The sequence below is a fragment of the Cygnus atratus genome, chromosome 10, assembly GCF_013377495.2.
Source record: "Cygnus atratus isolate AKBS03 ecotype Queensland, Australia chromosome 10, CAtr_DNAZoo_HiC_assembly, whole genome shotgun sequence".
Taxonomy (NCBI): domain Eukaryota; kingdom Metazoa; phylum Chordata; class Aves; order Anseriformes; family Anatidae; genus Cygnus; species Cygnus atratus.
This window is the reverse complement of record NC_066371.1, coordinates 19,397,358-19,465,007: the sequence shown is the minus strand read 5'-3', so window position 1 is coordinate 19,465,007 and position 67,650 is coordinate 19,397,358. Positions and strand designations below refer to the sequence as shown.

At 43.1% G+C, this 67,650-nt stretch overlaps 1 protein-coding gene across 1 annotated transcript; it reads left to right on the top strand.

The window, feature by feature from the left end:
• The first annotated feature begins 6,933 nt into the window (after window positions 1-6,933).
• WNT7A (Wnt family member 7A) lies at window positions 6,934-39,473 on the top strand. The gene is made up of 4 exons (XM_035558330.1): window positions 6,934-7,004; window positions 7,895-8,121; window positions 18,721-18,992; window positions 38,994-39,473. The coding sequence occupies exons 1-4, from the start codon at window positions 6,934-6,936 to the stop codon at window positions 39,471-39,473; spliced, it is 1,050 nt and encodes a 349-aa protein (XP_035414223.1).
• Window positions 39,474-67,650: the final 28,177 nt, after the last annotated feature.

Below are 67,650 nucleotides of genomic sequence, written 5' to 3'. Positions count from 1 at the left end.
ATCACTTGACCACAGGACATACAGACCAGGGGGATTCATGTACTTAGCTCAAAGCAACTGGCAGGATATGTCTGCTTCTGCAATCCTGCTACTGCCATTAAGGATTACTGTTTGAGAGAGCAGCTTACTTCATGTGCATTAATCATTAGCTCCTTCTCTAGTATGTGCAACAACTGCAGGGTCCAAACTCCAAACCGTCAAGATGGTCCCAGGGAGCTGCAGCCCATGGCCATGTGCAGCCTGAAGATAGGTCTGTTGTGGGACGCAGCCCCCATCAGGACTGAGGTGTGCACATGCACCTGAAGGGGCAGAGGAAAACCCTCAAGGTGCAACAACAGTTACCCAGTCCTTGAGACAGCACAGGGGGAAAGCAAACAAACAAAAGAACAACTTTGAGAAAGTGTCAAAACAGTAGATAAACAGCCCCTGAATTCTACTTTTATTTATTTATTTATTTTTATTAAACACTCAACAAGGTGATCATGTCTTTACCTGGGGAAATGTCCTTGACTAAGACCCAAAACCTGAAGACAACTTTCTCCCCAAACATAGCTGGGTGCAAGTCAGCAGTTCAAGCTTTGAGCAGCTTCACCAAGGTATTACTTTTCCTTTAATGTAAAGTATTCTTTTCTGCATACTTGGATTCAAGAGTTCAAGCAAACCTAATCTCTGAGAAAACCTGGGCTTACAGACCTTAGTTTTAGAGCTCCTTCAGCCACATCCAGCTCTAAAAACCAGCAGACACCGCAGAAACTACAGCAATGAGTGCCTGCACACAGACACAGCTCTACACTAAGTCACCATAAAAAAAAGTGCATCTTCCAAGCTGGTGGACACTTAAATCACAGAAACGTAAACACAGCAACGTTTTCCTTACCCCTCAAAACTTCCAGCAGTTTCTAATGAACAAGCTCCTGCCAGCTCCAGCTCTTATAAAGCTCTGAGCCTGTCAGTTACTATCTGTGGAAGCTGCAGGTAATTAGCTCCCAGGTACACCTGCCCGCCGGAACCACTTCTGCCTGCTGGCTCGCGTTAACCCCTGAGGCCACCACCAGCCTGGTTGGTGGCCTGGAGCCCCCTGCCCATGGGTCTGGGGATTGGGGTTTCCCTCTCACAGGCTGCAAACCCCCTCCAGATTCCCCAGCGCCCAGCCCTGAGCTCGCCAGACCCAGCTTTGCATCACCAAGCCCATCACAGGGTGACCGATCGCAGGGCACGTGTCGCCCCTGTGTTGCCACGAGCGCTCGCAGCCAGCCGAGACCCATCCTGGAAACCCGGCCCGGCAGCAAGGGTGGCTCTCGCCCTTCCTGCGCCCTGACCTGCCGCAGCTCCTACGTCACTGGCTGCTCTCTGAGCAAAACGCTGCAGCAGGCTGTTTAGTGCTCATCTGGCAGGTCTGTGGATGCATCTGTAAACCGAGAAGTTACTGTGGTTGCCAGTGATATGATATACTGGGGAGCAGGCGAGGAAGGACCCACGAAATAAACTGGCTTTGTGAATGTTATTTATATTTATTGTGTATTTTTAAGCACCCTTTTAGGAATTAGGAGATTCGTGATACAGGGAGTGTGGGTATATTAAGCTCACATTTCTGCTACTGAAAGGACTCTCTAGTCTGACTTTTACAGGAGATGTTTTGACAACAAAACTGTGCAGCTATGATTAGCCTGATAAAAGGGAGCCAGAGTTGGAGTATTGATGGTATGTGCATCTAGGATCTAGTTACAAAATGGGCTTTTAACCACATTCTCCCTTGTGAATTCATGTTATCAGAGGCCATCTTAAAAAAAAAAAGACAGACAACCTTTCTTTTTTGTTTTACATGGATATTTTTCTTGTGTTTCTTTATGTTTATGAAAAATGAGACATTAATAACCTTGACCAGAGCCACACACTGAGCAGACAGGCACTGTGCAAACTTCCCCCCGTAGCTTCACTCACCTCGCTCGGTGCAGAGAGCAGGAGCAGCCGTGAATCCATTCAGCTGGAGGAAACCACAGGGTCCAGTTCTGGCCTCGTGAGCGGAGTCCAAAAGTCCAGAAGGATTGCATCGAGACCTACAGGCTTTTGGAGCTTCTTGTTCTTTCTAAAATATAATTTATTTTGAGAATATATTTTCAGAGCTGATTAGCTAGCCTACTAAATCATTGCACTGCCTAACCCCAAAAAGCAACCCTGACAAACAATTAACAATAGAAACACCATTGTGGCAACAAGTGATGGATGGTTCAAGGGTGTAGCTTGGGCCTGGCCTTTGTTCAGAAGAAAGTTGCTGCTGCTAAATAAAGAATTGGGTAGTAAAAGGTGAGAGAGAACAGATCATATCTAGAATAAAACTATTCGCTCTCCTTCAGGGTATGTTTCCTCATAGCAGCGAGCATCTCATGACAGGCAGGCAGGCTCCATCGCTCAGGGCAGGCTGTGAGACAGAAACTGCTGCACACCAGCCCTACTTCTGCACAGCCTGGGACAAAATGCTCTCCCAGTTTCCCCTCTTCTGGGTGGGTGCAGTACAGCATCTGCTTGGCTGGGCAGTAAGCCGGGCTGGCTGGTCTTTGCCCTGCGTGCATTCAGGACGTGGTGATTTCAGGCCTGCAGAGCCGCCTGCCTGGTTCTCACCTCCCTGAGTCTCTGCGAGAGCCGCCCCTAGCCCTCCAGGCTGCCCCTGGCTCCCCACGCTGCCCCGTGCCTGCTGGGCTGCCCCATACCTGCTCTGGAGGCTGCTGCGCCAGGAGGATCCCCAGGGGTGGTGGGTCTGAGTCTCCCAGATGCATTCAGCTCCCTCCCTTGTAGAGTCAAATGCATTTGGAACGGGTCCGCCACCGTCTGATGGTGTTGGCAGCTACGTTGGCTTTGTGGAGTTGCAACAACTGCCTAGGTTTTGAGACCACAGAGTCCTTTTAAGTGCTGGATAAAAGGACTGCATTATCAAAAGGAGAACATCTGGCACTGTAAGAAAGTTCATTTCTAAATCCCTACAAGAGCACCACACAGCCCTGGTTACGTTGGCTTCAAAAAACAGGGAAAACCCTCTGACTTCTACCTATTTGTCAGTGCACCAAATGACAAAACCCAGGGGATCCTCACAGCTAACAGAAATGCTGGTTATTGCTTCCTTACGTTATGAAAGGAGCAGGCTGGTTCCGACTGTCCAGGTTCAGTCCCAGACACAGTGCTGGTCGGTTACTGCTAAGAGCTGGATTTTCACCTGCAGACAGCTTCTTGTAAGTCAGGAGTGTTGGGATTTCTTTTTAACCCCTTGAAGACCATGGTTCCAAGTTCATTTTAATTTCCAAAGTCAATTTCCTGATTCCTACTTTTCTGTCATGAATTTCTAATCGTTGTGTTAATTTACCAAACGTCCTGTAACTCATTGCTATGCTGTTAAGAGAAATAGAATAATCAATTGTAATGCCTCACTCTGATTTTATTGTGCAGAAATTAAGAAGTAGTAAGTAGAAGGACAAAAAAGAAGGCTGGGTACATATGGACTGTAAAACAGGTGGTAGGTAAATATTAGTTACCATGGACCACCATGAAGACCACATGGTTGCAAGGACCATTTAAGGCCTACAAACGTTTTAAATGGTAATCAAAATGTTTTAGAAACTTTGCCAAACAAGACAAACTACCTACCTGTAATCTGCACTGGAATGTTATTTTATGTATGCTGCACATGCGCATGTGCACACGCACACACACGCTCACACATATCTAGGTCACAATTTTTTTTAGGAACAGAGTAAGAGAAAGTCATTGATTAGTTCAGTAAATTATTTATCTTCATTTTTTGAGGAGGCTTTGCCATTTTCTGCTCTTACTGAACCTTAAGACAACAATTTACTTAGCCTTGACCTACCCTACGCTGTGTTAAACAGCCAACCTGTTGAAGTTGGGTCAGACAAAACAACCATAGCTACAGCACCAGAAATACAGAAAAAGCAAAACTGCAGCCTAGAGAGCTCACAAGCAATGCTTGGTGTGACAGATCACCATAGCAGGGAACGTGGGCTGAAATTCTGAGGCACATTTAAAATGATATCCCGGTATTTTTGGTGTTCAGAGGTTAACTTGGGGAGTGGATTTGTTCTTTGGAGAGCAGGTTTTGTTTCAGAATGGGACTCCTGAGCCTGTTTGTGCCCATTTCTGCTGAAGGACTATTGAACCAATGTGACCAATTGCACTAAAAGCAAGAGAAAATGCAGCTCCTGTGCCTATCCCCCCCCCAATCTGCCACTGATGCCTCTTCAGTAGCAGCTCCATGGCCCACTTGCAGCATTTTGCTTTGCTTTGCCCTAACACTTAGGAGCCCGAGTGGTGGATGAGGGCGTCATTGTACCCAGCAAAAAATGCAGACCTTCATTCACACATCTGCACGGGCAAAATACGTGCTTTTATGACTGACGGGAGCGATAAGGCCACCTGGAAAACATCAGCTTGATGTGCAAGGGGGACAGTGCACGGAGCACATCAATGTTCCTTTACAGAACTGAGAACAAATGTGTGTTATATTGCTGCCTCATGCTGGACAATCCCTCTGTGCCCGAACTGCTGACCTGTATACCTCAAAGAGCTTGATGAACATCTCAGTGGGTATTTGCTGCCGGAGCACGCTGTGTGCACAGCACACCGTTCCCTGACAATCTCTGGTTACGACCCACCTGTTCCACTGCTTCCCCACACGCACAGCTGCCGCGATGCCTGTGCCGGTGCACAGCGCCGGGTGCCTGTCCCAGCACGATCTCAGGGTTGGGCTCACTTTTGGTCTCAACACAGCCTGTTCCTCGCTGATCTAAGAAGATGACAGATAGATAGATGCAACTTGGAATAACGCCTTTCTGCCTCCCTCTTACCTCCTTTTCGGGGGGGTTCCCTCCCACCCCAAGAGGCTGTGCCCTAAGCCTGGGATTTATTTCCCATTCAGACATCCCCGCGGCTGCCTGAAACCCTCAGCAACCTGTGCGCCCGGGGCCGCCCCTCGCTCCCCGGAGGCTGCGGGGCCGGGGAGGCTGCGGAGCCCCGGAGGAGGCCGAGGATCTCCGGAGGCGGCCGCGGAGCCCCGGAGGCCGCCCGCAGGTGCCGGGGCCGCGGCTGCCGCTCCGCGCCGTGCCCGCCAGGTGTCGCCGCGACAAAGTCTGTGCGGGTGTCGCCGGGCTGCTGGCCCCACCTGCCCGCGGCCGGGCGTCCTCCGCCGCCCCCGAGGGGGCTCTGCCTCCAGCCCCCCCCGCCCCACCGCGTTCCGCTTTCCGCAGGCGGCCCCGGGCCGGCCGCCCCCTCCCCAGGGCGGGGGCTGCGGGGCATAAAGGTGATGGGAAGCCAGCCGGTGTGCCGGGAGGCACGGGGAGACGGGGGGAGAGGGGCACGGGGGGACGAGGAGGAGGAGGAGGTAGGGGAGACCCCCCTCCCTGCCCCTATTGTCACCAGCGACAGGGTCGCCAGGACCCCCCTGCCCCTCTGCGTATCCCGGCGGCCGCCCCCGCTTTATCCCCCCGGTTTGGGGTGCACCGGGGCCGCCGCTCGGCCCGGGGGGCTTCAGAGCGGCTCTCAGGCGCGGATCGCGGGCACGTTTTATTGTTTTCTTTTTGTTTTGTTTTCAGCAAAACACTATCAGCAGAACAATTCCAGCACCACACCCCTGTTATCATTTAGGTAACCTCCCTGTTTGAAATATTTCAAGTGGATAATAAACTAGTCATCGTATCCGCGCAAATTCCCGCAACGCGGAGCGGGGATACTCCTCTCGGCCGCCCCCGGTGCCCCCCCCGGCCTGTGCATCCCGTGGGGCCGCAGCCGGCCGCGTCCCGCAGCCACCTGGTCCCGGCCCGTTCCCCGCTCCGCCCCTCGGGGCTCCACGGCCCCATCCCTGGCCGCGGCGGAACCGGTGGCAAAATAAGTGGGAAAGGCGCTCCAGGGGCGCGCAGGCAACGCGGGGGATTTTCCGTGCCCCCGACGCCGTCGGGGATGCTGCGGGTGCCGGAGGCTCGCCCCGCACCGCCGGCTGCTCTCGGCTGGGCAAAGCCCGGGAGAGAAGCGGCACGTTGCATGCGGGGAGGCAGAGCCGGGGGAGGAGCGTCGGGGCCGGAGTGAACGCATAAAACCGGCCCCAGGTGCTGCGCAGCCCCGGGAGCAGGCGACAACCGCGCCGTTCAACTTCGGTCCCCTCCCGGTGCCGGCCGGCGCGCAGCAGCGGTGCTGGTCCCGGCCCCGGTGCTGGTCCCGGTGCCAGTCCCGGCCCCAGCACGGCGGCCCCATGCCGCCCGGCACCCCGGGGCCAGCCGGGCGCCCCGTCGGTGCAGCCCCGGGGGCGCCCCCCGCCGCCACCCCGCGGGGTCCCCGCCGCCTGCCCCCGGGCCGTGCCCGCAGGAGGAGCCGAGCTCTCCGCCCGGGGCGGATCGCTGTGAGCCTCCTCGCCGGCAGGTGATCCGTTTGCCATTTCTTGTTACCCTGCTTCCCACCTCCCCCGCCTTTCTTCCCCCCCGGCTGGACAACTCCCTCCTTTGGAGAACACGCCCAAGTAGCTGAAGAAGAGAGAAAGGGAGGAAAGAAAAAAAAAAAAAAAGAGAGCGCGAGCGAGGGAGATAGTTAACATTGAACCTGGGGGGAGCGCCCGGAGCCGCCGGCGCTCGGGAGGATCCCGCAGCCCCATACATCGCCGGCAATAAGGCGCTACGTGTGACAGGCATACAAATCCGGGCTAGAGGGAAAAAGAGCAGGCGAGAGGGGCAGAGCCGGCGGACGGGCGGTGCGGAGAGCCCCGGCCGAGGGCCATGGTGAGCGCCCCCGGGGGGTCCCCAGCGCGCAGCAGCGGCGGCGGGCGGCGGGGGCTGCGGCGGGGGCTGCCCCGCTCGGCCGCGCTGCCTTGACCCGGCGGCACCCGGAGCGCACCCCGGGCATCATTTCGCATGTTGGGCTGAGCCACGGCAAGCTGGGAATATGAACAGGAAAACAAGGCGCTGGATTTTCCACATCTTCCTGAGCCTGGGGATTGTGTATATCAAGATCGGGTAAGTAACTTTTTCTTTTTTTTTTTTTTTTCTTACTTTTTTTTTTTTCTCCTTTTATAACAATTGCGCTCTCTCTAGCCCTCAGCCCAACCTGCCCAGACGTGTTACTATTTAACTCGGGAAGTCTCAAAAAAAAAAACCCACCCGATGCTGGTGATCACGATTATTTTTTAAGAGGCAGGTAGAGCCCCCGCGCCTTACCGACCCTTGGGGGCGCAGCCTCCGCGGGGCAAGGCGGCGGCCCCGGCGATGCGCGGCCCCGGCTGAGGGGACACCTGGGGGCAGGGGGACACCCGGAATTTGGGGGGACACCCGGTAACTGGGGGGGACACCCGGGGCTGTCCGCAGCCCCTTCTCCGTTCCCGGCTCGGGGTACCGCGGCCGCCCCCTTCCCGGCCGGCTCCCGCAGCCACCTGCCGCTGGCGACCTCCGCGCCCCCCCCCCCCCCCCGATGCCCCTGGGCCACCGAGGGGACACAGCGGGTCCCCTCCGGTCCCCCTCCGGTCCCGCAGCATCTCCGGGCCGGGCCAGGTGCGCTCGGCTGCGGGGGAAGCGGCGCGGCCGGGGGCAGGGGGCTCGGGCTCTCGCCCTCGCTCCGTCTGCTGGACGGGAGGCGAAGCCCCCCTGTCCGCTGCCTGTGCCCGGGCACGCACCGCTGTTGCCTGCGCTTTCATTGACGAATGAGGAAGTTGGGTCCCGTTTTGGCAGGAGCCCACGTGCTCCTTATCTCTGCTCGGGCTGCGGAGGGAGAGACAGGGAGAGGGAAGAGGCAGGGGGAAAAGGCGGCTGCTTGCCGGGGGCACCTGCCGGAGCCAGCCCCACGGGGTGTTGCTGCATCTGCCGCCGTGCCGAGCCTCCCCCCGGCCACCTTTGGTCTCTTGTCGTTGCAGGGGATTTTCCTCGGTGGTGGCCCTGGGAGCCAGCATCATCTGTAACAAGATCCCGGGGCTTGCCCCCCGGCAGCGGGCGATCTGCCAGAGCAGGCCCGACGCGATTATCGTCATCGGGGAAGGGTCCCAGATGGGCATCAACGAGTGCCAATTCCAGTTTCGCAACGGGCGCTGGAACTGCTCAGCCCTGGGAGAGAGGACCGTCTTCGGGAAGGAGCTGAAAGTGGGTACGTTGCCTCTCCGCTAGCTACTGCCGGCTCCCACCCGCATGACACTGAAAAAGGGGCACACGGTGGGCTGGGAAGGGGCATTTTGTGCACACCGCTTGTGTCTGCGTACTTAAGGATGTGAACAAGGTTAAAGGCAGTGCTCAGAGACTGAATGCTGAGCGGGGTTTGAATTACATGTCTGGGTGTAGAAACATCAACAGTGATACTGCCCGATGTCTGTACCTGTTAGGATGGAGGTCCAGCAGTCACTCATCGCATAGAACAGTTGCTCTGTAGTAACTACTGTAGTGACCCCTCTCCCACCAGGAAGAATGGGTGCGCTGCAGATTGAGATGTCAGGGCATTTACAAACAGATTGTTCCAACTGACAGTCAGAAGATCCCATTTCCAGCTTCCATTTTTTGCAGTACAAAGTATATTGAAATTCTTAACTAAACTGGCATCGATAATGATGAACACATTTGAGGAAACAGAGCTGAGGTTGAAACTCTCATGCCCTTGGACTGCGGAACACACAGTAGCAGAGCTTACTCAATGTTTGTTGATTCCACAGCACTTAAAGAGAAAGGAAAAGAGTTTTCCAAAGAATGGTATAGCAATTTTTAGAGCTGTAGTTGAAAGCTGATCACTCACAGTATGCTGTTCCATGTCCAGAAGGTGAAGCTGGGACCTGTGGTTTCCAGCGTTCAGGTCTCTCTGCCTCCTCCCCATCTGGAAGGTAGATAGGAAAACCACAAAAACAGTCAAACAACGCTCAGTGTGATAGAAAGCATGGGTGTTTCATGAGAACCCCAAACAACAGCTATGCCTGGCTTCTAGCTTATGGGGAAACCCTCTGGACTGGACTGGCTTCCAGGTGCCATTTAGTTGTGTGTGGACAAATGGCAGGACCTGGCCCTAGTACCCCATTCCTCGCATTCTCACGGAGACAGACAGTGTTGCCACTCTGCTTGGGAAAGCCCAAGAATGCTTGGCATTAACTGAACGTCATTTTATCACGTGTGCATGTTGATATGCTTATTTTCCAATAACTTGAGGCATTTAAGGAGCAGAAAGAGAACAAACCAATTAAATTTTAAAGTCCAGTGTGAGCAACAGGTCTTTCAACACCTCTGATAATCAAACACAGTGAGTCAAGTAGGGTATGTGAAAACCACACTGCACGCCATTGTGAAACATCTGAAAATGGACCATTTGCTCAGGTTAGCTCATTGTTTCTATTCCTTGAGCTGGGCTGTTCCTGTCAGTGATCCATGCAAGTGTTTGCCACTTATGTCAGTGAAGAGTCCATTTGGATGGCTGACAGGTTTGGGCTAATTTAGCCTAAGAGTAACATTTCCTTAAGCACAAAATGTGAGAAGGATTTCTTCTCCAACAAATCATGAAAGTGCGGAGTTATTGTGGCTGTTGTATAAACATGCACTCAGTTCCTCTACCCCTCCCAAAATTGAATTATTTAGCTAGTGGGTTATATTTAGGTCCTTTTAAAGAAAGTCAATATTAAAGGAAGTAGACTTTGATCTGTCTTTGAGGTGATAACTCTTAATACGTTCTATCTACCCATTATGATGCTAAGATGGATAGCGCAAATTCATCGCTGGTTTCAGAGCAGAGTTGAGTGTTGAATATCATCCAAATTATAAAAGTTGTTCAAAGAATAAGCAAAAACTTCAAATTTAAACAGCTTCGGCATTTACATTTAAAAATAACCTTCAAAAAAATCACACAGGTTCTGAGATCAGCAATAGTATATCCTACATGCATGTAAGATATGCAATGGCATCTCAAGGATAAAAATACTCAGGCCCTCAACCGTCATGAAATACTACAGTGTAACTGCTCGGTTCAGGTTGTCTCCTTGTTCCTCTCTTCTTGTCTATCGGCATGTACAGAGACCTAGAATGTCTGACACAGCTCATCTTTCTGTGGCTGTTAGGAAAAGGCACCTTTCCTGGATTTCCCTCTCCTCCCCTAAGATCTCTATGTAGGGGTGTGCTCTGGGTTACCATTCACAGAACAGGGACTAGTACTTGATTCTGGTTAAAAAGGTAACACCTGCATGCCACAAAGCTAGAATTCAAATGTGGTGTCCAGAAACGGGAGATCATGCCAATATCCCTTACCCTAAACAGGAGAGAGTGTGACAGGAAGAGCTGTATACCCTATCGGATGTATTTGATGCTTAGTGTGCAGAAGAACAAACCGAGTCACCATTAGGGTAAAGATACTGTACCCTTGCCATTTTTTTAAATTAACAGCAACAGCTCTAGCTTCTCAGTCCTCTGACACAGCGTGTATTGCAATATACTATTCAAACAGCAGCGTATTGGTACTTTTATAGCCTTTAGAGGCTGGTTATAGTTCCTGCTCAGTCGCATCCTTACAGTGATCCCCTGGAAGCTTGCAGGGCACCTTTGTCTGGCCACGGGTGGTGGAGTCGGGGGCTACATGACCTCATTCCTCTTTCCCTGTTAGGCAGCGGTGCTCGGACTCGAGCGGCACTGCTGCGCTTGCTCTATGATTAGGGGATGACTTCAGAATGACAGTAATGCGGCTCGCCTTGCCGCTGCGCTGCTGAGCGCGTGCAACTGGCAAATTCTAATATCAATTTGGGAGGATGTGCTTAAGTAACTCTTATGCTAATAGGATTTGCGTGTGTTAGCCCATACAAATAAGTTACCCTGGATACCACATATTCTTGGGAACTATTTCCCAGCCCATGATTTTGATGGCACACCAAGCTAAGTCTCTTTGAAAACAGGTTTCATTGCCTTTTTTACTGGGGGATCTAGTTTATGAACGTTGTGCAAATGCACCCAAATTATTTAAATTCTCTCATTGACACTGCGGGGTGATTCAGGAGGCCTAATTTCTCCCAGTGGCTCTGCTGATGTGGGGTTGAAGGACCCTGTCACTCTCCTCTCCTCCTCTCTTTTTCTCTTTTCCCTTTTTTCAAAATGGCAACAGGGCTACTAGCCTTGGGGAAACACTTTGAAGTCTGTAGAAGGAAAGCATCAAACAAAATTTTCCTTTTCTTCTCTGTAGCATGTGTGGGTATGTATTTTAACAAGTTTACATTTAATCTGTCTCCCAGTGATAATGTAGTTGTAGAGCTTGCAATCATTTAAAACTCATCCATGCTTCATACAGCTGATTTGTGATCACAGACTGAGTGTCCCAACTCATTATAGCCTGCTTCCAACCAGTGCACAGCATATACACTCTGTTTCTTGTGTCATTTTATCTGGTTTGTCCTTCAAAAGAGAGATTCTTCCCTACTGATACGCTGTGGATATCTTATCGTGACAGCTGGTGATAGTAGTGCCAATAACATGAAGAGAAATAACAGTAAAAATGACATCAGTTTGCTCTAGGTTTGGTCCAGTTACAGCAGGAAATTATAAAACTGCAAACAAGATTAACATAAGGATTTTTTTTTCTAGACAATGCTGTAGAAACCTTATTAATAATGTAAAGTCACAAAGAGATTTTTTTAAAATAACCATGGAGATGATGCAACATGGCAATTATGGACACTTTTAAAACCAAACACATTTGTTACGGTGGTCAGCACTTCTGTTCCCAAAGCCAGCCGCAATCAAAACGCCAGGTTTTGAAGCAAGATAGGCCTAAGAACCCCCACCCACCCCTTGTGCTTCAAGCCTGTACATCCGAGCAACCAGAGGAGCCTTTGTCAGAATCAGACCATCAGATCTGGGCTCTGGTGGACCACAGAAAGAGCAGGTGCTATGGCAAAGCGCATCCTGCAGCATGCAGCCAGGTGGTCAGCAGGAACTTCACAAGTTGTGGCAGTGATAAGCCAAGGTACAAGCAGGGCGTAACTATCTCAAATAATTACTTCAGGATACCCATACTTTTCATGGCATCTAGAGGGCAAAAATACAAAGCTGCCCTTTTGTCACAATGGAGCTTCACTGCCACTATTCAATGAGACTCATAGGAAAAATTTCCAAGTAGAAATAATACATACTATTTGACTGCATCTCTACAAAGCGATACAGTGAAGTGGAAATTCATTTCAGTGCAGATCTCTGAGAAGAAAGGCAGTGCAGCCTTGCAGAAGCTGTCGTGGACCCTGCATGGGAGAGGATGAAGGGGATCATCTGAGGGCTACGAAGATATGTAGTGGTCCCTGAAGAACGTTACAGCAAAACTGGTTTCAGCCAAGTAATCATCCAGGTCTTACTAAAATCCATCACTTTTTGGTTTCTTTTACATTGACAGCTTTTCAGTATAACCCCCTTGATACCTCCACCCATCTGACATTACTCATGCCAGTAAAGCTGAAAGCAAAAGAAGAATCTACGTGAACAAACTGCCCTTAAAAATTCCGAGTGCAGCAGGCAGCTCAGTGCTGTGCACTTGCCTGGACTCAGGGATCACTGCAGATGTAACCAGACGTACACCTTAGAACCGAAGAGGCTATTAACTTTCCCTTATACACTCCAAATTTAGCTCTGCACTGCTCACTGGTCCAAATTCAGCAGTGATTTACTTTCCCTATATTAAAACAAGCTTTCCTGCTGTGCCTTCAACAGCGTGAAGGAAGAGAGGACATTTCCACTGTCACTTACTGAAACAAATGACAACCATCCCACAAGCCAGCCTCTAACAGGCTTGCTCAGTAGCTACCAGTTGGGAAGCATCTCCTTTTCTCATGTGCAAAGAGAACGAGTTCTAGCTCGTTCTCCTATGTAGCCTGGTCTGGTCTAGCAAAAAGATACATAACACTGTAAAATCTAATTTTGTTATTGTTATAAAGACAAAAAAACTTTTGAAAAGATCCTAGTACAGGTGTGTTCAAAAAGGGTTTCCATGTTCAATCATTGTCTAGAACATTTTTGATTTTAAGTACTGGCGTAGTCTCTTGTGTCAGGTTTTAAACAGTCTGATTCTCTCTGAATTACAAAATAGCAGACCAGGGAAATAACCACAGGCAAAACAACATGAAAATGCTTGTCGTTTTCATATTGCACATGCTCTAAGTGGTGCTGCACTATGCAGCGTGGCCCATATCTAGAAGACAGAGTGATAAATTCTGATCAGCGGTGTTAAGAAAACCCTGAGATATACAGAAAAGAAATACTGCTGTAATTAACAGGAGTCTTGTTATCTACTCAAGTAGGGCCAGGATTTGCATTTCTCTGCTAAGCTTCCAACCCTTACAACCACTTTTCAATGTAAGTATCTTGCACAAGAACAGTTATTTGCAGGCAAAATAGAGGCTAGGCTGAAATATGGCCTGAACATCCAAAACCCAGCATGCTGCTCTATGCCAAAAAGTCAATCTTTCTAAGCAGGGACTGTCACAGTAAGATAAAACATTGCCCCAAGGTCACTGTAGTTGGAATTCCCATCAGAAGGTTTTCATACCTGCCTTCAGATGTGTCTTGTGAGTACATGTTTCAGAGAAAGAAAAAGATTACATTTCACTAGAGAGATAGAAGAGCTCTCTCCTACTGCAGGGTCAGTATGTGGGCTTTTCCGAAGCAACGCACTGGTGTGGAGGGATCAAAGCCATCTGAAAAGGGGAAACCATCATCTGAGCTCCAGAATACTTGCTGTGATTTTTTGCAGTGTATGTACATTGAGTAGTAACTTTACAAGCTTAAAGAGGGTATTAAAAAAAAAAGTCACTATATCTGGGCTGCTTTCTGTCTAAGAATTTCCTGTGGTGATGAAACAGTGACCAACCCCCCAAAGTCTCAAATGTTTTTTAGAGCAACTCTACTAACTTAATGTATGGGTGCTAATCTTTTTCAGAGAAACTGCCAATTTTTATAGGGAAGTCATTTTCATTTCAAGACGGTACAAACCCCTCAAAACTCTGAGCCACTACAGGAGGGAGGAGAAAAATGGAAGGGGGATATTTCAATGATTTTTTAAGCGACTATTTTTATTAATCACACATGCTAGGTTAAAGAAAAATTACAAAACAAAACAAACGAAAAAAAATAACACAACCAACCGACCAAAAAAACAACCCCCAAATTAAAAACAACTCCAAGACCATACATAGTCTACCAAGAAAGGAGACGGCACACCCCAAAGTAGGCAGAGGAAGAGTTCTGTTCTTCGTTCTAACTAGGTATGAGTTATGACCTCTATAGAGGGATGTGAAGTAATGCTAGCTATGGCACATAATTGGCAAGGTACGTTGTATTTTCCATCTTTATATTTTCACAATCATATTTCAGCTCATGTCACTGCAGATAACTCCCTCTTTGACCCTTTGGCTTTAAATAGCAGAAAATATAACCCAGGTTTTCAGGTGAGATAAATAGAAATTTGTCTTTTTCATTTCACAGCTCAGTCAATTTATGAGAGGGGCCAAGCTGTTTAGCAACATGCTTAGATCCTGAGAGGTACCAAATGGCTGAGCACTTGCTGCCTTCCTGAAATCAAATCTGCTCTGTATCTTGCAGGCTTACGCCCTGTTTCTGATGCTCCACCAAGTTATTTTGCTTCTTTTTAAATCCAAGTTCTCATTTGTAATCAACATGAACAAAGTTTTTAATAAATTGTTGACATTTTCAGATTAAACGTAAAAAATTTAAGCTGGCTGAATTAATACCAGGATGCAGAGCCCTCCTTGCAGCCAGTACACAGGCGCTTGCTGACCAGCCAAAGCCCAATCCTGCCAACACTTAAACACAAGAGCAAAGATGTTCATGTGAACACTTGCAGGATTAATGCTCCAAGCTATGTATGAGTTCCATATAGTTATGTTCAGTGACTGGGGAGCCACCTGTGCTGGTAATATTTACATTTTCACTTGTGATAATATTCACCCCTGCCCTCTGACACCCGGTGGTGGTCTCTGACAGTGCAGATCTCAGTGAGAGCGCTTGGGATTGTCTTGTGCTACCCAGTGCAGGGGCTAAAGACAGGACTCAGTGCTGTGAAGGACAATTTGCATGGGAAGAGTGGAGTTGCAGAGCTGCAGGAAGTTGGGGATGCCAAGCTACCCGCCATCAAAGCAAACAGAGCTGCAACACACTGCTCCGTGGGGGAGTGGGAGTTTTTTTTTGCCATGGACACAATGCATACATTATGTAAGTCCAGAAAAAATAGAAAGAGCAGGGAGATATTTGTGTCCGACCCGCCAAGAAAAGCCTCTGTGTTCGTCCAGCACTGAAGCACTTGTTTGGACTGGTCTGGATGGAGGAGCAGAGCCAGGCAGCCGTCAGCGCCCACACCCCACGGCCCAGCCAAGTGCTGAGGGGTGGCACTGGTGGCTTGGGAGCAGGGGTGCCACTGCCCTGCCAGCCCCAGCGCATCTGCACCGAGCTTGAACATCACTTCTGCTAACATAGTGCTTATACCTGGGCATGCTGCCGTGGTTGGAAAGCCCTGTCGGATCCCCAGCCTTGTAAATGACAGGAGCAGGCTCTGAGAGCCTGCCAGCCCCTGTTCCGATGTCCCTAACACTTGGAGTTCAGCTCAGGGCTGTGCTCAGCCTCTGCTCAGTCCAGACTATGGAAAGGCCGTGTCGTCTGGGAGCTGAAGGGACAGCTCTCACAGACGGGTTTGGGGATTCCCTTCTTCCCCTTTGCTTCCTCTGTCTTTTCATCAGCTGCTGCAAGGCTGACACTAGAGGTGCGATACTCCCCAGCACTTTGGGAGTATCAGCAGGGTTCGCCCTGCAGACAGCAGTGCAATGGAAGGGGCACCTGTAAATGAGTTACACCTCCATCGAATACCAGGGGAAGTACACATCACAGTTCTCATACAGGTGTAGCCACCTCTCACCTTCCTCCACAGCTCCTTTACATCCCAGGCAGCCATCCTGCTTCATTTTGACAGTTTACCCATCACAAGTGATTTTAGGTGCACCCTTGCATGGCACTGGCTGGAAAAGCGTTCACGAAGCACTTAGATTGAATCAGCGTCTAGGATCATGGTTTGTACTGATCATCCACAAAGATAAACAGATCTGTTGTTATATGCATTTTGAAATTATTATTTCCTTTTTTTTTATTAGTTTTTAAAATAATTCTTAATCCTTCAGGCACTTCAGCTGCCTGCTGAAATCAGAAGAACAGCAGTCGTATTTGTAATCTAAAAGTGGCAGGAAAACACACGTTCTCATGTTTTCCACATTTTGTTACTGTTTTGGTATCTAAAACGGTGCCACAAAAGAGGTTCAGAATGAACTATGCCTACCCCTACCCTACGTGCTGACACTTGTGTGAGCTACAGAAGCTTAAAAAGGTGAATCATTTATGGAAAGCAGATAGCTTAATGCAGACGTGACAAGCCTGTGCCACTTTATCAATACTGCACAAGTGCCAAGGTGCTTCCCACCTGGCTCGACTCCTCCAGACTCTTGCTTTGTTTACCTTGTAATCTACTAACTTCTAGTTTGGAAAAGCTGCCGCACTTTTTCCTCAAGCAAGACCAATTTATAAAGTAACTTGTGAAAATATTTTAAGATAAAGCTTGATAATGGATTCTGTTCCTGACTGTGCTGGTTTTATATCCTCTATATTGCATTTTGCTTCCCTCTAAGAAACAGAACAGCAGCTTCATCTTTACAATGTAGACTTAAAATAATCTCCCAGTGTTTTTTTTACTCTCTATCTTGAAAACAACTTGTGCTAGATTAGGAATCATCCATCTGAAGGAAAAACAAAACCAAATGCAAATTTCTACTCAAAATTTTTTTTTTTTTTGGTGCTGTCCCACTCTTGCTACTCCATGAAACAGAAACCTGGCATAAAACATTGCCTCTTCAGGGAGAAACCCTCTGAGTGGAGAAATTGGGACTACTTATTGTACCCTCTCCTGTATATCAGGGCATTTTTCATAGTGCAGTACTTAAAATAGTGAGGATGTAGTTGTGGATAAGCTGGAGAAGAACGACTAAGATGCCCTAGCTGGTCCCTGTGGATTCACTCTGGGTTGCCTCTGGTCTCCCCATGCAGCTGGCACAGGGGCACGCAGAGTACTACTTGAATACACTTAAAGCCAGGGATTTCTATCCCACATTCAGATTTTCATACAACCCCCTAGTTCTAGAAAGCCTCATATGCAAAGTCCACAGTCACAACAATTCAACATTTTATGACTGATTTTTAATAAGGGAAAACAAGAAATCCTTTGAGAGCATCTAGTTCTGGACTACAAGTTCCATTAAAAACACAGCCCATAGCAGTGTAAATGGGAATATTACCTCTGCCAATAAAAGGGCACAAAGTTGCCTCTTAACAGATTTTGAGTGTCATTTGTCTTCCATTTTACTTTCTTGCCATAAGGAAGTGAATATTTTTCATTAAAAGAACCTTAATGACAAGTACAGAAATTCAGAATTTCATATATATGAAAGGTATGTGGCCGATAATGAAGTGGTTGTAAGATTTCTTTTCTGAGTGATTATTTTTGGTGAATTCCAATAAACAGCAGAAATGTGCTTGTGCACGGATAGCACACTACTGCCAGCAGTTGAAGTCTGCCAGAACTCAACTGGCAGGTGTTTGGAGAAGGGAAACTGATCTTCCCTCTGCCCTATCCTAATAAGAGCCTGATCCTGACTGTATTGATAGCCATCGGAGAAATAAGAGTAGGGGTTGATGTCTGCGACATCTGGCAATTTTCAATGGCGTGTGAGATATCCATTAGCAACCTCTGCAAACCTTGGTGTGTTTTGAAGGGACCCTCTCTGAGCAGAACAGCTTCCAAAAGCCTCACAGATCCCATAGGCTCCACACATGGGAAGTCCACACACCAGAATGCATGGAAGCTTCAAGAAAATAAATTAAATTATAGATTTAAAGTGAGAATCCCTCTTCCCCCAAATAAATGCATGCCTGCCTTTATAGCCATATTGCACAGAATAATACTGGCTTAATCACTTCCTCATGGCCCTCTGGTGAGGCTGTTCACCTGGCTTTTGGCATGATACCTACAAAAGGTCAGGACTATTATTTTCCCATCCTTGGAAAAATTCTGAGATAAAAAAAAAAGCTATTTCCCTGAGTCTGTGCAAATGTCAGTGTTGAAAACTGTCACCTATGACTTGAAAAACATGCCTCAGTTGAGCTAAAGTATTTTCAGAAAAATATTTCTAAAAATATTTTCCTGTAAAAACAATTTTAGTGTAAAATTAAATTTCTAAACAAAGTCATATTTCTGAGCTGATTTTGAAAAAGGCTGAAACTGGTTGTTTTAACAATTTCACCCCTCAGCTCCACCTATTTTCTTCTTTTTTTTTTCTTTTTTCTTTCTTTCTATTTTGTTTGTTTGTTTGTTTGTTCTCTTTGAGCTAGAGCATTTGCCACCTCTCCTTTGTTATCGATAGTTTAGTTTGACTACTTCTAATACCATTTGGAAATATATACATGAAGTTGTCTAAATAATACCTTATCTCCTGCTGCCTCACAGAGAGCTATCATTCCAGACAGTGAACATCCACAAAAATCAATACTTAGGAGAGTAGAGACCTGCTTATGCTTGCAGATTTACAGCACTTCTAATAATAGCCTTCTGATGTTTGCACTGCAGGAACTTGCCTGTCTTTTTCTGACTCTTGTCACCATGTTGCACCATGCATTTACAGCACTGTTTTAATTTCAGGTAGCAGAGAAGCGGCGTTCACGTATGCCATCATTGCTGCTGGAGTAGCCCATGCGATCACGGCTGCCTGCACGCAGGGAAACCTGAGCGACTGCGGTTGTGACAAAGAAAAACAAGGACAGTACCACAAGGAGGAAGGATGGAAATGGGGAGGCTGCTCTGCTGACATCAGATATGGGATAGGGTTCGCCAAAGTCTTTGTGGATGCCCGGGAGATTAAGCAAAATGCGCGGACGCTCATGAACCTGCACAACAACGAGGCCGGGCGGAAGGTAAGTGCCCCGCTCCCTGCCGCGGCCGCCTGCGGCCTGGCACCGGGTCGGACCCTGTGCCAGCGCTGCTGTCCGCCCCGATGCCGGCGGCACAGTACCGTAGACAAGTAGGCAGCTTTGGAAGCTATACAAGCTTGTTGGGCCATCTGTCCGTCAAATATTTGTCTAAATGTTACTCTTTGCAGTTGTAAAAAGAAAAAGCAAACAAACATTTTATCTGGAAAGTCAAATGGTTCTGACTATAAAACGCTCGCCTGCTACCTTGTGGGTGAGTGGGATTCCCGTCAGGTTCAGACATGAACTTCTCACTCATTTGAAAAGGGATCATTTTCAAACCAACTGTTTAAACCTTGCTCTTTGTGTGAGGACTACCTCTACAAGGAGAAAAATACTTTAGCAAGCCGACTGCAGACTGACTCAGTGTTAGGCACGGGGCTGATCTCTTTGCACGGAAGCACTCCCGCCCCTACCCCACGCCTGGGAGTGGGTAGCTGTGAGCAGCTACTGCTGGGGAAGACGGGTTCAGCAGCCTCCAGCACACACATTTCCTGGTGACTCTGGGAACCGACTGCACCGGCTCTCTGGTCAGCAGGCTTGCTGATGGTCGGTGGCAGCCGCAAGAGCCAGCCTGACCTGTGCTGCTCTGAGGCGTGCAGGCCGGGCTGTGCCACACACCTCGCAGCAGCGCCAGGGCCGGGGGCTCTGCCTTACCCCAGCCAGAGCAGCCAGGCGATGGCTGTGTCCCCATCCAGCATGGCCTCGAGCAGCGAGCATGGGAGTTAACCTTTGCTGATCGCATCTCCCCAGTGAGCGTGCTTCCTCCCGCTCTCCTAGCTCTCCGTTTTGCCTTTGCCACTGTTCGCAGCCCTGTGCATTAATCCTCATTGCAGCATTATGTTAGTGTGACTTAGAAGCAAATGGGAGAAGGAAGTTAGGAAGAGTCTTTAATTTGTGGATACTATTTTTGTTGTGGTAATTACCTGTAGGCTCTGAGACATCTCCACTTAGGTACATGTGCTGCAGCCAAGCAGATGGTATTGAAGAAAAGCCATTTCCAACCCAAACAAAAGCCTAACCTTTTCTTTTTTGTTTCGTGCCACTGTAGGACTTTTGTAGGTCAGATTATGGGTTTTACACTGCCCAATATCCCAACTGCCTGGGTCTTGCTCTCTGGTGCAAACACGGTACTTCAAAACTCTAGCAGAATTAGCACAGAACTCTGAGCATAACTCAAGGACTGACCTTTAATATTTGTGAATCAAATTATCTCAGACTCACTGAGTTTATTACTTGGCTTCTGGTAGCACAAAGGCGCATACTGAAGAGCCTGGTAGGACATCAAGGCCCACAGTCTGCTCTGCTAGACAAGCACAAATCCACAGGAATGAATAACAGCACAGGAGTTTCACCTTTGTGGGAGAGCTACTTTCCTGAAAGGTCTGCTTTTATTTGGTAGGTGATGTCAGTAAAACATTCCCAAGAAATGACACACCAGCCTACGAGGACTGTAAATACAGATGGAAGTAGCTTCTGTCTTGGAAAATTATTTCAAATGTGACGCTCAAAGATATAGACAAAAAAATAAAGTTCCTTTTAGTATTTCATTGTATCTTTGGCTCCATTATCATCCAGATATGGAGTAGGGTGGAGGAGGCCCTGGAGGTGGCTGGTGGGAAGGCAGAGCATTCAGCAGCCTCCTCCTCGGACGTGAGCTCCTTGTGTTTCTCACCTAGATGTACACAATTTGCTGTCCTAAAAGAATATGCCTGGAAGATTCAGCTCTGCGCATTGTTATCTGGGAGAACAGTGGCGGTGCTATCTCTGGCGATCTGCCATTTCTCCAGCAGGCTCAGGAACTGTTCTGATCTAGAGATATTTCTACGCTTCTTCTTGCATCCCTTACAGAGCAAAATTACTGATCTTTGTTCGAACAAATCTCTGTTGGAAATCTTCAGGGAAAAAAGAGTAACATGACTGAGAAGAGGCATGTTACTCCACCAACCTGCAGAGAATGAATAAATGTTGTTTTTGCTAGAGAGGTTCCTTTCAGGCTTTGCTCTCATGTGAAAGATCATACTATTTACAGACAATTGGCAGAGGGAGGCCATTACAGATATTTGGCAAGCTGGGTCTCACAACCTAACCCTTTCACAACAAAGACTGTCTTGTTTTAAGGTGGTACTCTCCCTTTTGGAGCAATATGGATCTTATCAGCCTCTGTACAATCTATTCTTGGTGGCTTTCCTCTGGGCTATAAATTCTTGTCTAGTTTTACTTGCCCATGGCTAGGTTTTTGATGATATTTATGCACCTAGGAGACAGACTGGCACCTACTGGGCTTCCAAAAATAAACTGGATGTTCAGTTCTCATTGATTTGTTATCTTCACCTGTAGGCACCGCTACTTTGTTCAAAAGTCAGCCCCTTCTGCTTCTTTGGTCTTGGAATGTGAAACAGCACTGTGTGCTGTGCTCCACTCCCCCAGGTGCTCACAGCTGACCTGTGAAAAAGGTACTTTTTTAGAATGACACCAGATGCAGGTAATTCAGGATGCACCTTGGTGAATCAAACACATATTGGTATCTAGTTGTCACCAGTCAATTCATCTGTCCCATCTTGGCGAGCAAGAGATGACAGACTTTGCTCTGCAGTAGGCAGAGCAGCTGGGCTTGCCAGGGAAACTGGGCATGGGAAGGACTTCATGGTGTAAACCAACAAAGAGACACCGGGAAAAGTGATCCAGACTTTTTGGAGGTCTCAATTCAAGACTTTCCACGTTAATAGCCTTGTTTTACCTGTGCTGCCCGTGGTGTCAACAACAGTCTATCCGAACCTACTGAATACCTGACTCTGCCAGAGCAATAGCACGAGCATCTGTCAGCTCCCAGAAGTTAAATGAAAATTGGCCATGTCAAGCGTGGAGGATTTTAGTGGCCATAGACAGAAACAAACAAACAAACAAACAAACAAACAAAAACGAACAAACACACACACACAAAAAAACATGCTGATTTTCCCTTTCCTGAACAGCCTTCTAGTGCAATGCTGAAAACGTGCTGGTGCACACGCTCAGACTCAGCGAGCTGGGCACCCACCTGGCTCAGCGTGAGCAGTGTCAGCACTCCCAGCAGCTCCTGCAGCCGGACTAGGGCCAGAGGTGCCAAAGGCTCCTGCAGAATGAGCACCCGTGGTGCCTCTGCTGCTGGGGTGAGGCAGGTAACAGTTTTCCTTACTGTTATAAAGCAGACGGGGCTCTAGCTCTCCATTTCTCCCCGTCTAGGGCCAGCAGCTATCCCCAAGCCGCCCGGGCTCTGTTTTGTAGTACATACGCGTGACTTCAAACTTCCCCGGCCACTCGGAGGGGAAGGGGCAGAGTTCAAAGCAGGGGTTGCATACACCCTGCAGAACTGGCCCCAAGCAGTCCAAGAAGCCTCACATCATTTGTCAAACCTATTGGAGAGCTGCTATTTCTGACCTCCAGAAATGGAGTCTAGGATGTCTTTCCTCTTTGAATTAGTATTTCCTGAAATGCTGATTCACTGCAGGAAGAAGCAAGCAGTACAGGGAGAACAGGAGAAGAATTCATAACAGCTGGGTCAGAAAAGAGAGATAAAGCTTGAATTAATTTAAAGGCATAATCCTGATTTGCCCTGCAAACTTCCATGTGAGGGGTTATAATTGCAAGACTGAGTTGTCTGTTAGCAAATTTGTCTTCTCAAGTACAAAGTTAATTAAATTACTGTAAGTAACACAATAATGTATGTCTGAGAGATATTTATGCTCCAGGAAATAAAAATGTTATTCTTCCAGTTATTCTGTTAAAATAGCAAAGCAGGTACTGAAAGGCTCTACCTATTTTGGCTGGATACTTTTCGTTTTGACAGCACGGCAACGTACATGACCAGATTGCTCTCTCCTCTCTTTTTCTCTGTGACATTGAAATTCCACGAATGGCATCTTGCATCAGCGTTACATCATATTAAGTATAATGCAATATTATGAGTCATTGTTATAAATCATGGGCACAGGCTGCATTAGAAGGCTTTTGCAATTCAAGAGCACATCAAGGTGGATTTTTATTCAGCATCTCTCTTTGGAGGCATACATAGGTGCACTAACTTTGCAATGCATCTTCACCCTCTGAATCTGTAGCATTTCAGCTTTCCCGTTCAGCTCGAGGGCTTGTAGGAGTGCCAAACATGCCTAACAGGGTTGCTGCAAATACCAAGCAAAACTACCAGAAACCAGGAGGTGTTTCTAAAGTGGAGCAAGCAATGGTCATAACAAACCGAAGTGTTTAGCATTTTATCCTTTAGGGAAGGCTGCAATAACATTGAGGTGAAACACAGGCACTTGGAAAACACGGAGTTCGGGAGTTTTACCAAGCCATTCTGTAAAGCCTACTTTTCTGATACTCAGCCCTTTTCTTGCTAGCATCCCTGACCTCAGAAGGAGATTGCTGCCACAGAACTTCCCTGCTTGCATAGTGTGAGATCACCACGCCACTGCAAGAATTTAACTGTCCTCTAGAGGAGACAGATATTTCTGCTTCAGGATACGTTTTCCTTTAACTAACCTATTAGCCTGACGACAAGAAGCAGAGCAGAACACAAGCTCTTGCAGATGAAACTTTTGAAAGGCTGTAAGCACTAGCACACTAGAAAACAGGCTAATAAAAGAGGCTACACTAAGCATTTTATCATTTTCCTGAATATAGGAGTGAAATTCTGGAGGTTTAATAGTTCTGCCTGAGTTAAGCCTCCACGTGCATGAAGACATGGCCCCGCTCCTGCTGGTGCCCAGGACTGGGTCCAGCAGCGAGGGAGGGCAGCCTGATGCTCTGGGCTGTGCCCAGGACTGGCTCCAGCCTCCTGGGGGCACCTCGGCAGCCCAGCAGCTCCAGGTGGGATCTCTGTTCCCAGAAGACGACCAGGGATGCTTAGTGCCTGGCTAGTGCAGTGCTAGCAGGGCACGGTCGGTTTGCCAGGAGGACACGGGCCCCACAGCAGAGCCAAACGTTTCCTACCCACATCCATACATCAGCTGAATTTGGCCCCAAGTGATTTCTGCACGCAGCACAACTGGCTGATAGTAACCAAAACCATGCACTTCTGTATTCAGCTGCCTCACAACTCCATCAGAAAGAATGTCTCTAATGGCACATACACACCAGAAAAAAGCTCGCCTGTGTCTGGAGCTGCTGAAAATTACCATAGACTCCAGAGAGTCTAGGAGACCAGCTTTGAGCAGAACAGAACTGGGTGAGGCTGCCCTGATACTCCTGGCACCAGCAATCAAGTGATATTATAGCATCAGCAGCACAGCCACATGTTTCTTGACGCCCAGAACCTAACAGTGCCCTTGCAATCATGCTTATTATTTTCCAACTGTTTTTCGCTTTTTGTTTTGGCACAGCCACAGAAACGTTCCTGATTTTTGTATTCAGAAGCTTCTAGTTTTTAATGCGAGAGATGCTCTTTAAATGCAAAACTGATGAACGATTTTCCTCTTTATATTTGGATACTAACCTCTACTGAAATAATTGCAGCTGTGGTACATTCCTGAATTAGAGTGGCTAGAAGTTGGAAAGCGTTTTTCAGGAATTACTTTCCCTGTCTAGTTACAAGTTCGGATCCTGGCGAGTGAAAGACACCCAGGGCTGGCTGTCATGCCCATGTAAGATCTTGTTCATTTACATCCAGCTCCCCTTACTGCTCTCTCAGTGGATCTCCAGCATCAACAGGTGTGTTGAGCACATAGCAGCAACAAACACAACGCTTAGCACGGTACTGCACCTGCAACATGCAACTGCTCGAGCACTTTTCAAGGTTTCTTGCCTGAAGAAAAGTCCAGAATTAGGCTCCCTTAGGCAGCGGGGGAGCTCAGACTGTCAGTGGGTAGATGCCCCCTGTTGTTACTGGCAGTAGCATGTCTGACAGACTTCAGCTACAGCTGCGTTTAGACCTCTGATAGATGAGGCTGCTAGACACCTTAACATGGAGCTTGATGGAGGAGAATGGGGCAGAGCAATGGCACAAGTGAAGAGAGCAGTCAGTAATAGAGATAATGCCAAAATCACCAGCAAAAATAATCTTCAGCCAACGCAACACACAGCACTAGTACTCACAAAGCAATAGCAGTCTTAACAACAGCAACCACAAAATGCTGCTCCACTGCTAAAATGTCACACAACATCTAGAAAATCTGATGTTAGGTGCACCAGAAGTGTCTGTTTAGAAGGTCCTAGTAGCTAGCTTGCTTAATTAAGCAATACAACATTTTGCCCAGAGTAGACCAGAAGGAGAAGGCTTAGGAGAAGGTTTGCACATGTGGCCTGTACATGTGGCCATGAATGGAAGCAGTAAGTAAAAAAGCCTCCAAAACATCGCAAACTAACATGGGCGTAAGGTACAGGCAAAGGGAAGGGCCGTCCACTTACAGAGCATGTTATCCGAGGTTGCCCAGTCCTGTCCGACCCTATGGCTCCTGTGTGTCACTGCCTTCTTGCTCAAAGGACCTTCCTACTCTGCGAGCACCCCAGCCCCAAGGCCTGGCACTGCAGCAGGGGTTTGGTGCAATTCGAAAAGGCGAGTTAGCTGCAGCAAAGTCTTTCCTGGCAGCTTCTTCACCATGCCTTTGTTGGGGGGAGTGGGATTTCCAGAAAGGCCAAACACTGAATTTGGAGGAAGTCCAGCTCCCTGAATGGGAAAATTCCCATTGAGATTGGTGGGAGCACAGGACAGAGTTGAATGATTACAAAAATTGAATCCCTACTGGGTGTTTGCAGGGCACGACAAGATGCTGCTGGGCAATTTTGCTAGGTGTGAAAAAAAAATACACATCTTTGCACTCTTACAGTATTTTGTTTGTATTTGAAAGGATCAAAGTTCTATTTTATGGCTTTCCTGTGTTTTTTAGATAATAGTCTTAAAACAAGACCAAACTTGAGAGACAAGCTCTGCATCTTCTCAACAACCCAGAGTAAAGATAAAGGGAACATTAATGTTAGTCTAAATTATGAGAGGGAATTGGACTGCACAAGAACTGTAATCCGCAAGAAGGAATTTTCATTCCACTTGTCCTCCACTTTCAGCTAATCAGAAATTGTGATACATGGTCCTACTTGTATTTTGGCTTTTAACTCCCTCTTATATCTTATGTGGTTGAAAACTGAATTCCTGATTTACGCTGAAGATTAGGGAATGATAAATGCTATCACTTACTCGCAGTTGCAATTTTAGAGGATTCTGGCATTATAAGCAAAACACGCATTTCATGTATATGATTACCAGAGCTGACAATCTTTCATGCTGCTGACAAAGATAGCTGGGACTGAGGGCCAGGGTCTGTTAATAAATAACAAAGATCTCAAATTCCAAATTCAGTGTCATCCACCTTTTATAACTGAAATAATTAGATGTTTGCTCTAATGATTAATTTGCTCAGCAAAGCCACTGAATGGGGCCCACATTTTTGGACATTTTCTAAGGTAATTCAGTCTTTCACTTTGGACAGTTAGCAACATTTCCTACTATGCATACACCTGTCATGCAGAACTCAGGAAGAAACATAATCTAGACAAAACAGTTGCTGTATAGGTTATTTGGGTCTCCCTGAAAGACTCGCACTGTTTGCAGCACCTTTGGTTGAGACCTTTGGTAGAGCCTTCAGTCTCTCACGCTGCAGAACAAAGCCCTCATTTCTTAACAAACGTACTAATTTGAAACAAATGCAGTTGTCAAAGCGTAATAACTTTAAAGCAAATACTTGCTGTGTTTGAGTATTGTAAACTTTACACTGATCATGTAATAAAAGTCATGACAAAGAGAAAACACAGCATCTATTGACCTGAAGTCTGACCTGTGAACATGGCTTTTTTTCCTTGTATTATTTAACTTGTATTTTTCAATGTTTTACTGAGAAATTAAATCAGAATCTTTTTTTTTTAAACTCATGACTAGATATAGGATTAAGTTGTTGACAAATTTTCAGAAATAGCTGATGAGCACAGTTCTGCTGCTCCTGTATTCACCAGATGACATCTGTCACACTTCAAATTTAATTTTCCAAACCTAAGACTGATTTACTTGCATAAAGCTAGACACTTCTGTCTGCATATTTTATGCAGTTAAAACTACAGAAAACAGTCACTGGCCAAGTTAGCAAGACACTAACAGCCCAGCAAGGCTATTCACTAAGAACGATCTTCATACACAAGCAAGCAGTGTTTCTGCTACACAAAGTTTACACTGAATTATGCTGGAGAACTTGCACAATGCAGTCTCATTCATTACATCTCTGACAAAGCATACCCATTCACACTACACAGCTCTAGGTTTATGTGGTTGACCGTGCTGTGTCAATGGGGACAGAAGCTGGAATCTTCTGTACTTAACAACCCAAACAACCCAAACCTCTAGAGTGTGAGCTGAAAGTATCTGCAGAAACATTTCCAAGAGCCTTGCAATGATGAGTCAGTAACATGAACTCACATAGCTAGGCTAAGTAGAGACACTTGGAGCAATGCATAGGACAGGTTTTGGTAAAGATGGAAGTTAAACCAAGGTTTGGTCCAACTGCTATATTAGACACTTGGTGACAGAAAACTCTGAAGCTACAAAGCCCTGAAACACTCACCGAAAGCAATAATTGCTAGCGTTTGCTGTACAAATGGAACAGACTTTTGCTTTAATGGAAAGAACTTCCAGGTATTTTGAAGTAAACAATTAAATAATCGATTAAATAAAGAACAACCTTTTAGTCCAAGGACACAAACAAGGCCTGTTTTGGTACTGGAAGAGTGTAGCATGGATCTATTAAAGGATGAGGGATTCAGGTAATTGCAGAGAGGATGCTTGGCTCTGCATGGTCAATTAGTGCCAAAAGGCACTAGTATTCGTTTGCATTAGAACCAGTTATCGAAATGACCCCGATCCTTCTGGTACTTAAAAGTAAGCTGCACCTAATGGACTGCATTTGCTCCCCTGGGACAGACAGAAGGAAAGCGTCAGTATTTGCAAACTCGAAGTAACATCTAAGCCAACATTTATTGCTAGTGCTCCAGTTGTAGGTTCTCTTTGTAGTGTCAGCTGGTGGCCTACTAGGGAAACTAGCCTTGCCTTAAGCATACTAGATCTTATACTAAATATAAGACCACACACAGTTATGAGTACAACTATGTATGCTCTTACAAGACTACTCAAACATGAGTTTTTAATTGAGTCATAACATACTGTTACCTTTGGGTATATAAGTCCTGCAGCCATAAAACTATTATCTATTGAGATGGTACAATAGTTAATGTATAAATAAAGAAGTTCAATAAGGAGTTAAAAATGTGTCCGAAAGACTTGGATCAAGACCTCAGTTAAAAAAGGAAATGATTAAAAAAACAAGCAAACAAACAAAAAACATAAACAATGCAACAGTGGAGATGCCCTCCTGCAAAAGCATGTGTTATTGCTGATGGCAAACTCTTTGTGAATTGCCTGAGGCCTAACAACATGAGCATTCACACTGCCATGCGGAGCATTTATAGGATCTGTCTCCTCCCTGTGATCTTTTATTTTCACAGAAGTTACTTCACAATCTCTACCCTTTGTCATATTTGGCTGAAATTACTAAAAAGGTTCAGCTGTTACCAATGGGACATGAGAAGCAAGTGGGAGACAGACACCAACTGAGCACTTAAGCTTCATTTTCTCTGGAAATTGGTCCGAGAAGTTTGCCTTGCTGTAGTTGCAGCAAATTTAGGCTAGAAGGTGTAATCTTAAAATGTCTTCCAGAACATTACAGATCCAAATAACTCTACTAAAGAATAGCATAGCATTAAGATTTTTTGAATTCTCTTTAATGGAGTTATACTTTATATTAAGGTTCCCCTTAAAGCGAGCGATAACATTAATATCTGATTAACACATTAAATGTGCTACAGACATGCATGGTTTGTTATTGATGGGTTTACGAACAAGTGAAGCTGGTGCTTACAAGCTGTTATTACAGGCATCCTATGACCTTCTGAACTAAAGACCTACAGCAACTGATTAACCCTTTGTAAAAACATCAGTCTTGATATTCAGGCTCAATTAATATAACATAAGTGGTTTATTAAGAGGAACTATTAATGTAATTGTTGGATATTTCTCCTTAACTCATCTATAAATAGTAAAGACAGATTTCTTAACAAAGAGCAACAGCTATGCCTGGTCTGGAGAGTGAGTTGGCTGAGGGGAATTACATCCATCAATATGACACACCTTAAAAGTGAATTTCTTTTAATATGTGATTGCTCACTTGTAAAATGAAAGCTTCGGCTATTGCTAAAATACCTGTTAGAATGAAAAGAAGAAAATCTAGTATGCCAGGTAAGCAAGACACAAAGCCAAAGAGGTTTGCTTAGACTGCGCCGGGCGTTGTATGTAAAATTAGGAAATTTCACGTTCTTCTGTATTGGAGGAAATGTTCATTGACAACAGGCCAGAAGCTCTGTGTTAAAATTCTTGGCCTGTTCTTGGGGCATGCTAATCTTGGCAGCTGCTAGGCTACAGAGATAGGCTCTGCTGGTAGGATCTTATCTCTGATAAGTGGAAGCTATTTGAAAACATGGAACCGCGGATCTATTGTCCCAACTGGAGGGGGAAAACTCTTATGTATATAACTTAATTTGAAAGCCATCTTTATGGAAAAATGATTCCCACAAGAATATCCCAATTCTTGTTATAACCAAAACCATGTTATTTTATTATCATGTGAATATTTTGACACAGAGATGTCTTCCTGTGAACCAAACATGAAGATAACTGGTGCTTCTTTTTGAGGGAGTCTGAAGGAGTTCCTGAAGAAATTAAGCTAGGAAATACTTTTTTATAAAGATGGTACTGAGACATTACTGTAGAAGTACTTTGAAATCACCTGAAAAGCTTGAGGGAAAGTAAAAACATCTACTGTTTACTAAAAATGCTGGCTTAGAGAACTGAAATTTATGTTTTGAAGCATGAGAAATATGCCTTGCATAGTATTATTTGCTGAGTACCTAAGGGTTAACTCTCATGGTGTGGTATGTAACTAAATGAACCTATAATTAACTGTGTGTGGCTATTGGTTAAAATGTTTGGAAGCGATATGAAGCGATATTATTTTGCAACTAGTGCTCTTGCCAGCACCTGGCTTTATTAGTTTAGGACAAGAGGTGTTTTCTGATGAGTTGTCTGGAACAAGTAAGGCTGTTCTTTTGGTTTCTATCACACTTCGGAAACTTTTCTCTAGACAGCTCAAGCATTTGTCAAAATGCTCTACCTGGTTGCTCCCAATTCTTTACTATACAATGCCAGCACCACTTCATTTGAGCGTTTCACTACCAGTGGGGAGAGTTACATGGAAGATGAAGTTTAGTGGGAATGACTCAACTCTGTACCATCCTTCCTTGTGTACATTAACTATGACAAGGATGGATTTAAGTTGTCATTTCCTGTTTTCCCTACCTTCTTACCACAGCAGTGAAGTATGACTCAGGCTCCATGAGACAGCCCAAAGCAAAAGACAGCATTGACATCCCTGCCTAGCAGAGCAAGGCTGTAACAGAACTTGAATAACCCCCAAGACTTTAACCCATTGTGTTCTCAAACTGAGGAGTGCAAATAAGTTTTAGTTCACCTTACCTGGGAGTACCTCCAAATTACTTCAGAACTAGCATGCTAAAATATAAACTGTATGCGCAATGTATTTTTTTTAAAAGCACCTCATCCTACATTTTAACGACAGCTTGATTCATTGAAGCACAGAATATTGATGAAGATCACCATCCCAAGATCAAAACTAAAAACAGATTCATAGGATATAGGATGCTAGGAGAACTATAATGACTTTGAAGAGGTCCAGGCCTGCAGGTATCACTGTCAAGCTTTCATTCACTTCATTAGTCTCTGATCCATACACTGAGCTCCTAGACTGAAGTAGAATTAGGGAAAATGGCACTTTTAACAATGGACATTCATCATCTTTATAATACATGATACAATACTGCACAGATCACTGCTTTAGAGAAGCCTGTTTCAGAAGCAACAGTATTTTGGAGTGATTTTTAATTTGTGACCAGAACGTAAGGAAGGTAGATATGATATAAGAATAAATTTTATGTTGATAACATGCCCAAATCCAGAAAAATTGCTGTCTCATTTTCTTTGTAAATCATCTTAGTGTCAGTGAACATCATGTTGTTGCTTCATTTTCAAAACGCCTTGATCATCATTTTTATTCACTTTTGGCAGGAACATACTGCCCAATATCTTTTTGGAGAGGAAGATACGTACTATAGACAACTCATGTAGTGATAAGAAGGTGAATTAGATAACACAACCAACAACTCTATCTGTAATTCTGTAACACCATCATCCCCTTTTCCAGTCTATTTTAGCTTCATTGTACAAAGTACCCAGGTAGACTAGACATGACTATTCAGTATTTCACAAGCTATAATCCATCATATCCACAGTGTCAGTTTTGCTTGGACAGCAGCAAATACTGATCCTAGATAAGTTTTCCCTTAATCTCACAATCCTATTTCAGTCTGGAACTAGGAAGTCATACTTTCACTTATACAAACAGGAAATACAAATTAACTTGTTGAATGACCCTAAGACAATTCAACTATATTCCAATAATTGTAGGTGAAAGCATATTAAAAAAAATATTTTTTTCAGAACTGTTTTTTTCAATCTCTTTTTTATGACTGATTTTTAAACTTTGTACATGATGACACTTACTTGGCCCTACATCGATCCAGTCTAATCTAGGTGATAATGGGTCTCCCAAGAGTTATTTTTTAAAAAAGCAAGTATTTTATCAAACACTTTGACAATTATGTTTTCAAATTATTTCCATTTTTTTTTCTGTTAAAATATTTGCCTTGCTTTTAAATAGAAAAATCTACCGAAACAAAACGCAAGTCAGACCAGTCTTGCAGACAGACGTACCAAAAAGGCACCAGAGCAGTAACCACCCAGTAAACTCTCAAGCCAGCTTTCAAGTACAGAGTGTTTGTCATTAGCAACTCAGAAGACAAAAAATCCCACACTATGAACCCCCCAATCTCACAACTTATTTTCCAATAGTGCAGGAGGAACATAATATTTTAAGTCCATTTCCTGGTATAAAATCTTATCTAAGCATTAGTTTGGTAACTCATAGTTGAGGAAAACTTTTATAACAGTATTTCCTGCTAACAGAAGGAAAGGTTGGCAAGACAGATTTGTGTTTGGTAGTACACAGAAAACTTTGTCACAAACCATATCCCCTAAGAGCATGTGAAACTCAACCTGAAGCTCACGGTTCCAGCTCATGAATTAATGGTTTCGTTTTACATTTTGATGACCATACAGAGAGACAAGGGTGCAGGTACTTTCCCTCTGGGGAAAACAGGAATCTGTTCGTGAGAGACGTAAAAAGGCAAGGAATCCCACAGACTACAAGCTTGTAGCTGTTATCAGATACGACGTGAAAGGGAGGGGGTGAGGGAGAAGAGAATACCTGGCATGAGACCTGCTCCGAGGAGGGACTGTCTGACGTGGCAGTGTAGATTTCTTTGTGTATCATTCCTTTCAAGTCCATATCAGATTTTGCTGAGCTATTAACATCAGGTGTTGCCACATGGTGCCTGCTACCTCTGCAAGGTATTATTGATGAAGATAAATAAAAACTGAAGAACCTTATTTGACTTTCAGGTGGCCATGATTAGATTTGCAGAAGTGTCTGAGAAAAATATTGAGGAATGAGCAAGCAAGATACTCTGAGCTACATACATGGAATCCCCTTTTCCTAGTTACTTTTGCAAAGATGAGATGGTTTTGGCAGAAGTTTATCCTGGGAGCAGCTACAATTGGATATAAGGTTTTCTCCTAGAACCCCTCAGTGGCAGAAAGCTAAAGGACTATGACACCTTGTTTTATTACACATAGAAGTTCCTACAGTTTGAAAAAAGGCAAGAGCCATGCCTTGTGGTTTAACTTGAGCATTATTATATAGTATGAGAATCTGTGTCATTAAATGTTTTTGTTAAAAAACTGTGGTCCCCTTCCTATCCTATGTCCAAATGTTCTTCAAACTAACAATTCTGAAAGCATCCTGTAAGATTTGTTCTTCTACTGCTGCTTGTTTTTTGGTCCCTGAAGGGTATTTGGTCTTCTGCCCTCTAAATTGAGTAATGTGACTTACCAAGGGAAAGAGAAGAAAATCAATTTACATGTGCTGAGAATAGTACATGAACAGTGTGACTATACTGAACAACTAACTATTTTTTCTTTACTCGTTTGATATATTGTGAAAATAGAAGCTGCACTTGGAGAATAGTTGCTGCATATGGTCAGGTTCTTTATAAAGCTGAAGTAAAGGACAACTAATATTCCAAGGTAGAAATACTACTACTAATAATAATTATGAAACTTATAAAGAATGGTAAGGAACCTCCTGCTTTGTGGCAGCATAAAGAAAAGTCAGAAACACTGCACAAAAGTTAAACTAATGAGAGAGCAAAGTTCATGAACTCTTCATTTTTTAGGGAATTAGAATCAGAATTCCAATTAGTTAACATTTGGATATCTATTATTGAAGGTAGATGTTTGTACTCTGTACAACCTGGGATGTTTCTAGCATTCTGTCATTTATCAGCATTCTCTTGTCTATCTTTGTAATTAGTCCTCAGACCAATATCTTGCATGATCTTCTTTAGACATCTGTTTGTAGGAAAACACAATTGTGATTTAATTGGTATAGGTCATATGCTATGGTGATTTCCCAGCCATTTTTTATTTGAAACAGAAAAATTTTTGTAATGGGAAAAATGGTTTAACCTGCCAGTGGCAGTAGTATTTTTGAGATAGTCAGGACTTGCACTGCTCAGCATAACAAATTTGTTTGATGTTGACTTCAACTTCAGATATTGCTTTTTGCACAGTTTAACTAATGAAAAAATGCGAGGAAGAAAGATCATTTAACTGTGCTTAATAAGGCCTTCGTAATACATTCAACTGAAATATGAAAGATTAGCTGGAGTGAGTCACGCTTAATATGGGACTCAAGCAGTTCCAGACTCATCCACAATTAGTTTGCCATAGGATATCAATGCAAAATATGTCATATTTATGCAAAACACTTTTTACAACAGCTCTATTAATATTGCTAGTGGACATCCACTGATGGGAAATAACCTTTTCTGTTTAGATATGTCTTTCCTAACTTCAGATTTGCATTTTGGTACTTTTTCAATATGCTGTTTCTTACATTACAAGGTTTCACAGGGTTTGTCATTAAATGGCATCATTTCCTCTTTTATGCTCTCTCATGTTAATTTTTGTTTTCAAGTCAAAAGGCACTAAGTATTATTGCTATTTTCCTATTTAGTTTCAGAGTTCTGGTGTTAAGACAGTCCCACAAGTTATTTAAAAGGTAGTATCATTTTGAGATTACTGTCACACTTGAATAAAACAAGTGACAGTGTAATTTCCTATTTATTTTAATTAGATAGAAATAGTCTTTATTACGTTAGCTTAAAACAATATTTTTACTAAGTGAATCCTTTTGCAAAAGAAAACCAAGCAGCCCTCTAACATTTTTCCTGAAGTTTGAGGAGCTTTGTTTTATAGTTACAATTGCCTTCTTGAAAGTGATATAAGTCATAAATCCTCGTCTGCCACAAGTTGAATGGGGCAGGCTTGACTCTCCTCAATGGCCTCTCCAGCCCACAGAAATGTTGTGACCACTCTCCAAGTCCTGCCTTGTTCTCTGTAATGAAAAATTCACAGCTTTTAGCCAATGGTTGTGTTTTCCCTGACCAATAGTAGAGGACTTTGTGACCATGCGAACAACCTCTGCGTTTGGCACCTGAGCCTGTGCAGTTCGCAGGCTGCTCAAAGGGCTCTCCAGGGCTGCAGCTTGCCACCCTCGCGTGACGCACCCTTTACATTTTCTGCAAAACTAAAGGCAAAGAAAAAACATGTTATGTTCCTTATGGCACTGCCCAAAGGTACTATATCTGAAGATAACATCAATAGAGAGAGCCAGAGCAAGTTCTCTTCACACAAACTATTTCCCAGAGGCTAATGGCAAAGGAGACACAGAGAAACAAGTACTGACAGTTTACTGTAGGAACTCAAAGAAAAAGTGGACAAAGTTAAACAAACTCCAGCTCTTTGTTAGCATCTAATCCAGTTCAGAGCATTCAATGGTGCATATAGATTTACTCTCTATGGCTAATGGAGTAGGATATGGTCTTTTGGTAAGAAACAGAGGATCTAAATTTTACATTTTGTGCTCTTCAAGCTCTTACATTTTAGGAAAATCAGTCTATAACATATATAAAGTTTTAATCTGATGTAAAAAGTATGAGCTGCTTGCTAAAACCTTTGAAGAAACAAATACTCAAAAGGTTCAGGGTGTTTCCTGTTTTTAACACAGACCACGTGTTGAAGTGAAGGGGTAGAGCACTTCTTTTGGCTCATAGAAACCAAGGGGAAGGCCCAGGCCTCCTGTCCCTACCCAGAGAATACTCTGCAAGCACCTGATATCACTGTGCAATAAAACTATCAAATCAGCATTGCAGCCTTTTGCTGAGGATAGATGGTTCAGATTACGTGCAGCCTATTTTCTAAAGGCCACAGGATTCAATTCATCTCTGGCTAAATTTGTAAAACACTACATGGAAAGAGAGCAACTGCAAAGAGGACGTATGTACAAGAACAGAGGCAACAAAAGGGTTTGTGAGCTAACAGTAGGGAGGCTGGGCTGGAAAAGGCAGAAATGGAAGGGAAAGTCTGATAGCAGAGTGCAGTGGGCCCAAACTAGGCAGATGTGTTGGAGTGATTTCAGCACAGTGCAATAGAAATGCAACCCCAATAGGGAAAGAGAAAATGGAAAGTTAGTCAGAGCATCTTAGAAAGTGCTATACTAAAGAGAGAGAGAGAGAGAGAGAGGGAGAGAGAAAGAGAACAATAAATGTGGCACAGCATTTAAAGAAAAATCTTTCTCATCCATCTGTCCATCCTCTGCCCGCACTTTCAAATGTTTTTGGTCATCTAAAAAGTACCCCTAATACTTGGACTCAACTAATATTGGTCAAATGTCTCATCTTCAGGCAAAGCCAGATGTTTTTACCCTAACTGCTCATGCCTGGCCTTAGCTGAGGGAGGCCAGAAATCCAGATGCTTGTCCGGGTTGGCATCACGTCACCCAGAGCAAGAGGCAAGTACGTGACACATGGCTGCCCCATTGCTGAACTGCTCCAGCCGCTTGCTCAGCTCTTTCTGGGGGAAAATATTCCTTCTCTTAGAGATCGCTGTCTGTAAATGGGATGTTAATGAAATAAACCAAAAGGCAATTTAGGCTATTTACACTTCAGAGAAAAGCCCTACCTGGATAGATGACACTAAGTCATGATGTATTTTGTATTAATGTTTCAAGTCAATCTGGCGGATCCTGATGTTAGAAATATTTTGTTGCAAGTTTGAACATCGTACCAGATATAAGGCCAGCCACTTGAATGAGAGCAGTGATTGAATTAGGGCTGAGAAATGTATCCCCGGCTAGTTTCAAATTAAAAAAAGAGGGCTTTTAAAAAAGTACAAATGAGGCTAAAAGAATTTATGTTATTTTTCCGGTTTCTGTGCTATAACTCCTTTTCTGTCTCCTCATTTATCTTCTAAGAGTACTACCTTATGAATGAGTGAGCAATAAAAGAAGTATGCAGTGGCTGAGAGAGAAACTCAAGATAACAAGATAATGCAAAATGTAAGCCAAAGTTTGAGCAGAACTGCAAGTTAAGATGTAGATCTGAATATCAAAGTTTCTCACATCTCAGTTTTTGGAAAGTCACTGGATGGATAGTTTGCCTGAAAATTTAATTTTAAAACAGTAGCACAAAATGTGACGTGATATAGGCTAAGTTCACACCTGTCAAAACCTTGGACCTATACTTTCTAGGGGTTTTAATCTTGTCTTCAGACCACATGTACTGACACATCAGCAATGGACTAAAATAAAACCAAAACCATTTAAATGCCTTTGAAATCCAGTTTCTCATTTAAAAATGGCAGAGAAGGAACAGTGAATAAAAAAACAGGTGTGAACTACCCTAAAGTTAAGCAATAGCAATTACTGTGCCTAGATGACATGGGAACAGCCTCAAGACCAAAAGGTGTGAGAGTAATAAGCTACTACATGCAGCCTCTGCATTGCCTGTTTTAAGGCTTCCACAAGTAGGATGGAGTTGCATTCACCAGTGTTAGTGTGCTACATACGATCTGCTGGCCGCACAACCTCAGAGGTACTCTTACTCCTAGCCACTCAGTCTCTTATGCTGAGATTTTAGACCCAAAGTCCCAGCGCATGTCTAGCCTTTGAGCTGGACCCGGCTCCTTCAGGGCAGACTGTCCTGTTCAGCAGCAGCCAGTGTCTGCACGGTAAGCTTTCCTAATGTGAAAAAAAAACAAAAGTGGGGGGTTACAGAAAAGGGTTAATCCAAATTTCCACATTGCTGACCTCCCTCCAGCCTTCCAGGCTGCCCAGGTTTGGGGTTGCACAGATCAGCTGAGGATTCTCAGGGGAAAAATGATGTGGGCACTCCCTGAACCCAGATAATCCCCCGGCTGGGCTTCCCACTGCTGCTATCTGCCAGGCTAGGCAGACTGTAATCAGAAGAATTATTATTATCTTTTCAAGCCAACACCAGTGAGAAATTAATTGCTGGAATTATTCTATCAATTAGTATTTTTTCTAGCATTAACACTGTAGCTGCTAAGTGAGGTCAGCTCTAGTGCTCGGGTCAGACAGCAGGGACTAAGTTGGTCTCCAGGGTTAGTTGGCAAGGACTGGGGCTGGTAAAGAAACAGCTGGTAAAGAAACAGGGCTGAAGTTTCAAGGGATGTGAAGGCTGAAGGGAATATGAAGCTCGTTATCATCAAAAGGAAAGCAGTGACAACTCAGCCTTAAACATGAGAGGGCCCTACAAAGAAGAGAACGTGATACAGGGTGGAGCCAAGATGATGTGATTGAGAAGCTTTTATGGTACTAAGGAGGTGGAAAATTTTTCACCAGAATTGATGACAAAACATGAAAGCAATTCCTCCTCTTTACTCTTACTCCTTGTGCTCTAAGACAAAGCCAGTTTTTTGGCAGAGTAGCCCAGGTATTTTGTATGCTCCATTACCCATGTGAGAGAGGAGAGCAAAATACTTTAGGAAAAAATAGAAAGATTGTGGTATACTGTATACATATGGCAAAGAATGTAAGGCAGTGGTATACTGAAATAATACTTAGATTTCCAAACTGCAGCATTAACTTGCAACATTTAGAACGGATGATGATTGCATAACCAAATAATAGTCTGCTCTATGCTGTTGATTAATGTGACACCAACAGGAGGATGAGCATTGATAGAGTTTATCTGCTTGTTCATATCTTACACCAGCTTACGCCATTTTCAGGCCAAAGAACAGAAATGCAGCTTAATTTGGCATCTCTACTTACAAAAATCAAGTTCTAGTATCTATTATTGAACTTTCAAAGCGTTCTGCATGTGGCATTTTGTGTAAGGCTGCCATAGTAAAGGTGTGATTTTCTGCAAGTTCCTTGTTTCACTGCCACATGCAAAAATTGGAAAACAGAAGAATCTGAAGCGCTGTACAAGGCAAGGTGAAGAAAAGCTGTAGTTAATGAGGATCCCAATTTACACTTGGTCTACAGTCTGTGAAATTAGGCACTCACATTCCCTGTTTAACTCAAAGTGCAAACTTTGGAGGCAGAACTTAGCTGACACCCGTAAGCATTTGCTACCTGGGACAACAGCATCACCAGGCAAGCAAAGCCCATAGCTCTGGTGGGAACCTGGCCTGTGCCTGGTGACAGCTGATACTGGAGAGCAAACCCCTATGTGACTGATATGCATCAGATAAACTTTTTTTTTTTTGGAATTGTTTAGTTTTTATTAATGCATCGTTCTTTGTTCTTCCAAATCCAGATTCTGGAAGAAAACATGAAGTTAGAGTGCAAGTGCCATGGGGTCTCGGGATCCTGTACCACTAAGACATGCTGGACAACCCTGCCTAAGTTCCGGGAGCTGGGCTACATCCTTAAGGACAAATACAATGAAGCAGTTCAGGTTGAACCAGTGAGGGCAAGTCGCAACAAGCGTCCGACCTTCCTCAAAATAAAGAAGCCACTTTCTTATCGCAAACCCATGGATACAGATTTAGTGTACATAGAAAAATCTCCTAATTATTGTGAAGAAGACCCCGTCACCGGCAGCGTGGGAACACAGGGGAGGATGTGCAACAAGACAGCCCAGCAGTCCAACGGCTGCGACCTGATGTGTTGTGGGCGAGGTTACAACACGCACCAGTACTCGAGAGTGTGGCAGTGCAACTGCAAATTTCATTGGTGCTGCTATGTTAAATGCAACACATGCAGTGAAAGAACAGAAGTATATACCTGTAAATGAGTACGTGGCTGGGCAGGCTGGCTGTGTCCCTGGCCACGAGTACATTTGCACATATGCTCAACGTACCTACACGAGACTGTAGCAAAGATCTGCTCTCCCAGAAGAAACTCTGATGAATGGATTCCTGTCTTTTCTTCTCATGTTTCATTGCTGTGGATACACATTTCAGACTCTTAAGAAAGTCAGCCAAGAAACAAAAAACAAACACCCCCCCAACCCCCTGACACACAAATCAGAGAGAAGAGATCATTCAGTTAATCTGTACCTCTGGAGCAAGAAGCATTGACTACCTTGGGAAGAGACACCAGAGAAAAATCTCTGAGCATGGCAATGAACTTGGTTTGGAAAAGAAAAAGATGGTCAAAAACTTGTGTGTATAAGGAGCAGGGTGGGGTAGGGGAAAAATCCTCAGCCATGGGCTTTGCACGGGATGGGATGGACAGTGCCCCATCGTGAAGCGCCCATGTGAGTGTGCGGATGACACAGATTTAGGCTTCTACACTTGTGAAAAGCTTCTGCTGGTCTTGCCCATCTTTTCACTTCATACCACTTGCTACAGCGAGTAGAACTGTTGACATGTTCTGTAGACACTGCTTTATCTGCATTTTGTGTGTGTGTGTGTGCTGCAGATTTAGCACAGGGATTTGGGACACTTGGGCATAATAATAGCAATATTTAACAATTTATTCAGATAAAACTAATATTAATTTATTTAATTAAAAAGAACTCTACCAACATTTTTGGAACTATTCTGCAATTAAAGTAGATAGCTTGCTTTCTTTGTGGAATAATTTTGTAGAAACAGCAAGGAAAAACTGGAGCTGTATATATTATTCTTAACTAGGATATTTCTACTAGTTGGACTTGCAGGATGTGTTCTACAGTACTAGATGTTTAAGTGCAAAAGCTGGCATCTTTATATATATGTACATACACAAACACACTGGTTTTTTTCTTGTTTTTATTTTTTATTTTTTCCTGTTTGCTGCTAGTTGTCTGGAACAAAAGTCAAGTGGTAGGGGATGCAAATCTTTACCATTTTTTTTCTTCAATTAAAGAAAGAAGCATTAATAAAATCCTGTTTAAAATATGTCTAAAAATAAGAAACTCCAGACAAACTTCCATCTTTTGGAAAATCAACCATAGGATAAGAGAGTATATTTTGTAAGAGACTATTTTTATATAAATATTTTATTTATACTTCATCTGCTTGTTCAACCTGTACTTTTTCTCAAAACAGGCATACAATTTGTAATTCTTAGGCTATTTAACAGAGAAAGGGTAATTAGTTTGTGGACACAACAGCAGCAAGCTGGACACATTCAGCTGCAATTGGTGGATGTGTCAGAAAGCAGATTGAACTTTGTCTCCGGATGTGTGTACAAACTGGCTCTTTTCCTGCAGTTCATTTTGCAGAATATGCAAAACAAGAACAGGGTATGTAGCATCAATCTTGTCACATGGCTTGAATTCATGATTGGCATTAACTGGATGCTCATTTATCCCATTCAGGAAAAAAAATCCAAATTAGCTTCCCACATGCATCAGTCATTAAACTGTGGCATTATGACTAGCAAATGTGCTGTGTGTGCTGTCAGTTAAGTCTCTATATTGTGTTACTGTCAAATTTGGTTTTAATCAGTGAAGACTGTAGACTATGACTGTAACAACTAGCACGATACACGTCGTCTGATTCTCATAGATAGGATACAATGCTTACTTTTTGTCCAGCTCTTTTTGGCATTTACATTATTCCCAAAAGGCCAGAGCTCAAAAAAAACCCCACAAAACAAACAAACAAAAAAAACCCCAACAACAACCCACAATCAAAAAACAAAAACAAAAAAATAGACAAATTTAAAGACTGCTCATTTGTTTTTCAGAGCTCAGTTAACCCTTCTTGTGTTCCCTTTACAGTATTTCCTTTTTCATCACTGCTAATTTCTCCGGATATTTGAGGGGCAAATATTTTTTTGTTTTTGGATTCATTCTGTTCTTCCTGCTGGATTCTTTTGTGGCTGATAAAAAAATAATCCAAGTTTAATGTTGTTTTTCATTGGGTGAGAAAGATGGCGCAGAGCTACAGATGATACTGTATGTTCTAACAGGGACAGACCACATTCTTTCCTGTTTCCCCATGACAAGACCTCATGCCTTTACAGAGGCATCAGTAAAGGAAGCAAACCAGTAGCCAGCATGCAGTGCATTCACTGACTCCTCTAGACAAGAGCAAGCATTACAAGCAATAGGCGATACAGATATATCTTGGGTCCAATCATCTTTCTGAGGCAAAGCTCCCACCTAAGACTGTGAAAGTGGAGAAAACTGTCAGCAAACTTTCTGAGAAAAAGGCAACCAGAAGTACTACAGAGGTGCTGCAAAGTTTCAGCCTGGTAGCCTGACCTTTTGGAAGCTGCCTGAATGTGACGGCATTTTTTCAGACTCACTTCTTGCATATGTTCATGTAAGAACACAAGCCCAAGCAGTACCTGATCCTGCATAATTGGGATTAAATATACAGTTTCTTTGCAGACCTGCCACTTAACACATCATATAATTTTTATGTAATTCAGACACCAGCATGAGATATCAAAAAAAATTATTAACATAACTTACATTTGAACATATGACTTGTCAATATAAAGCAATATAAAAGCAATTTTTTTCTTGGAATTGAGTCACTGCTTTTAGTTCTTCTAAATACCATGCATTGAGAAATGACAGGACATAAAATGCAATGAAGTACATACAGTATGGATGTTAATTACAAAACTATGTTGTGGTTAAATAGCTCAGTTCTAACGTTTGACTTTGGAATCCTTCCCCCTCAGTCTGTAATTTTAAAAAAAAATTAGTGGATATAATACCATCATCAAAAGTGTGTTTTCTTCACTGATTATAGCTATTTTACAAATTATTACTTTCACAGCATGTTTTACTATAGGAAAACCATCTGTACAATTTCTGCTTCCCATATATTTCAATACGCAATGATGTGCAATGGTGATCAGATTAATTCTTGAAGGACAAATATCTTTAAACAGTTTTACTCATGTAATAAAGAACTGGATGTGTGGTAAAATTAATTTGGTACACACTTGCCCAATATTTTACAATACTGCTGGTGATCTGTGCATTACTTAGAGAAAATTTCAATTTTATTGATAATTGAGATATCACTTTATGATAACTATAAATTATCTATTATTTACCTATAAATTAAAGAGCAAGGAAAAACAAATGCTGCGTTCAACTAGAAAGTATTTGGAAATTTGGTTGCATCCTCTTAGATAAGAGGAATCTGGCCCACAAGAACCTGCCATGAGTCTGGAGTCAATTGGCCATTCCCTAAACGTGCTTGGATAGCATGAAGAATAAACGGGAGAGGGAGAAAGATTTATGATTTTGTAGATATTCCGCCCCCCCAACAACAGTTTGTTCTTTGTCCTCAGGGATAGAAGAGCTCTGTTTTGACTTGGTGAAGAACCACACAATGGGACTGAAATGCACACAACTGCAGAACAATACAGCTCTCAAAAGAAAATATATCTTTTCATCTCTGCTAACCAAGGGAAGTGCTGGATTGCTGGCCACATTAATAACCTAGCAGAGGCTTTTAAATGAAATGTGTTCAAGAAGCAGGAAGAGTGAGAGGAGTAGGAAGAGTAAGAGAACAAACACAATTACAAGTTGGGAAACTATTATTTACGAAATCTCACTTCCTTATTCAGACCCTGATTCATGGAAATGATACAGCTCCACATCGGGATTTCTAAGCAAGTTTTAAGGATTTTACCTTTTGGCCTTTTTTTAAAGGAGAACTAACTTGAATACAATTAGCTTGAATACTTGAAGTATCTGCCCAAAACATGAATCAGTCAATGATTAAGTTTTCTTTGCCATGTATGCACAAACCTAATGGAGATATGTCTTTCAAAAGTGATAATTAAATGAAAATCATCCTTAAAATGTATTCTTAAGTGACTCATTTGGTAAAGTTATTGTAAGGGTACATAGTTACTCAGAACAGGAAAATAATGGACACTCATCATATTATGCAAAGCTGTTAATGAATTACCTTGTGGATTACACAACTGACCACACTTTAACAGCAATTTGTTGAATACAGAACCATCAGAGATGTCAATCAGGGTGAACATATTCATATGAAGATTCCACATAAGTATTTTTTTACACCATTTTTACATTTATCATTATTATAGATATCTGGAACGATGCACTGTGAATATCCACAATAAGAGTATTTACTAATACAGTCCCTTGCCCCCAGCTTGTAACCCCAAGAAGCCCAGCTGGACAACAAGCCCTCCAGCTCTTGTTGGTGTGACTAAACTGCAGACTCAGTGGTTTACCTGCAGAGTCAGGGGTAGCTAAAAGTGATGTACTGCTGCTGTCAACCAGCTGGGGTACCACCTGGGTCAGTGCTTTAATGTCCCAGATTGAACCAGGTACAGTAATTTTATCACACAGCACGGCAGACAATGAAGCTCATCTGATTCCAAAATGGTTATTCATGGTTATTAACCAATTCATGGTTATCTTGAGTAGCTCTCACCATGAAAACTGACCTATCTGGCTAACCTAATTTATGTTCTTCTTGTCAAAATCATACCAAGAATTCCTCAAAGGCAGGCATTTTACTCTTGAACAAAAATTAAGAGAATCATTTGTCTGGAAACAAACAATAATATGATTAAGTTAAAATGTGTACTTGGATCTCAAAGACTCCAGGAGTTTGAAGAGGGATACCAGAACTTTGTGATTCTCTTGCCTTGTTCTGAGATGATGCTGTAAAACCTTAAAGGCTTCTTTTGGTGCTTTGGAGTTTTAGGGAAGAACTGATTTTTCCCTTTTGTTGTTACATATTCATAGATTCATCAATAGCATATACCGTCATTTGCAACTGGGGGGCCAGAAACAACTTCCAGAGAAATCACACTTTTAAGCGCAGCCAATATATTTACTACTGGTTCTCTCAGGTTCACATCATTCCTGACCTTGATCTTGTATTTTTGTCAAAGAAATCGCTGTATCAAACTCTTCTTAGGGAATATTCCTGCCTTGTAATTGGATTTCAGATCTCTGGGACAAGATGAGATTATATTTACTTTAGGGAAATGTTTCCAGGATTGCATGCACAAAAAACAAAAATGAGATGAAGAGAATGGTATCAAAATTGTACCAGTTACCTGTGATTATTACCACATTGCCAAATTCTCTTAGCTCTAGTAACCTTAGTTTTTGTATTTCCAGTGCTAGCTTGTATCCTTTCCCTGTAGCAAAAAATAAGTTGTATATATCATACCAGATCTACAGTTAGTTTTGTGGCTGTTGATACAAACAATTCACTAGCAGTATGTCACAAGCCCCAAGCTAGCAGCATATAAAACCTTGCCCACCTCTAGTTTTTAAGAATGCACAGCAGTTTTTCCTCAGGAACACTGCATTACACACAACTTTCTGGTACTGCAGTGCTTCACTTTTTGCTTTTCGCTAGCATGTCTGCCTGCAGCACTTACATGCCTGTTATTTTATTCTCTCCCAGTACTTGGACTTTTAGCTCTCTATAGTGTTTATAATCTCTCTGATCCACCCCCAGTCACTGGTGGCTCGTGTATCATGATTTTCTGTCCATACATGAGCTACAATACAATAGAGAAGCAGTATGCTCAGCACCAAAATCATTCATCCTCTCACAACGCATCTCTAATTTTTCAGACTGATAAAAGAAATCTGGAATTACTCCACATCCAATACACCACACCCCCCTAATACACTGTGTAAGGATTATTGATAAACCTACACTGGTAGTTATTTAAAACAAAGTGAAAGAGTGGACCAGAACAAGTGTTCTGTAATTGGCTAAAGTTTTATAACGAATTGTAGCAAAACGTGTGAAGGGAGTGCTAAGTTTTGTTCTCTGTCAGGCAAACCCATCAATTTAAAAGTGACTGCACAGGAATTGTACCAGAGATGATGCTTAGTTTTGGCCCTGTAGTACCTACAGAATAAATGAAATCAACTCGAAAGATGAAGAAACCAATGGCCTATTACAGATAGGGTGCAGCCCAGAAAAACTTTGGAAAACAGAAGCACATAGGAAGGAAAATCCCAGAAAATGTCAGTGCATGGAAGGCTTCTTACTGAGTCTACCAGGGAAGGCCGGCTTAGCTGAATGGACAGATTTTAGCACAAGCTCGGGCTGCCTAGTTGTCACACAGCTCATCGTGCAATTGCATTTGGCTCAAGCAAAAACCAAACATCTATTCCATTGAGTCAGCAAAGGGAACTTTTTGTGAGTTGCTTCTTGTGCTTAATTTATTTCCTAGAAACTTTTCTTTTGTAAGTGGGCCCACAGAAATATATACTATGGGCTACACAACTGTCCATATATAGCTGCATTTGGAAATTGTTTCAATTTGATCAGAACTGTTTTAAACTACAGAGGCTATTAACTAGAAATCAACAGACAAGGACGGAGAAGATGCAGTACAGGCAGTAGGGTTTGACCATAATGCCATCACACACAACTGAAAGTGTATCATTTATCACCACAAAAGTTGTTTTTGCATATCTTCAAAAAAAAATAATCAGGATAATTCCTTTTGGCCTTCAATAATGCTGTGGTGTGAGGTTGTGCAAATGTTCTGCACTGAGCCTGGCCTTAGTCAACTGCTATTATCCTCATAAACAGACAGGAAGTCAGGACACAAAGCACAAGAGGGTTGGCTGGTGGGCACAAAGGAAGTCTGTGAAAGAATTAGGACTACGGCCCAGATTTCTCAGCTTTTGCCATGCTGTTTTGGGGAACTCAAGCAGTGTCTGATTTGCCTCCATTTATAAAATATGTATCCAGATTTTAGTGTTTTAGAAAAGTATTCACTGCATGTAGTAGGCTCACTGCATGTTGTATATAGCTGAAGTGAGGAGACTCCTTCCTCTTAGCCTCATTAAATGTTAAGCACACAGTAATTAATATAGCCTCCACATTAAGTATGAGTCATACACCAGGGAAATCATAGAAACCTGGTCTTATGTTTTGTCTCCTTAAGTCAGATGATTAACAAAGATGTGTGGCAAAGCAGGTAGCGGAGAGCAGGTTTTTTAAGTCAGATGTGGAGAGCAGTGCCACGGCTGGTACAAACAGCTTCTGGCAAGCTGAAACTCACTGCAACAGCTGCGGGTCTCCATAAAGCAGGGACAAGTTTCTGTGATGCTTCATCACTGAAAACAAAAAAAGTGAACAAATATTCCAATGGAAAACATTTAACAGGGAAGTGCTACTGCATGGTGTTTTCCATCACCAAAGAAGGGGGACATGAGGTGACTCACTCGGGTCAATGAGTTGTGCTTGCTAAGTACAAATTGTGAGACTGAGAATAGAAGCTAAAAAATAAATAAATGGATTAAAGCCTTTCTGAGAAGTTAGAACAGTAATTTATCTGTTTCTGTCTCTCCTTTTGTACTCAGCTTGGGTACCGGTCAGAATATTTTGATGCTTGCCCATCTTTAGTTGCAAGCCACATGAACTGAATTCAGATTAAGCAGTAAAGAGAAAAACTTCCCAGAATATATATTGTGTTTATTTAGGCCAGACCAGCTTGGACGAAAATGCAAAATCAATCAAAGCCTAAAAGGAAGCTGGCAAGCCATCAGTGCCTCAGCACATCCTCGCTGAGCCTTCTTCATGAGAAAGACAACGGTGAGGGGCTGAGAAATTCCCAACATTTATAACATAACGACGGTTTATATTCCAAGAGGATGAGTTAAGGTGATAAGCAGACCTTAACTGATGACTACACATCAGAGTTGTCATTTTGATGACTTGTTTGGGCAGGAGTGGTAGTGGTTGGGTGATAGATTATTCTCTCTTTATCCTGCCACAATGACATCTGCTTTATTCACAGATCAGCCACCAGTTGCTACAACAACGCCAGCGTGCTTTAGAAAATGTTGTTGAGCTGCTGAGAGAATCTTGGCTACCCATTAGCAAAATGTTAACTATGCAAAACCGAATAGCCTTTGGTTTTGTTGTAGGAAAGAAGTCAATGCTCTGCAATAAGTAAGAACGTCAAGAAGAATTTACATTCAAAAAGTAGAGAGGGGTTTAACCCATGATATCACCATGATTCAAAAATCCCCCTGGAATTCATTAGTGAGACATTAAGCCTGAAGAAAAGAGAAAATAAATAATGAGTTTTAAAAAGAAAGAACAAATACACTTTCCTCTGAGCAGCTTGTTGTCCACAGCATTTTAACGTGTCCGTTACCCCTTCACTTTTCCTGTTCATTGTCTTGGATTTTTACACAGTAATCCTTTGCTAATAGGGTTTTATTTATTTTTATTTATTGCTTTTCTTCCCACTGAGCATTTTAGGAGATGCTAGGTGCTGCTAAACCATGCTAGGAAACCGGCTGGGCTGCCAGTAAAGTCCCTAGCTCCCGATTCGGAAGGAGGTGAGAGCAGTTTACGCTCCAACATATTCCTTAGAAAGCCAATTACAGGAAAGCATTCGCTGGCATTTCTGGGAGGAATAGCTTTGTCCTCCAGCCAAAGGATGCAGCAGCGTGCTTGAGAGCCAAGCAGTGAAGGCCGTGCCTGAGGAAATGGGAGCAACGCCGGAAGCAGGTGAAGGTCCCCGTGAGAAGTTACCAATGGACGCTGTAGTGAAGACGTATCGCCAAAAGCACTGCAATCTCCAGCTGCTAAAGTAGCTGCTTTGTGAAAGATGAATCTGAGCTGCAATACTGAGAGCGAAATTCCTCTGATTTCTAGGAAAGCACTGCTTGTCATCTCCCAAGTGATTCATGTCAGGCTGCCTGCCGCTGACAGTGCTGTTAATATATGTAATATGGCAGCTAACACAGCGAGAGGCTTCCCCTGGTCCCAGTCCTGGCTTTCTTTAGAAATAGAAGGGGTCTGTCTGTCTTGATCATAATTTTTCATCCACCTCAAAGTTAAGTGAATATAATTCTTAATTTGTTTTCCAAATGACTCAATTTTCTTCCCTTTGTCTCCCCAGCAAGATCAGATCGATTTTACAATGTGTTGTACTTCAAATTTAACTTCATTAAATGTTTATAACATTAAGAGACTAATGACATAAGCAATGTCTGTTGTATTTATAGGCTGTATGAAGAGAATGAAGATCTGAAAGGACTGAAATTCAGATTAATTCCATGAGAACTAAATTAAACATCTATTCTCATCTGTAGAGCACCAAATACTACTATTATTTCAGGGATATCACGTTAATTTAACTGCAAGTTTATCAACCACACTTTCTGTTGGAGTTAGAAATCTAAAACCACCTCATGGTAGATCATAGGGGTATTGTTTTTCTGTCACAGTAAATAGGTCCCGAACATTAATCTAATGATCTAGTTACATAACCGAGCTCAAGAAATTTTAAGCTACTGATTACTGGAAGAATGTATGTGGAAAACCCTCAGTAGACATTTTTACTATATTCTAAGCAGCTACGGTCCCCCACCCTGTAGTGACTTACTGGGTCTTGTGGGCCCCAGTTTGGTTACATTTTAAAAGGCATTTTCATATTATGAATGCAAAATCACATTTTTAAAGGAAGAATGCACCTGCATTTTTTTGCTTACCACCCCTTATCCAACTACCATATATCTGTTTCTCCTCAATCCTGAGCTTTCTGCTTCTTCCAGAGGTATTTGTGCTACAGCTGATAGCCTTCATTGCATGGAAACTAAAGGGAGAACACAAACACTAGCACTGATGCTGAATTAGCACTAGCTGAATTATATTCCAAAGCATTTTTAAAAAAAATAATTTTCTTCAAATTTTTTTGAAGAAAATTTTTACGTTTTTCTAGTGCATATTTTTTTAAGTTTGCAACGCAGTCAGAGCTTCAGAAGTGGCAGTTGAAAACTGTGTTCAGAAACTGGGAGCTGGGGGAAGCCCCACCTGATGCCCATGTCTGAGCCTGCTTCTCTGAGCTGGGAGGAGGCGTGCCCTAGCACTACTGCTGCAAGTGCCCTGGAAACCAAGTATATGAAAGGGAAGCAGGGGTACAACAGGGAATTAATGTGTAGCTCAAAGCTTTTCAGCATGGTCTCACCATACTTTCCCAATACTTTCCCAACTTCGCACAGGAATGCAGGCAGACATCCTAATGTAGCTGAGCAGCAGGTTAAGTTCAGGTTTCAGCTGGTCTCGCATCCATCTGGAAGGAGCATGGGGCTCAGGGCTGATTCTTTTAGGCCTGCTGAAGTTCAACACCAACTTCAGCAGCACATCTACCCAAAGTGACTCATTCAGGGTTTCATCATTTCAAAGGCTAAAGTTCACTCTCAACTTATAGACAGAACACAGCACAAAAGGTAATTTTAAAAGGTCCCTGTGTATCACAGGTACAGCAAGCAAAGAGGAAGGCAATATTCGCCAGCATCGTTGTCATGACTACAAATTGAAATCCCCGTCTTCCACACGTACTGTATGCAATCTGGGAAAAGTCCAAAGAGCATCCTTAAAAAGCCACCAGTGTCTGATGGCAGCCCAGAGTGAGAGGCGGAGGCGGCTGCGCCAGCTCGACCTGGCGCCGCTGTGCTCGGCGGGTGGCACATGCACCCAGCTGCCTCTTCAGCTGTCCCCCACGGCCATGTGCCAGACTGGCAGAGAGGGCAGGTTCCTTCACAGCTACCCAGCTAAACACAGCACATATCCCTACGACCCCGTGGACTGCCATTTGGAGCTAATTACACCCTAGGAGCTTTATTTCCTGAAAAAGCGTATTGCCTTACCAAGAGGTATGGATAACATCTTCATCTGCCAGAAACAGGATTAGTTTTGACAGAGTTATGTTTACAAACATAAAATTTATCACTTTTTTTTTTTTAAATAGCACCTGTGTACACCTGGAATGAGACAGTAGCTAATGATTTATGTAGGACAGTAACAACGGCTGCTTTTGCTGGAACTGTGCCATAAGTTAGTGTCTGCTACTCTGCCCTATTGGGTCAAGACAACGCATCAGTCAAGTAAATCACTTAAGTAAATTATTGAGAACTTAAATTGACTTTTTCTACATAATATGTAATTACTTCCTTGAACCAACATTCCCTTACATCACCGATCTAAAAAGCTTTCTATTTATTTTTTAACTGAATATTGATTGAATTTAAATTACAGCCAGCATGTACTATTTGCCTGAAGTTCGGATTCTAGCGAACAAACTTTCCAACAACTTTGTTGGCCATTGCTTGCGCTTCCTCACCACCTACCTCACCCAGCACAGACTAAGAGCTGCACTTCTGCCCTTCAGGTTTGCAGCACAAAAATGAGCCTGATGCATCTGCTGAAAGCTACGGTGCCAAGACAGTTGAAATTAAACTGCTGGGAGACTTAGAGATGCTGAAGCTACATCAGCAGTACAGGGAAAGATGTAAGACAGTGTTACAACACAGATTTTTCATCATGATATTGCAAAGTAATGAGGATTTTTACTGGAGCAAGCAAGCCAGTTAAATCCCAGAATGGAGAGCTGGAAGTGTAAAATCTCCTTGGGGACTACAGAGATCGAGACTCCTAAAAGGCTGCATCTGATGCTGACTGTACCTGCACCCTATTACATGTCTAGAAGTAAAAGCAAACACGCAGACATTTCTCATGTCACTACAGAAAGATGTTCTGGCAGATGATGATCTGCTCTTCAAGCTCTTGCCCTTACTTGAAATACCATATCCAAGAACATAACACTGCAATAGTGTCAGGGCTCAGCAGCCCTGAGTCACAGAAACATGGCCAAATCAGCTGCTCTACCCAGGTGTTTGACCCAGGATCTACAATATAAAAACAATTTGTTTAATAGGATGTGAGTCTGTATCACTGGAATCACTTCAAATATTAGGAGGAAAATCCTAAGTGCAAATATCCTTCCTGTCAGGTAGTTGCTGTGTCCCATCTCAATCATCCCTTCCAAAAACCTATAAAATCACTCAGTAAAGTATTTTTCCTCCTTCAGGAGACGATGAAATGGAAACAAATACCAAACATTTTCAGAAGTGCTTACATGCAAGTCCAGGGGAGGGCAGGAACAGACTCAGGGCTCGAAGAAGGAAGCTTTATAGCTGGGGGAGTCTCACAATAAAACCGAGCCACATACAGGGGCTTGTTCTCTGGGCTGCCTTGGGTGTGACTAGAAAGTCCCTTAAATTTAAGTTTGGAACTGTGGCCAAATGACCTTGGACGGTAAGGTACGTTTGGCTTTAAGATGGGACTGAGGAGGTGGCTGCCAGTCCCAGCAGGAGACCCAACCTGTCAACGTGCAGCATTTCATACTCCTGAGTCAGAATCGTTTCCGGTTAAATTTGGCAGAAGTGGTGAATATAATTCTCTTAGTATTTTATTAGTGAGATGGGAAGTTAATGGGAAAGGACAGCTAAAAGTACTTCTGCTAAGGCTAGAAAATACATTAAAGTCAGCACTGTCGTGGATCACACCCAGGGTCACAGGATTCAGTCACAGGAATTGATCAGTGATATTTACAACTCAACAAATTGCTTCAAGCAAGCGTGACATCATGCCCCCCACTATTTACCAGATGAACTACATACAGGGAGGCTATAAAACAGCTCATCAGCCCGCGAGTAGGTTAACGTGGTTGGTGAGAGCTTCCAACAGAGTGAATACAGCCCAAATCTCCCAGCCCAGCACGCTGCACAAAGCTGCGGCTGCCCAAACCTACAAAAGCAAGAAGGGTGGTGGTGGTTGAGCGTACACATTCCTGAGCACTCTGCTGGCTGACATTTCTAGCAAACCTTTTTATTGAAACACGAGATTACAGAAAACTGCTATTTAATGCATTTAATTGTGTTTTAATTAAAAATAATTTTAAGAAGCAAGGTCCTACTTGTATCTGTTGCAACAGCAGAAAGCGAAGTCTCTCAGCATGCCAGCTGCTGCCAAGTCAGCTCATACCTGTACCCAGAGCACTTCTCATGTGCAGACACTTGTGGGTACTTGGACGGAGTTTTTGTTTCTCTCTTCACCCTACATACCCCTTCAAATTTTATGACACAGAAGGGGTTTTATGCTAAGTTAGCTGAATGTGTCAGTTCAGACAGACTCCAGGGAATCCCAAACCAGAAGTCATTCCACAGGTTGTCTAAGACACAAAAACACGTAGCTGGAGGACCAAGTTCCCCCTGCTCTGATGGGGCATGCACTGGGAGTTGTCCTCTATGCACGTCCCAGGAGAAATCCAGAGACAGAAGCACTCGCCCACCCACAGACAGCAGGGAGACGGAGCTGCCTTTGGCTCAGGGTGCCAGCCTGGCCTGGCGGCTGAGGGCACTGCTCTTGCTGTGCCGTGCTCCCTCTCACACTCCCAATCCAGCCCCAGCACTGTGCAGCTCCTCTGGAGCCATGGTTGAGCCCCAAGCCGCCACTGAGCTGGGCACAGTTTTTCCCTATAAAGAGGGCATTTTTTTTTTCAGTTGCCAAAGGAGGCAAATCCCCTCCCATGGAACTGCATGTGCTTGGAGCTGCTGGGGGACTTTGTGCTAGTTGGTTTGGACAAATGGACTTTTCCTCCTTTCTGTTGGAATCTGTCATTTTGTAATGCATCACATTACACAGTAAATTGAATGAATTGGATTTTTTTTTTTTGCTAACCTTTATGAATCCTCGAGTGATCCGTGAATGGGATCAGCAAACAAATTTTGGCCTAGCTCTCCAAATCCTGACACACGAATTGATTTCAGCAGGACACATTAAGTGAATGATGGATCTCTGCCAAAGGGCATGTAGGATTTTGCAAGGAGGAGGGGAAGGAGGGAGACATTGCCTTCTCCCTTTTCCCTCCTTCTTAGCCAGTCTTGTTAAGAAAGGGCAAAAGCACTTTAATTCATTACTCTCAAAGCAAATTGGTTTTCTTTGCTACCCTCTCGGAAGCCCTTCTGCTTCTGGGCTCACCCCACTGCTGCTCTCCTCCAAGCCCTCACAGCGCAGAGCAGCACTGAGATGCCTGCTGGCTCCCGGAGCCCAGCCCCAGTGCTCCTCCACCCAGGTGTGCATCGCGTGGGGTTTGCTTTCCCACTGCTGGCTTGGCAGTGCCATCTCTGCCGCTGGCTTCCTAAGGCTCGGCTGACAGCTTCTCAGTACATTAAGGCTGGCAACAAGAGCTGGGCTGTTGTAACTACTGACAGTAAGATCACAAGCTCGAGGGAGCTTGTTCCTCTCTGTTCACAGCTCTCCTGAGAAGTTTTCGGAGGCTGCAGTTATTGCCCTGCTCTGTATGCCAAGCCAGAGCTTCTGATGCTAATTTGTTGGCACCGCAAACTCCTGCTGCAAACTACAGATCCCATGACCTTCTTCAGTTACAGATAACACAAACTACAGTTATATTTAAGTGGCATATTGGTTAACCTCGGTGGCTCGCAATACTTTCCTTTGACTCAGTTTCTATCATTAATAAGGTTACATTACAAAGGCACCTTGGAGTTTCTCTCAGGGAACTCTAGCCAACAAGCTCGCTCTTGTGAGCAGCTTTCTGCACCGAGCTTGTGTTTTAGCCAGGCTGTGCATTACAAGTGCTCTGAAATACCAGCAGCGATGGAGAGATTAACACTGACAAAATACCCAATGAACAGGTACTTTGGCAAAATGCTTTCACAATTAGATATACCGCTGTACCAATGATTGCTGCTGTCACTTTCAAATTCTCTGAAAGGATTTGTGGGCAGAATCACCAAATAAATTTTGGTCTCATCCAGTGGGACTATTGCATAAAAAAAGGCCACCACCAATAGCATAGGACTGGGGTCACAATTTTTGTCTTCAAGAGCAAAAGACACAGCTCTGTCACAAAGAAGATCCCTGAAACCCAGCTCCTTTTGTATCAGTATAAAGACCTGTATTTTGGGTGCGTTAGGCAGTGTTGCACTGTGCAGTGAGAATTCAGCTTTTTCACACATACAAATGCATTTCTAAGTTCATGCCTGACATTGAGAAACCCTTGAAAACTCATTCCTATTGATCATTAGCATGGCCGTGCTAGCTGCTCCTTGCTGCAGTAGCGGAGCATGCAGCAGCTCTCTGCAATAACGCCATTAGGAACCTGCCTCAAGGAGCTGTAACTAGTGATGTGTCAGGAGAGCACCATGCGTGTGCTACTTCTGTGTTGGCTGGGAAGAATGAATGCCTGGTGGTGGGGAAGCCTCCCTGAGACCTTTCACAGGGTGGCGATGGTTGGCATTTTAGCTGCACATCAGACGGCCTGAGAATCGAGAAGCAGTGAGAGAGCCAACAAGGAGCAAGAACTCCTAACCTTACTGGAATGACTTGGGGAGGTCCTTTGGTAGCTCTTCCACTCCTAAAGCCAATACACATCCCTCTATTGAGGAATATCATTTTCATTCTTGCTGAATAAGAGAATGATTTATATTCATCTAATCAAATAAAATAAGAAACAAATGAAGATGCAGAGTTTGGGTTGCTGGAAAGAGAGACAGGTCCCACTAGTGGATGCTAACAAGTTGCAGAACCAAATGTACCCCAAGCACACTTACAGACACACTGTTCTTCTGTTCTACGCCCCAAAGCCTATTTCCTATTATCCCAGCAGACCTACCTTAATCAGCAAAACCTTGTTTCACAAGAAAATCAAATAGCAGTTTCTCCATCTCCCCTCCGTCCCAGCAAAAGAGTAGTGACTAATGGAGCAAGGCAGCCACCGCATGCAACACTGCTCCTGCTTCAGCCCTAGATGTGAATCTGGATAAAGAGGTAAATCCCTGAGAATTTTTGTTGTCGTTGACATTCCAGTCACCTTTTCTATGGATATTTGCTTAAGAATGAAACTCTGATGAGCAAAACCAGTAGTGTCCACAAAGTGTATTTCTGACCACAACATGTTCTTCTCTTGGGCTTTTAGTCACCTGACAGAGAGGATTGATTTCAATCAAAAGCAGAAGTTAAAAGAACCATACAGATTTTTCTGCTCTCCAGAAGACATTCAATACCAGAACAAGATATTCAGTAGCTCTTAAATTTGACTTCATATGGTTATATCATATCTATAGCTAGTATCACCTATAACGATCTAAAATCTACACAGAAATTTCAGTGGACAATAAAATTTTTGTTTTACCACTGGTGGTGGTGTGCACCCATAGTAAATTTAGTCCCGAATGTTGTATGGCTATTAGCTTGTATGCTAAGAGTAGTATCATCTTCATTACAGAAAGGTTATTTGACAGAGTCCAATCCATGGCACTGGATCTCAGAAAGTTACCATTCTTCTGAGATATAGCACAGCAGGACCTGCAGTAAGTAGGGATAAACACGGCACTTACATCAAATGCATGCACAGTTGTTGGATTACAACAATGTTTCAGGACACCAGCAACTTGTTTAAGCACGTACTATAGAATGAGAGAAATCCTAAAATGGAAGAGTATGGAGAAACAACTGGGTCCCAGATTTTATTTATTTATTTATTTATTTATTATTTTTGACAAGGTTGTTCTTTTACTGTTCAGTTAACATAGCATACAGCTGCTTTTCACTCTGGTGAGCTGCTGCTGAAAGAAAAGAAGGTGAAGGCAGCTTCTCACTCCTCAGATAACCAAGTTCTAGATTGTTTATCTTGTTTATATATACACACACAAAAGAATCTAACAAGCAAATAAGCCACAGAGAATAAATTTCTCCCTTTGAAAAGCTGAGAACAAAATTAATAGGTAGCAGCAATCCATGCAAACAGATTGCATTTACAACTGGGATTCTCATCCATTCCTTTCTATTCTCCTCTCCATTACTTTTGTATTTCTTATACCACTTCCTCTCCCCTTATTTCTTCATTCTCCCTTGTACCATCTCACCATTCACTGCCTGACCGTACTGAACCAGGTAAATTCAACCCAGTAAAGATTCTGGATAAATAGATAACTGATTAAATCTGTTCTTTGTTTCCAATATGCTGTATCTATGAGTCAATGACACGCCAAAAGTGTATTAGACCTTCTAAAAGGTGATATAGTTACTTAAACAAAAAGTCGTTATTGACTCAGCTACACATCTGCTTACTCATCTAATTCCTTGCTAGTTTGTTCAAGAACGTTAATTATTAGAAGGTTATTCTTAACTGTCGTGGTTTTGTTACCAAGATTTGTCTTTGGTTTTCCAGGGACAAGCAATTCTGCTCTGTCGTCTGACTTGCATCTTGTTGAAGGTTATGAGCTGGATTTATGCAGTTTGAAGTGATGAATGGGGATTGGGTCATTTCATAGATTAGCATTTCATATGTGTTCAAATGAGACAATCAACTAAGATAATTTCTGCAACATGTGTAATCGTTCCTGTACGTCTCAAGCAAAGAAATACTACAACTTCACTATTTCACAGTAAGGCTGAGCACCCAAATACCTCTTGATCTTTCCACTGAGATTTATGGTCATGCAAATGATATGTCTTATTATTACTAAAATAGCCAGCACCTTACCTACATAAAACAATATTTAAACCCACATGGCAACACACCTACATCGCAACATGAGTGATCTTAAACAAGTCATTCTCTTGGGAAAGATTTTTTTTCCTTTTTGAGCTTCCTGGAAACATTTATCAACACCAATATAAAGGAAAGCATTCTGCTTTCAAACATGCCAGGTCAGATCATGCTGCCAGTAAACAGGGCACTTGGGTGCAGTAAGACCCAGGAGGGGTTAAGGCTACCTTCGGGCTACGTTACACCAGGGAAGTGCAGAGCTATGACAGTTAGAGGAATGCAGGAACAAATACAGGAACCTGCCTCCCCAGTGACTGAGTTACCCAGCTCGCTTCCCTTTTTCTTCCAGATGCTAAAGGTGAGCGGCAGGACATCAGAAGGTCCTCCGAATTGCTCACTGCCCAGAGTCACTCAAGTTCCAGACCACAACAAAGAGAGGGAGTGCACGCTGCTGGCTGCTCAGTTGTGTGCTGTAGGAAATACCACTGACCTTTGTATTTTAAGCACCTGCAAGCAATATCGCCACCACGTACTGCTCTGAAGCAATCCCTGAGTCACAGGCCCCTTGCCTTGGCATTTATCATTCCTGGCAGACCCCAACAGTTCCTTCTCCCCTGCATGCTGCTTCCATTCTCCACCTTCCTGAAGGCCCAAACATCCTGAGCTGTTTCTAGGCTATCCCCATTCCCTTTCCATAGTAGTCTTAGCATGGCAGGTACCTTCTTGGATTGCCTGAGGTATTAGTAGGATAATACTTTGAGGTAATTAAGTTAAATTGATTCCCTCCTTTTTCAGCTATTGCTTTGGCAATTAAATACATTAACTAAAAAAGTCAAAGACAGGTAGGATTACTGAATGACTGAACGTTAACAAGTGCATCGTACCTTAAATTATTCCTCAGTAACTATTATAATTTACATTAATGTATTACATCGAGGACTTCCTCCTAGTAGATTCGTATGTTATGAGATAATTTTCTTCCTTCAAGAGTAGTATTCATACCAATGTAGGAGAGAAAACACATTTATTCCTTCTGTGGGTTATTTGGAATAACTCTGTAGTCCATTCTTACAATTGCTTATTAAAACATGAGTATTTCAACTCAATTAAGAGCACTGAAGTTTTGTAGAAGTTTGACCAACTGAGGAATGCAATCAAGTGATGTTCTGCCACATTTAATGATGCAAGACCAGTAAACACCTCCTCCCTCCCCCCAGAAAAAAGAAAAAAAATCCTCACAAAACACACCGTATTAAAAACTAAATTACAACCTCAGTCACTAAGGCATGTATTGTACAGGGAAGCTGAATTCACACAGTCAAATGTCATTACATGATAATTATACTACTGAGGTTTGCATTTTTGTGGTGGGCCTATTATTTCATGATTTAGGACATATTGTCTCATGCTCTGAGCTATAAAGCATTACAAATAGGATTTACAAGGTGGGTGTTTCAGTTTATAAATGAAAACATAGCTGTGAAGCAAGCAACATGAAGATCTGTACATCCATGCAGGAAGAGTGGAGACAAATACCTTATAACCATGATCAGCTGACTCCCATCAGACTACTTGTTCAGGTTACAGAATTCTTTAGCAGAAAGAATTTTTCACTCCCTGAAAACAAACAAACAATTCCCCCCTACTCAGTGAAATGCACCTGCGTTGGAAAATTGTCAGTATTCTTTATAAAGGGTAAGGTCAAGTCTGAGCAGGGAAGAACTATGACTGCGTCAACAGCAAGTCCAGCAATTTCATTTTGCAATACCCTTGTGTTTACCTAAATATATATCTCAGTACCTGCTGGCAAGAGATTTGTACTAGACTGCTTAATTATGGTCATTCATACAGATGTGCCAGAGTTGCAGTGACCTGGACTGTGCTCTGGTGTGATGTAGACCCACGTATTTGATATAGTTCCACAGCAGAGCCTAAGCACTCCTTCTGTGCTTGTGAGTTTGAGAAAATCATCCAAAATATTAGAACAGCACAAGAAGCTCTTTGAAGACCCCAACCCAATTTTTGTAGACCAAGTTAGCACATAGCCATTTCACAGTTTTCATCTGTCCTGAAACTGAGCTGAGCCAGTTGAGCAAAAATTCTGAAGCTGTCCTTGATATTGTCCTGCATATGAACGCATATGAAGTACTTGACTAATGCTGTTGTGAACTAAAGATAATTCAGACTCAGGCTGGGTGTTTTGGAATGCAGGATTTGGCTCAGAACAGATTATCTTCCATCATTTAAACATTTCGGTCTTTTCTTGGATTTCATTGTCTTTCCTTTGCTCTGATTTAATCCAGGAACACGGAATGACTGGGTCCTTTCGAACTGACCCTTCCGATGGCTTCTTTGCCAAATCACTCCCCATTCACTCTGTCACTTGTGAAACCATTCAAAACCTCTTTTGATCTCAGTGGCCACATGCATTTCAATAACAGAAACCTCCTCCTGCTTGTTCCCCATCTCACAGCTTACACCTAGACTCACACTAGCTTACAATTCAGAAGAGTCTTGGTGACAGGAAGGATGGATCCCTTCTGACTTTACACATTATGCTGATAATTTTGTGTTCCATCAGACAAAAACAAACAAAAAAGTTACAGTTTATGACAAAACAGAGTAGTCTTTGTAGAAATTCATGGGTTTTTTACCCTTTAAAAATTCCTTAAATATCTTCACGTTTTCCCCACAACACGTCATTATTTGTTTCCATGAAATCTTTAACATCAGCAATCAATAACTGTCAAATCACAATAGCATCTGAGATATTTTCAAGGTGCTACCTACAGTCTCCATGGAAGCATTCTGCTGGCTTGTCACTTGAGTCCTGTCATGGTTTAAGACTGCATTACAGTTTGGAGACTAAATGGATTTGGATACCAAAACACTTTAATCCCAGATGTACACAATTTTACGAATTACACTACTCCCCTTTTCCATGAGAGAGGCAATGAGGTCCAGGAAGAGAGTCTGGCAGGTCAGTGCAGTGGCACCAGCTGTGCTGAGTGCAGTCTTGGGTTGTGGGGTTACCTCAGGGTTCTCCCACTTTTCTTTTTGTTGGAAAGATTGTCCCAAATCATGGTGCAGGATGTTGGGGTCCCTCACAGACTCTCAGGTTCTCCTTTCTGGGTTCCCTCTGAACTTTCTCTCCCAGCATTTCTGTCCCCCATATTCTCCCCGAGATTATGTAGTTTCCCTACTTAGAGGATGGAGCAGCAGTCTTTTTGGTGGCTGAGCTGTTCAAAGCATGCTGCTGTATCCCAGCTTTGTTAGTGGTGGTGGTGTTCGCAATTTGCTTGTGCAGAACACTTCTGGACAGGGTTGCACTTCTTCATGATGAAAAGGTTGTTTGGATAGTTGACATATTTATTTCCTTGAGTACACAAACACTAATCAAAGTTCATTCTGTTGTTCAAGGGAAGAGGTTGGTCGTATTTGGTCTAGGTTCATTGAAACAAAGACAATTAAAGCTAGTGGGGTTATGTGGACAGCTATGCTAAACTGGTCTAACTCATACAACTGCTACAAATCCAGAACACCAGCTCATCTTATTGCTCCTGTAAGCTGATATAATTAGTTTTTTTTTTTTTTTAAACAAGTGGATGAATTTTATTCAGTCTTTCACTATGTAACTTTTGGCAGCATTTTTTTATCACAGCTAGCTTGGAGGGTTTACACTCCCTGCTATCTTGGAGCCTGCAAGCTTTTTTTTCAGAATTCTTAGATGAAATGTTCCCCTGCCAGCTTGTGAGAATTTCCACAGCGCTGAGCTATCTCTCATTTGTACATCATCTGTAAAGGGAGGCAGGTTTCAGAAATGTTTTAATTGACCAGATTTCGTATTTAGAAACTGCATATGTAATTTTGCTGCTCCTTCAGTGGGAAGGAGCTGGGACAAGGAGACGACTACTGCCTATATAACCAAACCAAAAGTTAAGACTGAGTTTGTGTGTAAAGCACAGAATAAGGTATCAAAAAGGTATCAAAAAGGTATTTACTTTGACTTCTGTTATTGCTTCAAATTTTTCACTTAAGCAAACTTCCATCGAGTTGTCACTAAAAGCACTTCCCTTCATTTTGTGTTACAGGGATTTGGTAACAAAATTGGAGCAAATGCACATTACAGTGAAGAATGAGAACGTCCCAAGTTATTAACTGGTGTAAGACAGATAAGCTGATTTTGCCAGTAAAGAATGCATATATTTCACCTCCTCTAAAATGAGTGATGTATGAAATGAAGCCTTAGATTTAAATTCTAAATTTCATGGAATGTACAGAAACATGAATTTGGTGCTCAAAGACTGATTTCTAGAAAAGCAGAAGCCTTCACACCATGTAAAACACAGAAGTCCCACTGAAAACATATGCATTCTGCCTGCAAAGCCCCACGTATCAAGATTTCAGTGAAGGGAATTGCAAGTCATACTGGAGTCAAAATTAATCTGCTAAACTACTTTTCACATGTATTCACAATCTGTGCACTAGCAATACCAGACCATTTAGAGCTTTTCAAGTGAGCAGTTAACTGACCTGGATTTGTAAACACTTAAAAAAAATTCTTGCAACTTAAGGAAATCTTATTATGATTGGGGAAAAATTCCTATCCTTTCTCCTCATACGAGGCAGCCAGAAAACTTGAATGCTTTAAATTCCTTGAATTTAAAGGAGCTTGAGATGTGTTTTGAAATAATAAATGCATTTCCTCTTCCTGTCTCTATTCCCATTTACTTTGAATGACCGAAGTTACTCTAAAATGTTTTATACTTCACAGGAAGATCAACAACAAACAGATACACACAGAGAATATCAGAATTCAGATTCTGTTTTTCCTTCCCTCCCTCACTGCTTCCATTCCCTTTAGAAGAAAGGTAGCAGGGCCATCATGTTATCAAGGAAGTCCAAAGCACACCAATATTAGATGTGTATGCATACAGGAAAGAAGACACATATGAAACGAAATATGGTTTTCATTCCTTTTTGGGGTAAAACCCAGAATTTTTCTCTCCCTATGGGTGAGAGCAGACGGTCTTGGCGTACCCGGTGGCTCCCCCCGACGAACCTGAGCCTTCATGGGGCTGCGTGCTTGGAGAACAGAGCCACAAACCATCCTTCCATATCCCAGCCTTTTGTCCTGAACACATGGTTTCTGAGAGCTGAAGGACCAGAAAAACCTTTTTGGCACTGGCTAAAATTAGCACATCCTCATTAAAAGTTTTTCTGAATACCTTAAATTCTAGTGAAACAAGATGCAGGCACACTCAAGCTATTCAGAGCACCTGGAACAGCCTCAGATGGCCCAGAGCTCAGCACCCAGCGAGGCAGCATGCTGGAGCACGGCGTGCTCTGCCCCAGGCACCACCATGCCCGCCGCCCAGCAGCCGAGCTGTTTGCCGAGGCCGAGAGCGCCGTCCCCAGAGGAGCTCTCATTCCTTGCATTTTTAAGGGAAGCAATTCTGACACTTAACAGAGGCAGAACCCGCAGTTGGTTGTTTCTCCTCGTCTACCAACAGGTGACTTTGAGCTGAATTAAAATGGGACTTGGAATGAAAAATAGCCACTTTTGCTCTGCACTCTCTAATTACTCAAAGCCATTAAGAAGCTCTTGTAGAATGGAAAAGCTGCAGCGTTATTTTCATTTCTCTTTTCCCTTGTTGGTAACCTACACACAGCATCTGAGGCTCTCTCTTTGTGCTCACTGAGGTGGATCTGTAAAAACATAGTCCATACAACACATGCTACCTAACAAAGCTGTTTGAGCCCTCTGACACCCTTTGAGATTTTCTCTCCTCTCACTTCTTCTCTTTTTAATTCCATCTCAGCAAATGCTAGAGCTCTGGCTGAATGCAGGCCCTTCCTCTGCAGAAGCTGATTGTAGCAAGACTTAGATTGCCACCCTTTCGAAGAAAAATGCCTCTTGACAGCTCTTTGGAATGAAGGGGGAGTTACGTGCAGGGGTGACGCTGGCAGAAAGAGTTGGCTCTCACTGTTTCTTGAAACTGCATAATGAATGAAATGTTTAACAGAAGAGAGGATGTAGGGCTGGCAACACGTATTAGTTAAAGGGCTTTTTGAAGCCATCTGTCCACCAGCTTTAGCCACTGCTGAATGAAAATTCATTTTGAAAGCACAAGGGACAGACACTCTAATCTTCCAGCTCTTCATCCTCCACTGCAAGCCAACCAAAGGCACTCGCGACGCTCAGGGAAGGAATGCAGTCCTCAGCGAAGGGACAACCACTTCGCAATCATTTAAAACTGTGATGCTGACAATACTTACGTCAGCCAACAGTATTTATAAATGCAAAGTAACAGTAACGACTGAAAGGATAAAAATCAGCTGCATAAGAACCAGCCACCCCTTAAGTGCAAATTCGCAGAATTTTAGCTAAATCAGACAGCTTCAGTCTCTTCTCCAAAAATAAAACTGTGTCAGCCAGGAGTCCTGACGCTCAGCTCCTCTCTTTAATCACTGAACCAAAATTTCCTCGCTACAGCTGGCTATGCTGATGCTCCTTTCAGTGGTAGCATTCTTAATGATACATGCTCACCTCTACTTCTGCACAGAATGAAGACAGAACAATCCCTGTATTGTGGGGATATTTTGTGGTATTTACTCTTCACGGGGATCAGAAAAAATAAAAAAAACCTACTAGTTGGTGAGTGTAAAACCGAGATTACCAACAGCAAACACACATTTTATTTAAAAATTTTTGAAAGTACCAAACGAGTACAAATTGCAGATGTAAGAACTCCCTACCATCCCAGTGATGAGCAGGCAGTAGGAAGCAGCGATTGTTTCATACACAACAGAACAAGACAGCTCAGTGACTCTGATGAAACTCTCCGTGCTGGAGACCAGCTTCCTACCCAACACTGTACCCTGTTGATTAAACATAAGCACAAAAGAGAATGAAACAACTTTAAACCACTAACCATACATTGCCAAATGTGGGAAAATGACGTGTTAATTTATGCAACAGGATCTGAAGAGCAATGTAAAAGGAAAGAAAACCATCCAGGCAAATGTCTTGGGTGCGCCCTGGCCTACTGGATCCGTGCACCTGGCAAATCAGCAAACTAAAGCAAACAAATGTGGGAAGTAAGTTCATGTTTCTGAAGAAAAGAAAATAAGACAATTTCCCTCGCCCCCATTCTAAGTTTGCATTATTATACTTTCCCAGGGCTATTCCATGTTAGTTGTTACCATCATTCACAGCCGTTGTTTAGACAGCTTGAGCAGTGGCAACAGAAATGAAGTAGATATTTATGCAGTTGAAACTATAGCATACAAGTGCATCTTTGGTCCTAATTTCAGCAGGAAGAGACTATACGGAGGGAGTTAAAACGGATGTAATATTGAGGGAAAAAATAAGCCCTTTAAAGTTTTGTCCCCAAATATTTAAAAGTAGCATTCAAGCAATTCATTCTGTTAATGGTACCTCACTGGTAAGGCTGTGTGGTTTGCTGTCTGAAACCCAAATAGCTCACACAAAGTTATAGCCCAGAGAAAAGGCTGCAGATCCTCAGCCCTGCTAAAAGAATATTTTGACATTGGTTTGCAAAGATGCAATTTGTTAGTTACAAAGTGTTTTCGGCAAGAAAAAATAAAGTGACATTTGGAAATTTTTGCACTGCTCTGTGGGCAAAGCCGTGAGAAGCCGTGTGTGAATCAGGTTCCTGCCAGCTCTGTGACCCAGGGGCTGAGCAGCGTTAGAGGGAACCATGAGTGGGGATCGAGGAGGTCCCACGCAGGTGGGATGCAAGCCAGAGGCAATGCCAGCAGGAGCCCCAAGGCAATCAAAACCAAGACAGTGGTGAACAACCAACTTATCTCCCAGCCACGTGGAAAGCTGTGCTAATGGACTCCAGCAAAACTGTGTCCAGGCTTGGCTGGAAGAGCAGAAACAGAGGGAAGGACCTGTGGGATTTAGAGGCCCGGAGGGCTGATTCTGGGGAAAAAGCTGTGCAGCAAACAGGAACAGCTAACAGGTACAACAACATGTCATTACCATTGCTATATTTATTACCATCAGAAAAAATACTTATCTGCAAAGCACAAAATTATTGAAGAGCTTAGTCCTTTGCTGTGCTTAGAGTACCTAATAATTACCAGCCCTTTCAAAATGGTGAACTGCAGAGAAATAAAGGAAAAAGAACCTGAAGGAAAATGGTACCCTCTGCCCGTTCTACCAGTGACATTCTAGCCCGAGTAGATGTGCATGCAGCAGACTAAAATTCACCACTGAAGGAAAATGGTCACTGACTGGCAGGCTACTTTCTGCCCTGCATTTAATTTAAGCAGGGCTGAACAGAACAGGTTAAAGCATGATGTAATGAAAGACAGAGAATGTGCTTTGTCTGAATGGAAATGGAGTTTGGATAAATAGCCACATAAAATGGAATATATATTTGTATTTATTTGAAACAAGTATCTGCAGACTAAAATGATTGAAAAGTATCTATATAGGTCTATTTAAAACCAGAGAGAGAGGCAATTTGAAAAATAACTATCTTATCTGCTAGCAAGCTGATAAGGGGAGTGATATGACTGAATGCTGCTTTTGTTTAAAAGCAACCGAAATGATAAGAACCAGAATGCTTGCAGAGATGTGTGGCCAGACTACATTACTAGCTGGACACCACTTAAAAAACCCAACCCCTAACTAAAATGGCAAATTACTCACTTGGCAAATACAGAAACATAGCCCCAGCTTGTGCCAACTCCCAGTCCCAGTTCCACTGAGGCACCTGAACAAAGCCCTTTCATAGGCAGTGTAATTTAGGCTACCCGAGGTAGTCAGGATGCTCAGGTGTATAAAGGGGCCTCACGGAGCGCCAGACAGAGACAAATTCACATGGAGTAAGCGAAGCACTTTGCTGGCATGTGGACGTGGGTTCCGGAGGCTATTCCCAATACAGAAGACAATCACTGGCAGGTAATAAAGGAGGCATTTATGCGATATGTCAGCGGTTAGTGCAAAGCTTAAAAGAAATGAGATCATGTGGCAAGATAGCATTCTCTGCCTTTCCCCCAGGGAAAGGAGCATTACTGTTATTACTATAAGCCATTGTTACCGCTACTTCTTTGAAATAAAATGTGACACAGTATTGTCAGCTGATACTTGTGCGATCGCAGCTATCATAAATTGTGGTTTCCAGAATATTAATCTCCAGTTACGCTACGCAGCTACCACACAAGTGTGCAGCACAGAGACAGATAGATCCCTGGAAAATACATAAATAAATAAACAAACCAGCCAACAAGCCCCGAACAAGATCCCCCACCCTCAGGTACTGCTTTACTTTGAGCTTTCAAAAGTTAAAAACAAAAGGGACAAACCAAAGTAACAACAGGTTCATACAACAAGATTCACTTGGCATCATAGGATGGACAGTATAGCTATAATAATTCAGCCCAGGAAGGACAACAGAAATCCAGATTATCATGCCCCTTTCAGTACAATGCTTATCAGAATATTTTTCCATTTATTTTCTATATTTTGAGTTATTTTTCTATATAAAATAATATTTTATCTGAAATGCAGGTCTATTTGCTTATTGTAATGGACACAACAAATACAATATGGCTCCTCTTAAGATACAATATCTTGAGCAAAACAGCTTCATTCCAGTTTCTTAATACTTGGAGACATTTAATGAACCTTGACGTAAACATCGAAACATCTGAATTCACTTAAAATTTCAAATTAACTTCCATGATATCCATGAAAATTTTGTTTTTCCTTTAGAAATGTTTAAAGGAAGCATATGTATGGCAACTGTAATTAAAAAAAATTAAGCCAACAGATAATTGAAGAACAGATGAACACCTTCTGAGACTGAACTGTTGTATATCTACTAAAAGGCTCAGTAAACCTCTGAACATGGGACTTTAAAACCAACCCTGTCAGCATGCCGTATCATGGTCACTTCAGCTATGGTGTAGTTACATCCAACTAACAGTAAGAAGGTTAGTCATACTAAAAAGTACTTAGGAAATTAGTAAAAGGAAAATCATGTGAGCATTTGTATTTATCCCACTGACTTACTTTTTTTTTTTTTTTGGTAACTAAATTACATTATTTATTGAATGGAAAATTTTTTTGCTTATGGATTCTAGGCCATGAATCAATGAGGTACTCGTAAGGAGTACTACACAGAGCTACATTTACAAACTATGGGAAAAGCACACTGCTTGTTTTCAACATAAGCATGCAGAGCAGAAGAGAGTGAGTACATAAGAGCATCAGAGCTGCGTAATAGCACCAGAACAGTGTCCATTAATTGAAAGTTCCCCACAAGAATACCAAGCCAGTTCAGTAAAGAGATGGTGTCTGGTTTCTCAAATGCTTAAGATTTAATTCTGCAAAGACATTTCCAAAACCCTCATAATTACTGTTTAGCAATCTGTCAGGGCTGGTCCCAGGACAGTATTTATCACTAATAATATCCAGGATCACCCTAACTACAACAGCTTCATACTTCCATCTGTAAAAGTCAAAATATGGAAAAAAGGCAATATGCACATTCAGTTTCATTTCTCCTCAAAGTACTCTCTTGCTTCCCTGAATTGTGCAGTTACACAAGAGATGAGCAAAGAGCATCTACAGTCCAACACAAAACGAAAACGAAAGTTTATTTCCTTACTCTCCAGAGAGAAAACTATTGCACGAG

Coding starts and splice junctions, on each gene's coding strand:
- WNT7A (XM_035558330.1), top strand. CDS start 6,934: ATGAACAGGAAAACAAGGCGCTGGATTTTCCACATCTTCCTGAGCCTG. Junction 8,122..18,720: donor CGGGAAGGAGCTGAAAGTGG/GTACGTTGCCTC, acceptor TTTTAATTTCAG/GTAGCAGAGAAGCGGCGTTC. Junction 18,993..38,993: donor ACAACGAGGCCGGGCGGAAG/GTAAGTGCCCCG, acceptor TTCCAAATCCAG/ATTCTGGAAGAAAACATGAA.